General features: G+C 39.8%; 2 protein-coding genes across 4 annotated transcripts; one reads left to right on the top strand and one right to left on the bottom strand.

Annotated features, from left to right (window-relative positions):
• The first annotated feature begins 16,927 nt into the window (after positions 1-16,927).
• POU1F1 (POU class 1 homeobox 1) lies at positions 16,928-43,851 on the top strand. 3 transcript variants are annotated; one of them, XM_017830715.1, is made up of 8 exons: positions 17,190-17,387; positions 18,585-18,789; positions 34,203-34,268; positions 35,144-35,257; positions 36,262-36,507; positions 38,185-38,349; positions 39,733-39,793; positions 41,871-43,851. In XM_017830715.1, exons 2-8 carry the CDS (start codon positions 18,657-18,659, stop codon positions 42,082-42,084), a joined length of 999 nt encoding a protein of 332 aa, XP_017686204.1. In that variant the 5' UTR covers positions 17,190-17,387; positions 18,585-18,656; the 3' UTR covers positions 42,085-43,851. The 3 variants fall into 3 exon arrangements, with proteins under 3 accessions (XP_017686205.1, XP_017686204.1, XP_017686202.1); XM_017830716.1 differs by lacking the exons at positions 17,190-17,387; positions 18,585-18,789 and adding an exon at positions 16,928-16,994; XM_017830713.1 differs by lacking the exons at positions 17,190-17,387; positions 18,585-18,789 and adding an exon at positions 31,219-31,360.
• Positions 43,852-46,202: 2,351 nt separating this feature from the next.
• On the bottom strand, positions 46,203-57,061 carry CHMP2B (charged multivesicular body protein 2B). The gene is made up of 6 exons (XM_017830808.1): positions 56,910-57,061; positions 53,738-53,829; positions 50,733-50,927; positions 48,797-48,899; positions 47,674-47,780; positions 46,203-47,533 (listed from the first exon to the last, which is right to left on the bottom strand). Exons 1-6 carry the CDS (start codon positions 56,941-56,943, stop codon positions 47,420-47,422), a joined length of 645 nt encoding a protein of 214 aa, XP_017686297.1. The 5' UTR covers positions 56,944-57,061; the 3' UTR covers positions 46,203-47,419.
• Positions 57,062-71,855: the final 14,794 nt, after the last annotated feature.

Here is a 71,855-nt window from a genome sequence, read left to right as displayed (position 1 = left end):
TAGTTTCTTTCTCCATTGTTTGAATCTCTTCCTCTCATCCCAGCCACCTCCAACACTTGCTTATGAGCATATTTCCCATGGAGGCAGAAGAGAAATGTTTTAACTCTACAGACAGTAGAAGCCTATGCAGCAGTAAAAGGCATGGGAGCATGGCATGTATCACAAACCTATGTGTGAGTAAAAGGCTCAGCAACATTTCTTAGGAGTCTAAAAAGTCCTTAGTTATAGCACACAGCAGCCTTCCAAGCTGCACAACATAACTATTTTCCTCCTTATCAGTCTTCCCCTCCCTCATCCCAGCACACGATATGTTGTATTTGACACTCAGGAGGGAGAAGATAGTTAGCAAAATCTCATGTTTTTTCTGTTTAGAGTATTTATATCTTGAGCAAAATTCTTTGGAACATTCTTATTAAAAGAGAATATTATTTAAGTGCAGAGAAGCCTGCGACATATCCAATTTAGTGTCTTAGAATGTATGTTTTAAAGCCTCTGTGTAGTAAAAAAAAAAAAGAAACTGAGAAGTTGACAGAGCTGTTATAGCCTATAGTACAAATCAGTAAGAATAATTCTTAACACACATGTATGTGAGAACAATATTTAGATGTCATTCAGTCTACTTAGGATGTTTGCCATGGTATTTGAAGCAAAAAAAATGCCTAGCCAAACAATTAAATAGTAGTTTCATAATCTGTGTATAAAGAGCCCACCATTAATATCAGATTGGACTGATACAGGAATCCTGATGCAAGAGAACCCAAAACATTTAAGAATCTAAGGGTGTAACACTAGGGAACATGTTCTCACTCAGAAGACTTTGCAGTAAATAAGGCAAGGGAAGAAATACGAGAAGACCAAAATTTTCGGTGTGTTTTGTGCACAACTAATTTGTAACCTGTTCACTGCCAGGAGGGGAGACCTTGTGGAAAACCAGGACGTAGGTGTTTAATGGAAGGTGATCCAGTAATACCCAGAGTTCAGCTTGCATGGTGTTTTCTTGTATTCTAGCGCTGAACGACCTGTGTGTCTGACTTTGTGACCAAACCAAACTGTTATTGTGATTGTGCTGGGGTGTTTTTTCTCCCCCCCAATGGAAGCGGAGTGCTCTGGGAAGCACAAACTGCCTATTTTGCCTAAGGATAAACAGAATAAGGGTCTTGACCAGTCATGCAACTATCGGTGGTGCAGCTGAGCAGGTAACTGTGTAAGGCCTAGATCCTTCTGCTCGTTGGTCCTTTCCTCTGCCATCACCTCTAACAGAGCTAAATCACATGCCAAGGAGCCCAGAGCAGCCTGGCAGGGCAGCACTTCAGCTTTTCCACTTGTTCATGCTCGAGTAATGTCACTCTTTGAAATCTTTCTCTGCTAAAATGTTTGAGTTGACATTAAAAATTAGTTGTTTCAGACTGATCCTGATTTGGTGGATCTTATTTCACTGATGAAATCACTTAAGATATTGACTAAATATTAGTATACCACTTACAATTGTGTTTCAGTGCTGATGGTGGAAGCATATTTCAGCAGTGGGGTAATACTGAAATTGTTAATTGATATTTGCATACAATGAACTCACCGGCAGTAGTGCACTAAAGAAGAATATTTGTTAGAGAAAGTGAAAAAAATTGGATGCCTGCAGAACAACTAATTGAGCAGAAACTGTTGTTAGCAAGACCAAGAGTGTCTTTTTCAAGAATTAGAGTTGTCCTGGAAACAGGTGGACGTTTTGGTTTTGTTTTCAGTCGCTTGAATTGTGTCTTCAGTGATGTGTATCTCATGTGAAATTCAGAGTTCCAAGGTTACTGTGCAGGGCTTTACACAGTATTACAATATAAACTTTCAGCATGACACTGCCTTTTATTCTTGAGAATACCCGGGCTTAGAAAATACTATCAATCTGAGAAAATTCTTTGCAATGGTGCCTGTTTCAACTACTGCCTATATAGTGAGAGGAATACAATGCATGTGAATTATTTATTGCTAGAATCTGAGTTGATTTGCAATCATTTCAGAATTCAAGGCAGACAGGTAGTTGGCAGGGATTTTTTTGTTCCCTTTTTTTTTCCCCTAGTCTGAATACACAAATATGTTTGTAGCTTGTATGGTTGAATTTGAGCCAAAAAAAAAAAAAAAAGGATATAGCCTGTACAAGTGCCAATCCTGAGTTTTTTAATCAGTTATGTAATAATTAATTTTCACTGTTGGTGGTTTGCAGCACAAATAGCAGTAATTAAATCAAAATAGTAATGACAGAATACTGTACAATTTATCAAGGGAATCAAATGTAAGCTTTATTTTTTTCTCTTGTGTGATAGGGGGTTGAAATCTTTGCAGAAGCATACATTTGGAAAGTTTTACATTTCCCTAGTAAATGAACAGAGGTAAACCAAGAAATATTCTAAGAAATTGCCTGCATTCTTTTGATAGTGTGCTGCTGTTTTGGGCATTCTATAATTTTGTAGATCAAAGTACATTAAGAGAAGAGCGAGATTTTTCTGACAATTCCGAGCAGAAATTCTGTAAGAAGTTTGACTTCTCATGCTATGAAATGATCCACGCCAATCAACTATTAATTAAATACATATTTTTATACAGAATCTGAACCTACATTCCAGGAGGGACAGTTTGGCTTTAAAAAAATAATCTGCTTAATGTTAGATGGATAGATCTGATCTATTCTCCTATGATGTGTGGGAAACGTAGTATGGGGGACATGGAGTTCCATATGGTCCATAGAATCACATCATTCAGGCAAACTTCCTCTCCCAATGGGATAAAATTCTGACTTCTTGTGCTACCCTAAAAAAATTTAAAAATCCAATAAAAATACATTTCCAGTGTTCATCTGGGTTTCCCACAGAATGGATAAGTAATGGTACATAGTTCTACACCAGTAGCAAGTGATTCTGTGGCATTCTGTGTTGTGTTATATTTACTGCTCAGAAGTAAAAGAAAATTGTCACATTTCAAAATCAGTGTGTTTCTAGTAACGATTTCAGGAAATATGGGAAGAATATCCACTTAGGAGATATGCATTACCCGTCATTTAAATACCCAGCAGAGTATGGATTAACTGGCTAATAATTGCTAGGAATTTGGGTAGTTTAAAACAGTGTTTTAATACCTTGTGGAGGAATATATTAGCATCTTCCTTTAGGATTACATCTGATATTCCCACCTTGATTTAGCTTAATAATGAACAGCTGAATGCAATTGCACCAGGAAAGCAGGGCGGGAAGCAATAACGTGGATGACCTTGCAAATGTAATGAACAGAATGGTTATGAGGTTGATCCCTGCCTGCTGCTGCTGTTATTTACAGGAATGTCCAGAAGAGGCAGAAGCTGTTATTTGTGCCTTATTTTACAGAGCATTTTATAGACCTACAGTCTAGGTATGCAGTTAAGGAAAGTGTTAGCAGACATGAAAACAACGTGTTTGGTTTGTTATTTCTCTAAACCCACTACTGTCTAAGTATAAATGATTTTGAAGCCTTCAGTCAACTTCAATTCTCATTTCCATGACAAAAGCTCATTTAGTTTAAGCCATCCTCTCTACAGAAATAACCTGCTTATTCAAGGGCAAGGTTATTTTACCAGTCAAATAGGAATCTGTAGATGTCTTCCCATTCTGGCCTTGGCCGTGACACCTGACACTTACTTGGTGAAATATCAGTGAGCTAATGAATGTTACGATCTGCTTCCCACAGCTAGAAATTTTTACTCTCTCAGTTTCTGACAGTCTCCATTTTGTCTACAGAGTTGGGAGATGTCCTAAGGACCATGGAAAGGGTTGAGACAATGATATCAATGCTACTTGACCTATCAACCTTTTTTTGCATCTGCTTGTCCGGTCAGGAATTTTAAAAATAGCACTTTCTAGTTGAGTCTGCTGTTACCAGTATAACCACAATGGCAGTGGTTAGTAACTGGTTGTCCTATGAGCTCTGATATATAAAGGCCACAACATTTCTGTCCCATCACTGTTGCAGCTTCTTAGTCACAAACAGCTCTCAAGTGAAATGTTTTGTCCAGCCTCATAGAAAATGTCTTGATATGGGTTAAGGAGAACGTGTGCTGCCATTTCAAGGTAGGTAACAAACCTGCTTCAGTGCAGGTGCTGAGACCAAGTCAAGGGAGGTAAAGGAAAAGTTTCTGCTTTGTCATGCTTCCATCCTGTGTGTTTATCACTTACACAAGTGCCATGCTATGAACAGAAGACAGCCACAGCTTATCCAGACACAAAGAGCTCATTGGAGACGGAAAACCATCGTGTGTTTGGCTGCTAGTGTAGGAGATGTCTACGAAAAGTAATAACCACAATGTGGACAAAGTTCTTTCTGTCCAAGCACACGAATATTGACAGCCTGGGAAGTAGGTATCACTCGTCATACATTGGTTAATGCAATCACTTCACTATGTTTGCTGCAGTTCGCATTCCAGGTTTCAGCAGGGCGTGATGGTCCTTTTTTGACGTGTTATCTGTTGCATAAAAATGAGAAGCAGAGGCTTTGACAAGTACATTTGCAAAAGAGAGGATACACATTTTTTGGGGTCTAGAAAAGAAAGTGGTTAGATATACCTCGATTGAAGCAGTTGAAATTTGAGGCTTATTCAACTCCTACTTTTTTTCCCCCTTTTGCATAGCATGGAGATGACTTGACTATTTGAAAGGTAGTACTCTTCAGTACAAAAGGATAAGTACTCTTTGACAAAGCCTGTAGTAATTTTGTGCTGTTCAGTGCTACAGCAAAAACAGATGTGATTTTGGTGTGGGTGTTGTGTTTGGGTTTGTGGTGTTGCTTTTTTTTTTTTATGGGAACACCTACATAGTTTTTCTTGCTGGCAGCAAGGTGCCATCACAAGACAATATGCATCAACAATATAGGGACTTCTCCTTACTGCATGGATATACAGTTTTTTGTCATTGCTCATACTGTTTATGCTTGGAATTGGGTTCTTTATGTATGTACAGGGAAACAAATAACTGGAGCAATAGGAATTAGAGGCCAGAAGGCACCTTTGGGGTGAAACCATTGTCTGAAAAAAACTTTGACAAATAAGTCTCTTGAAAAGCTGACTAACAATGAGGAAATAGAAAACAACCAAGCATCCTGCAAAGATATGTGACGTTTCTAGTAAAGAGCTCCTCTTCATAGGCTAGACAACTTGATTTGTTGTACTTAATGTACTTTTGAATTCTGTATTACTTCATGGTTCAGTATAGTTGACTTCAACACAAAGTCCAGTGTTGTTATAAAGTACAAGTAGAAGAATATTCTGTTATATTTTTTTGTTAGGGATTTTGAGCTACTGGTACTTTTGGGGGTGGAAATACTAATGGTTGAATTCTGATCCACTAGAGACAAGGAGCCTGTACTTGTATACCAAAGACCATGTCTAACAGTGAGTACTTGTCCTCTTGAGTGGCAGGCACAGGGAAACATAGTTTTCATCTTCAGAAATTGCACCTGTACTACTGCTGCTCAACCACGGACAGTTCTAGGAAAAAAAAAGGTGATCCAAATTCAAAGCTGTCTTTACCACAAGCCAAAATTTTAAAGGCAAAATACTACACATAAGTAATTCCTATTTATTCACCTGGAACACCCAGCAATGTGATGAGAATGACTTTACCAGACAATTAAATGAAAATCCAGTCCTTCAAACTGCCTCCACCACTCTCCATCATGCCAACATGACCAAAATGGTGTAGATCATAGAACCACAGAAAGGCTTGGGTTAGAAGGGATGTTAAAGATCACCTGATTTTAACCCCACTGCTGTGGGCAAAGACACCTTTCATTAGACCAGATCACTCAGAGCCCCATCCAGCCTGGCTTTGATGTGTGCTCTCTTCCTGAAATGTTAATTTAAAATAGCTAAAGAACCATCCTGGTCTGCTGGACTCATCCCTCTGATGGGAAGCCCTGGGATGACCTCCTGTTTCCCTCGCAGCTGGGGGAGGGGGGGTAAGGACAGAGAGCCCAGGGTAAGGGGCTGCTCTGTCTAAATGGGATTTAGCAACCTGTGGGCCAGAATCCCTCAAAGGTAGGGGATGAGGCTCATCTGCTCATCAAGAGAACAGTGGGAGACTAAGTCTTGCCTTATTCCTCTTAGAGAATGAAAAAGTGTGTTTTTGAAGTCTGTAGTTCCAAGACTCCAAAATGGAGAGGATAATTTTAGTTTTTTTGGTTTTTTTTTTATGACATCCCACACAGAAGACAACTGCAGGCAGATACCTATCACTGGAGCTGGTCATAATTTCAGTTCCTGGCTTTAAATCAGGATTCATTCCAAGGCTGTTTAGTATATTTTTCTTTATTTAAAGAGAATGACGTTATTTTGAAGGCTTATTTTCTGGCATCAACTGTTACAAACTTCTCTACAGGTTTATCTCTGTTTATAGAGAATTTCCTCTTAGGGCATGACCTGGCAAAAGAAGGCAAGTAATGTAGTGTTAAACAAACTTAGCAGTCAGCATACTCAGGGCTTGGCAAGCATGATCAATATTGCAGTGTCTTTTATCTTGATATATTAATTTTTAATAAGATAAAGTCAAACAACAGAACAACAACCTCTTAAAAATATTTTTTTTAAATTTTTTTTAAATTGATGAATTTTGGAAAATAAAGAAAATAATATAAGTGGTCAATGAAGGGGGAAAAAAAAAGAAAAAAACTAGAAAAATTATTCACCTAACATTTTCTATGCAACTTCCCTGATATGAATATATATATTTTAACGAGTTCCATTCAAAACGAAATCATTAGATTATTGAAGTTGAATATTTAGGAAATGGAAGTTGCATATCAGAGAAGGTAGTAAATCTGTTTATTGCTTTGCTTTCTCCATTGCTTCCCAGGTCCTGAGGTACAGGAAAGAGCATTTCTTCTGCAGAAAACAGAAAATGTGGGCAAATTTGTAGACCTGTATGCTTGTAGAATGGGAAATTTGCTCTCCTGAAGTTAACAGCTCCCTTGAAAGGAGCTTAAGAGCGAGTGAAGCACTAGAACAGTGCTTTCATGAAAATAATGAACAAAGAAGTTAAAGTAAATAATATGAAAGAAACGCTGATTCTCTGAGCACAAGGAGATGGATTTTTCAGAGACAGGCTGCTGTGTCACAAAGTCAGCTGCTTTGCCGTGGAGGAAGATTGCAAGGAAACATTTCTGTTGAATTCCAGTGGTGTGAAAGTGCAGCAGGTCTGCAGCACAACGCTGAGCGTGGGTTGTATTCATCTCGTCCACGTGCTGCCTTCTCACTGTGGTGATGAGCAGAGGTCTGGGGGAGGAGAACGGCAGCTGAGCCCTGGAGATGCACTTTGAAGGCCTCTTCTTACAGGGGACCTGCTGCTGACCACGTAGCTTCCTCTTCTCCATTCAGACCTGGAGGATTTGCAGCATTTCAAAGTCTGGCCTTGTGCTGTTCTCTGGTGAAAACACCTCTTCCACGGGCACAGTGTTTTTCAGAACTGCCATTTCAAATCTTTCTGCTGTTTTTGAATCTATAACCTGAATTTTGTGTCTTGTATGATCTAACTACGTAGTTCAGGTTGTAGCTTGACCTTAATTTTCAGTATTCTCTCTTCTGCTGCTTTGTAAGTAACAGAAAAGAGAGATTTTGGTGTCTGGAGTGTAAAGAACAGATGCTCCTGTTGACTTGTGTTTTGAGTTTTGTGTGTTGAGGGAGGAGGGGTACTTGAACATTTTCCTAAAAAATAATTTCAGTTTTCCCTGTTCCTGCACACTTCAGTAGCACTGAGGGGTCCCACCCATGAGTTACCTCAGGTGTTTTTCCCTGTGTTTGCCATACATTTTTTGCTTATTAGCAGTAATTAAATATAAATTATGAAAATAAGATAGGAATAGGTAAATGTCCTATCAGAAATCAATGAAGAAATTAAACTTTTATTCTTTCATGAAAATTGATATTTTGTTTTCCAATGGCTTTTCATCCAGGGAATTTTAGAGCTTGTCAAACATATACAACTCTTTTCAGAGATGGAACAACTGAAAGTCAGACACACAGCTAAAATCCCAGCCACAGAGTACAACAAAAGTCCTAAAAACCAGTGGTCCCTAATTTAGGTGCCCCCCACCCCACTAAAGGCAGTGAGTGGTGCTTTGGAACCTGAAACCTTTAGAGGAGTTTGGTTTTTCCCTTGGACATGCTACTTCCATATTCTGGGAGAATATCTGACTGTATTTGGGATGGTCTGCAAATTTGCCTTCTCTTCTCCATCTCTGCTGAGACTATTGGTGAGAATGCCAGCATTAATTGGGATGGAGTTTGGTTTGTGATCTGGATACCTGCCTGTCAGGAAATTAGTTGGAACAACTTGGTCTTCTAGGGGTTGAGCTGAGGGAGAAAAACAATCTGTCTGTCTCAGTCATATTTTTTGCTTTGTACAAGAAAGGATTTTCCAAAGTCCAGATTCTGAATTCATCGAGAACAACAATTATGGGTTTCAATGGCAATTTTTCAGGAGCAAAGGCCACGTTTCTACATATCACATACAGGGAAATGTGATTTCAGGGTAACACAAAATTTAGGAGAAGAAGAACTCTAGAACTTCTAGAATGTTTCCTTTACTGTTTTCCTGGAGAGAAGGCAGTTTTTCAGAGACTTGGTAGACCTGAAGTCCAAGAGTCTACAAGACATCCTTTAAGGCACTGTCTTGTACCTGATGCTTGGATTTGTGGTTGGGTTTTTTTAATCTACTGAATAGCTTACATTCTGGAAAACAACCGTGCAGCTTTTCCAAAATGTTTGCTTTTAAATAAGAAAACATTAAGCAGAACTTGGAATATTCTCTTGTCTTTATTTGTTTCTGGTTTTGCTTTATTCTTTCCTTCTGTCTATGAGGATGTGTATTTGGAGCAGGGGCTAATTTAGCAGGCATTTCACAGATCACCTTCTGTTGTTTTATGAGCCACCAGCAGTTCATGAACTACAGACTGAAAAACAATTTAGTGTGTTGGGCTGGAGCCCTCTTCCCGTTTAATCATGCAGAGCAGTAGGATAAAATTTTGGCCTGATGTTCAAAACTGGAGAGAAATAGAGGGAGAGATTTGACTGATCATTTCTCCCAGTGTGCCACGAGTCCTGTTTTCTTGGCTAGTGGGTAATAGCCAGCTTATTCCCTATACAACTAGAGGATTTGCTGCATAGGCTGAGGTGCATGGTGGAAGGTACACACACATTTCTGTATGTCCTTGTGGCCACTTCCCTATGTTTTATGCAGCTTTTGATCCATAAGTAGTGAGCATTGTTTTATAATTAATTCCTGATTCACATTTGTCGAAGAGTATTTATTTTCCAATTCTCTTTCTTTAAAGCATTCTAGATACTGGTGCAGCTCTCTGGAATGTTAATTATTTTCTTCGTGAGCTTGTTATTCTGTTAAATCACTAAGATTCAGAAAACATTCTTAGGGTTTGAGATACTCTGCCATTGCTACTACAATGTGCACCTTTATGGTAGTATTTTTTGAACTATAAGCACATCAATGAATTTCCATGAGAGTAATTTCTCTTGAAGGTCTATTTCTGATGCTTAAAAGAGATGATGGTTTCTCACTGTGTAGTTGGGCAGAGATCACAGTGCTAATATGAAAGCAAAAGCAAAACAGGTACCTAAGGGAAAGGATTGGGGAAAATAGCCAAGGTTCAGGAGCTTTCAAGTCTAAGGAAATCCTCAGCAGGGGAAACCTGAGGGATCAGAACCGTGAAAACAGGGACAGATGGTTTTTCTTGTTAAAACTCTCATAAGCTGTGGATCTCCTAGCATCTGATCTCTAGTTATTATTCTCTTCTGTGCCCAGCAGAGTGCAATGCTTTCCTGCTCCATAACTGGGAATCAACATGCATCTTAGATGGAGTAGCCCCCCAGCAGAAAAAAAACCTGACTGGAATTCCTTGAAACAAACCCAGCCTTTTCAGCTTTAAAATCATAAAGATAGCCACCTGGATGAATAGCCAAGGAACAGAAGCTTAGAAAGAAGTCTCAGAAAGCATAAGATTTCACCAAAATGTACATTCGGATTAGTAAAATAAAGCTGCAAAACGAGCATATTTGGTGTTAGACAGTGGGCAATCAAGGGAGGAAAAAAAAAATACTACCACTGCAAGGAAAGCTTCACACATGAGCCAGTGATCCGTGGGAAGGCAGGCTTAAATTGTCTTGCACAAGAAACGACTTTGGGTTTTTTGGAGAGTCTGTGGCTGTTCAGTACCATTGGAACAGGACTTCTTACTTTATTCAGCTTGTATTTGAAAAAACACAAGGGTGCCTGATGGATGAGGTGCAGGCTCAGGTCAGGCTCTGCCCCCACATATTTACTCCATAACACTGTGCTGGGGCTACTGCAGTGGAGCTCCTTCCCTAGGACACCCTGTGTAGGGGTGCAGTGTGTTGTAGGAGTGAAAGGAGGACACAGAACAGGTCCTTGCTCAGGCCCAAGCAGGGAGTTTTAAGCAGTCACTGTGTCATTCAGGGTAACCTGTGCCTCAAGGGGTCTCAGTTAAAAGAAACGTTTGGGGTTATATATTTTCTAAACTGCTTCCAGGCAGCACTCAGTGTTAGGAGAAAGGACTTTGAGAAGTACAGGTGACAAAATCTGAGTGGCTATCACACCTTAACTTATATTTTCGAAGTTTTCTTTTTGGGGGAGGAGAAAATTAAGAGTGTCAGAGAACTCCAACCGGAGGAAGACAACTACCACTGTAGGTTTCATAGTTTGATGGCACGCCCTTAAAACGACTCTTGTTCTTCCCAAATGATCAGCCACTTTCCTCGTTTGATATGAAACATCTTTTTTTTTTTTTTTTTTTTTTTTTTTTTTTTTTTTTTTTTGACAGTGTATTTCTATACGTAACAGCGAGGATTTCGACTTCTGGGCTCCAGGAGTAAAATCAAGCAGTAAAATTGCTGCTCACTGCTTTGAAACAGTGTTTTGTGTATTCTATTCTGTCAGATCTCTGCTCAAATACTCTGTCATTAGCACCCACTTCTCGGCTACAGACGACACAGAGGAGTACCAAGACCTGCTAAACAGATCTATTAACAATTTAACCGGGTAAACAACCATGTGTGTGGTGGCAGCCCCCGCTCAAAGGTCTGTGAGATCAGAGGATGGTTTGGAACTGATGTGAAAGTGTGCTGGTTCCTTCAAAGAGAGGTCAGAATGGAAGTTCTTGTGCTTTTCTCCTCAAATGAGCACACACTAATCTTTGTTCCCTTTCAGTGCAGGATATAGCGTCCCCTCTTCAGCCATCATTAAGTTTTATTCAGCATTTAAAGTTCTTTTTCTGTTTGTCTGCAGAACAATCAATCAGTGCTTGTTTATGTTTGTAACAGCCCTCCTACTGCTTTTAGAAAGTGAAGAACTGTACACCAGGCAGAATACCACTCTCTCCTTTCCCTTGACTCTTCAGTATGGGAAGTCTTTTGAATGGTTCACTGACACTTCCATGATTTGGCTAGTTCAAAAGTGTTTGATTCTTTAAGCACCCTCTTCAAAAAAATGAGTATTCATATGCTAGCACATGAAATGACTGTGTGTAGAAACCTGCTGGGGAGCCAGAACCTTATCTGCCAACTGGTGTTTGGAAAGTCTTGGTGGTTATGGCTAAAAGTCTTGCTAAAAATTCTCTAAGAGAAAAGCTAAAGAATACACAACTCTGTACAGAAATGTCCTTCATTGCTCTCACCCCGTACATTTCTAGGCAGAAAATGTGGAAGAAACTACCGTGTAGTAGCTTCCACTCACTAAATGAACCTTTTGCTAGAGCTATTAAAATTTTGGATAAGTTAGCTGTGCTGAGGATGGACTTAGAGACACTCACCTCTTTGGAGGAAGACATAACCCACATGCACTAACTGTTCTTGGGACTTCTGTCATGAGGTGATGATCCTAGCACTATGGACAAAATTTGCAGTAACAATAATTGTGAATGTCCCTGACTGCATTGGAGGTGGGACTGACTTGGACCAAGGGTTTCCAGAGCATGTAGGTCATCTTTAAATGATGTTTCTAAGTGCTTCTGTGATTAGAAAAAACACTGTATTGAAACCTGGATGGACAAAGAGTTGTAACTGTGGTGTGGTTGAGATGGGTTAAACTGTTCCCACAGGTTTATCAGCTTATGCTCCATGAGACAGAAAGGAATGTACTAAGCTAAACATCATGAACGGAGAAACTTTTCCTCAGTGAGCAATATACTCATCTAAGAGCAATTATGATTTAGTTCTGCAAGACACCAAACAAATAAAGCTTTGAGACCACTGATGATGTTTAAGACTTCGGAGTGTTGAACCCTTTGTATTCAGAACATGGTCTAAGGCTTAGAGTTTAGCCCATGAGAGAATTAAGTTTGTCCTGTTGTTCTTTCAACACTTTTATCAAAGGATTAAATGAAATACTTAGAGGCTAATTCTCTCAGCTTTACTGAGGTAGTCAGCTTAATTTATTGTTCTTGGCTTATACAGATAGTAGTTCTCACCAACTAACTTATTCTCTCCACAGGTGGTGAGATAATTAAACAGGATATTTTATTGGAACGAAAGCATGAATTTTTTTGTGTTTGCCAGGAATCATTCATATTTTAAATCAGTGTATGAGAGCAGTAAAAGTATTGGGCAGGGGGGAAGGGTGATGGAAATGGCTTAAGAGTGTTGGAGAAAAGTTTTATTCCTTGGAGCATCTGACCTCTGCACATGGACTGTCCTAATTCTTCTCCTGTCTATCACACTGAAGTCTGTATGTTGGTTCCCTTGGCACCTCACCCTTGTTTTCCCTTGGCTGAGATTATGAGAGATAAAATACGATTTTTATATATATAGGTGTATTGTGAAGTTATAAGATATCCAAGTTCCAAATGGGACTGGGTATCAGGGTCTCTTTCGGCTGGATAAGGGAAATATAAAAGTTCTTAAAAATTAAAATCTTTCAGGGCCATGTGGAAGTTTTGTACACAGGGGTTTCTTCTCTCTCTTTGGGCTAAGAACAAAGGAAGATCCATCATTTTTGACAGGGGACGCCTTGGAATCACAATGCAACCGGAAGGAAGGGAAAACCCCTTTTTCAGAGGAAAGAAACCTTTTTAGGCAAAAATGAATACATTAAACTTATCTGAAAAGGGTGGGATTTTGTGAAACTGTGAAATGTATGGAATTTAAATCCAAAGGGTCTTTCTCCCTGGAAAACTCAGTGTGAGATGAGACCCAGCATGCTGAATAAATCCTTTCTTTTGTTTCATGAGTTTTTGCCATCTTTCAAAATTCAAATGAGAGATATTTCTCACAAGATGGTGCTTCCACTGCACAGATAAAATCACACTGTGTTACGAGTTCCCCTGCAAAAGCTGCAGTGTTGAATGATTGTTTGCACACACAGTAACCATGAGGGAATTGGGTAAAGAAAGAATCAGTGCCTATTGAGATATGCACCGTGCACATCAATAAATAAACTCTTAATGCATTATGAAGATTTCATGGAAAAGCTCTCAAGACAAGTCAGGTCATCTGGAGAAAGGAGAGAAATCTCCATCTGCAAGATGTGCCTCTTATGAAATTACAGAAAACAGGTGTGTTGTATCCTGAGACATTTGCCCAACATCACACTGGTATACCTTGAGTAGCTTCCTGAAACACCGTGTTCATGTCCCAAAAAATAATGCAAGGTTCACGCTCTCTTGTTTTAAAAATACAGATGGTGCTTTCATGTGCCTCTCTTTCCAACAACCGACCTCTGAAAACCTTATCTGAAGACATTTGTTTTTCAGGGGAGATGGAGAAACGTTTTACAGGCACGTGACCAGGTTGCTTTTGAACAGATGATGTTAATTGTGCAGAGAAGTGTTAATGGCTCTTCAGAGCTCCCGAGGAGGGAACAGTTTTCACTGAGAAAATGTGTACATAGACCTATTATGTCTGACCCTGTTGTCCTGCATCTGTTTTATGGTCAATGGAGAGAAATGGGCACTTTCCGTTCCAATTCATCTCATTTGGGGGGGGGGGAAGTAGTCTAAAGAGGATCAGATAATTGGGCCCTGAAGTACTTATTTCTCGCTATTGATTATGAAGAGAGTCTGAGGTGACAGGCTCAGCTACTGGCACCTTCACTGCGGGATTCCTAAAGTTAAGTGAGATAAATAGGCTTTGGAAACAAATGGAAAATGAATCTCACTTTAACCACCAACATTCCCTCCCCCCTGCCCTGTTCTTGACTCTAATTTTAAGAACTGAGGTGCTTTATATACTTTCCTCCACCCTGAGGTATCCACCCAACACTACACAGAAGATTAAAACCAAGCAAGCTCTGGTAGCAGAGTCTTTCTACTGACTCCTCTGCTCCTCTGCTTTTTAATCTTTCTTACAGTCTGGTAATTTCTTGTATTGTAGGGCCTGAGGTGGCTTTTTTGTGGTTGTTGTTGTTGTTGGAAGGTTTATTTGTTTGAACAAATCAATTATTTTAAGTCCTGGAAAAAAACCTAAGAATTAAATGGATTTGAAGGTGATAACGTTGCCTTTGTGGTCAGTGGTCATTAGCATAACCTTCACCTGTCATAGAATCATAAAATGGCCTTAATGATTATCTAGTTACATCCCCCTGCCATGGGCAGGGACACCTTCCACTAGACCAGGTTGCTCAGAGCCCCACCCTGCCAACACCTGAAAATCTGTCGAACACACTTTTTTGGATGTGTTAAGAAAGACAATCTGACTGCATTATAAGTTTGAGGCCTTATTCTTCATCCTTGTCATCCCCGGATAAATGGCAGAAAAAATTATCCAATGTTTACATTAACATATTTTTATCACACTTAGCACATTGATTTCTAAGGTACAGAAGAGAAGGCACACAGGGATATACTTTTTATACTGCTACACACATTTTTTAAGTTTACACACTTCTTTCAAACCTTTTAATAACACACTACTATTGTTAAATATATACCGGTACATATTCTATAAGTGGTGTTAGACTAAAAACAGTGTTCTCTATCTTATTTTTATCTTTAAGTGCAGGTACCCAAAACAGGTATTCCTCCCCAGGAATTAACAGCTTTTTTTCTCTCCTTCCCAGGCTGAGAATTCACTAAAGGTCTTTTAGTGAATTCCTGCGTTATCCCAGAGGCCTCTGGCTGAGCCGCTGTTTCAGGGCCTCTACCTGGAACACCTGTTTGGTTCCCTACACCACCCAAACTGGCCTTGAACACTCCCAAGAATGGGAGCATCCACAGGTTGTCTGGGCAACCTGTGCCAGTTCCTCACCACCCTCACTCTGTCCTGAAGGCTGGGGGCCAGGAAGCATCAAACAGCCTTGGGAACAGCTGAACCGGCGTGTGCTGAGGTTCAGATCCGTGTTTGACATCCGAGACCGCGAGCCCTGAACGAACCTGCCGCAGCTCCGCGGGCTGTCAGGTCTGACGGGCTGAGCTCTCACCTCACCTTCCCCCCCGCCGAGCTCCCAGCTCAGCTGCCTGGGTGTTTTCAGTCAAACCGCGAATGATGTGCGCCACCGAGACAGAACTTCTGATGTGCAAACAGATGTGCGCACACACGAAATGCCAGCGCAGCCTCCTCTTCCTGCTGAGAAACCGGGACGGTGCTTGGCCGGCTGTTGGGGGCTGCTCCCTGCTGGCAAGAACACGGCATAACTTGCTTTTCCGCCTTCCTGGGAGCAGACCGAAGCGCAAATGAGCTGCAAAACTACATGGGCATTTCTTCTGACTAATTAATTAATTTATTTTTAATTTATTTCTTTAAAATTTATTTATTTATAATTTATTTTTAATTTATGTAGTCGTTATTTTTCTCGAATATAATTTGCGTGGGTTTGCTGCTAGTTTGTTTTTTTGTTTTTTGCAGATTAAGCAAATTGCCAAATATTTGAAAGCAACGTGCAAATTATATAAAATGCCAAGGCTCAGTTCTCGTTTACTGTGGGTTTTTTAACAACTTTAACGATTTTTTTTTCAAAGGGACCTAAAAGACCTGAATTCAGCTATCCCGTTAAAGCCCCAGACTTCCAAATTGCCTATAGCAGCTTTGGAGAGCTCACCCTGACATGCCTTTCAAAAGCTGCTCAGGATGAAAAGAGCACTATTTGGTGCCCAGAGCTGAAGTCAGCATGCAAAGAAATGGTACAATACACAGCCTTTATTTTGTCCAAAGAAGATGCCTGTCCTGTTTATTTTTCAGTTTTCAATGTATCATTCTCCAGAGAGTGACTAAGATGACAGGAAGAGGGAGGTGCTCTGGATTTCCTCCTGGAATTAAGTGTGACCACTTAACAGCCCGTGTTGTTCCTGCCTCGAATTCAAACACGCAAATTTTGTTGCAAAGTGTCATATTAATATTGTAGCCACTGTCTCTGCTCCATCGACTGACTCCCTTTGCCTTCACAGCCTCTGTTATCTTGAAGATCTTATGCACTACGAGGCATTAGCATCTTGGATCTCTGCTGTTCAAGTTCAGAGGTGCACAGCAAACATGACAGAGGGTGAGGAGGTGCTCTTGGAAGGTGTAAGGTGTGGTGTGTGCTACAGCTCCGTGCTGGCTGCCGTGAGTTGACACAGACCTGCTGGTTGAAGCAGGTCAGTTTTGAGAAACACGGCACCTGAGAGTCCCAGGGAGGTGTTGCTGGACTTTGGTAGCCCTTTGGTAGCCTCCAGTGAAGGGGATGTGCACCAGAGAGGGGGCCTCAAGCATCACACTGCTATGTAAATGCTCACTTGTAACTCCTGGCTTAGTGTTGCCGGCCTAATCTCATTGTCTTCTGAATAACATGTACTTCTGCACAGTACAATAATTACCAGCTATCTCCTGGCAATTACTAATTGAAAATCCTGTGGAGTGTGTGCCATTCACCGCTCCAGCAGCGATTTGATGACTTGGGAAGCAGGAGCTGGGTATGGGTGAGGTCTGAGACATCCTGTGGCAACCTCGAGGAAGGGGAGACATCTCGAACGCCTCGAGTGAGGACCTGCAGGTCAGATGCTTGAAGGGGACCTGCTGTAGCAGGGTGGTTTTACTGCAGGTCACAAAGTCTGTGCTCTCTGGTCCTGCTCCATGCCATTGCACACGCCTCTCGTTTGCCCCTGACAGGCACAAAATTAATTTTCAACTGGATCTGTGCATAGGGGTTCAAGGGCCAGTCCCTCCTGCAAGGAGACCTACTTTCCATCCTTTCTACATGGGGACAGGGAGCACACAGGGTTCCCTCTGCCTCTTTTTTGGGTTTTGGTGGGGTTTTTTTGTTTAGTTTTGTTTTGGTTTTGTTTGGTTTGTTGTTTTTTTTTTTCCTTTTCCCTCCAGTTCATGAAAGGATTTTCTACTTCTCTACCCACTTTCCCTGTTGAGGTGTCTGGGCGCTGGAGGTGGGGCAGGTGATTCCTTGGCTTTCAGCTTTGTTTCTTTCAAGGCATTAAAACAGATGTCTATTCCCTTCCCTGACAAAAAATATGTTGAGTTATAGCTCAGGCTGCCTGTTATTAAGGCTGCCCTGCCTTAATTGTGCTTTGATATCTATAGCTGTCAGGCTTTGAGCACTCAGGATGATATTATTTCAAATATTGATCCAGATTTAATTTGCATCAGTGGAAGAGGAGTAAAAAAACTTGCATGACAGTGAAGTACAAATGGATATTTATAATCTGAACCAGTTATCATATTACCCTAACGTGCACTGACTGGTATCAGGGTATGTTTTTCCTGTTCTGTGCTTAATGACCATAATGTGTCAAGGGATTTTTATTTTATAACTCCCACTATGCCTTTTTTGCTAATACTTTTGTTTCTTCAGCTTTACTCTGAACTGTTAATATTCAGGAACACTATGAAATTATTAGTTCAGAGTGTCCTTTTATGGAAATAAAAACTATCTTAATTTTGAAAGGGGCTGTAGAGCTGCTGAACAGCTTCTGTATTTCAGCTCTATGTGTAACATAAGCACGCAGTCAGCTGTCTCTCTGTCCGAAGCAGAGTTGTAAGGTATGTGTATGCATTTGTATAGAAACAAATACATGTTGCAGACTTTTGCCATTTTTGCCCACGGATTTCCTATGTTTACAACACGATTCTTGATCACAGAAAAATTCTGATCTTGCAGAAGTTACCTTCTGAGAGTTGGCAGTGAGAGCAAAGCATGCTGCCAAAACTACTATTAGATTAGTAGCCTTATTTTTAATTCGGAATTCCATGTAAGAACATGGAAACTCTTTCTGGATTATTTATGTGCTTAAATCCAAACACACTAAAATGGTGTCTTGTCTTCCCCTTCCATGACAAATGATTTTGAGTCAGCATATAACTCCTTTTTAATATCATTGTAGTATCTTTGACTACAAAGGTGATTTTTGAAACAAATATGACCCAATGTGGTAATTTACTGTTTTGTATTATTCTTAACCATTGAGCAAAGAGTGAAAATTAAACAAGCAATCTTTACCTAAGAATGATTATTTAAAGCTAAGCTATTAATAAAATCCTCTGACAGGTGGAGGCACTTAGTAATATCAATTAGTTCTCTCTTGAGATATGAAGTATTCATTTTATAAATTTATTTATTCTCTATATAAAGTTTGTTGCCCCTTGGAAAATGGCTTGCTATTGGGAATACATCACGCTATTCATTTGGAAGAATATTCCTTAGATGACATGGACATGCTTTCCGCAGCTTGAGGGAAAAAAGAACAAGTGGCTATGTTTTCCAAACATGAAGATGAGTCTGAATGTTGGATTAAGAAAAAGATTAAGAGATGGCTTTGTGGAAATCTTCTGCTCAGGTACCGTGTTTGCCGTGTGGAGATGAGGGGTTATCATAGGCATTGCTAGCAACATATGGGTTTTTTTCTATAATACCATATTTCTTAGTTATCTTTCTCTGTTCTAAAGCTTTTGTGAACTCAAAGGTGATTTGTTTCAGGCTTATAGAGAAGAGTCACTGAGAGTAGAGGCAGAATTCTGTTGTAAGGACTTAATTTATCATTCGGATTGCTTGGCTGATGATCTGTTTGAAAACCTTACAGCGAAATAAATAACAATAGCTGTGAATCACATCAGCATGGGAATGTTAAAAAAATCAAATATGGGGGTTTTTTTTCTTTTTTTTTTTCCCCCAGGCATTTTAAAAAGTCGTCATGTTCTCTGTGGGCTGGAATAGAGATGAGTGATATGATTTCATGTTCCTTTTGCTCTGTATTGGGGTGGAGGGTGCAAAGAGGGAGACGGACATGAGCAGTCAGGTAGTTCACCAGGTATTTTGAACTGCTCCAACAAGGCTGAAATTCAAAAGCTGGTGTCTACTTGGATCTAAGGAAGCCTCTGTCCTGTGGGAAAAGTAGACATGTAGTCAATCTGAGGCAATCCGAAGGAAAGCTCTGGAAAAAATCAACTTATGGTTTATAAAACTGCTGTCAAATATAAGTAATTGCAGCATGGTGGTATTACTATGATCTGCTTCCAGTAAATGCTAACTGGCAGAGAAAATGGTGGTGCTTTTCTCCGTTATTGCACTTTTGTGACAGGGGTTGTGCTGGGTTTTTTGTTATTTTCTTATTTTCCTTGAGGAAACAGTAATACATCACCCAAATTAACTGCTAATCAAGTATAAAAAGAGTAGACTGCACCTAATCTCTGAAAAAAAGTTTGCTAATGCTGGCTTTCCTTCAGATAGGACAACTCTTTTTTTTTTATAAACTGTATGTTTTTGCTCAACTTGTAATTTTTAGTTTTACTGGACAAGAAGAAAAAGGTGGTACCCTCCAATGCAAGTGAACTTGCACCACGAGTCAACTGAGTAGTTGCAGGGAGCTTGGAAAAAGGAAGTTCTAAATCGGGGTGGGGCGGGGGGGGGGAAACATGGCCTGAAAACAAGTGGAAACAACAAAGAGAAGTAATAAGGTAGCAGAAAAAGGAAAAAATTCTGTCTTTTGATGAGCAAAGGACGCAGGGAAGATGCACTCACCTGGATTACATTTTGCAGGGTGACATGTTTCATACAGATGCTTGGCTTAGAGGTTTTTATTGTGGCTTATGATGAATCATATTATAGAAAAGTTAGTAAAAGTGGCCTTTTTCTTTTCCTTTTTTTTAATTTTTATTTTTTTATTTGTTATTTGCTATATTCCGTGACTGTAAATATATTTCATAGTGTGGTGGTGGGGATATGACACAATTATCAGACCTTGAGGCTGTACCATTCAAAGGTGCTGTGCTTGCTTTCCCTTTGCTTCTGAAAATACTCATTTGTACTGATCTGAAGGAGAGAGGAAGAATGGGGAGGGGAATTCTCTTAGTGCTCTTCCCAGGTTGTGTTATGTGGATAAGGATACTCCTTTTACTCCTGTGTCTGCACAGCCTTTGTCCAGGTAGCACGATTAGGAAAGGTTAGGATTTCCTTGTGTGTAACCCTTTTGGAGCGTGTAGTCTGCACAGAATCCTCTGTATTACTGCCTTGTAATTCAGCATCACACATGGATAATTATTATTTTTGTAAAAGAAGCCTGAGAGTTTGACAGTGACTTATAAAGAAAGTTACTCTTGTTAAGTCTTAAGTTCCTGCAACAGCTGGCTTATGTCTTCTTTGCAATAACTTCCTTATTTCCCCTCATCCACTGCAGGATTGTGGTAAATGCCATAAAAGCTGTGGAGAACGATTTTCAGTTACTTCCCTTCTCCATCCTTGCTATCCAGGGGAAACTGCAATGGCAAATGATGGAATTTCACTGTGGCAAACTCCTTCCCCTTACAGGAAGGAGGGCACAGAGAAAAATCATGTTTAAAGCCCCCAGGTTTTGTGTGTTGTGCTCAGTACTATGAGAATCCCCTGACTTAATGCATCTTTTGCGAGAGTGTCCTAATGGAGACCTCCTTAAAATCCCAGCTCTTGAAATGCCATGCAGTCCCAAGGTGGCCAGGCAAAGCGAGGAAAAAAGACATTACCTGGAAGGATCTTTTAGGTTCCTTGCATGGGGGGAAAGGAGGATTTCGAAGGTCTAAATGCTGCTGAGTTAAACTTAGGATTTCATTAGGATAGAGTGATTCTCTGTAAGGAAGCAGAAGGGCTCCCCCTGTTCTGCTTCCCCTCCCTCTCACGTACACGTTTGAGTTGCTCTTTTTTGTTATAACACCTGGAAAATGGCATGGTGTTTAATTTAAATATTTACTCCTTCAGGCCAGCACGCTTGCTGGTATGGTAAGCAGCCTTTAGCCATATGTTACATGTATATGCTGTCAGACTAAAATGCAATTGCTGTGATTTAAAGGGAAATTTCAAAGCCCTGTTGTGCCTGCCTCTCAATATGGTTTCTGTGTGGTTGGGCACTTTAAAGGGAGTTAGCAGAGCAGTGAGGTTGTGAAAAGGGCTGCAGATGCAGTTCCGAAGAGAAGCATTAAAATATTTGCCCTGGGGAGAAGTGAAAATATCCAAATGTTTTCGAAGAGTAAGTAATTCTCGTAGACTGGTGCAAATTGTTAATGACAATTGCTCCGTCAATATTTTTTGAGTTATGTTTTGTTCTGGAAAGGTTCCCACTTTCTGACTTTTACCTGAGTAATGTTTTGAGGCGGGTGCATACGTGAACGAGATCATTTAAATTCTCACCTTTAAAAAAGTCAGAAAGCCCCGTCTCCCTTCTCACTTATATTTGAAATGAGAAGAATGATCCCTCAGCTGTCAACTTGCATTGAGACTGAACCAGCTCAGATCTTAGACAGTGGCTTCTGAATTTAGGACTGGACAAGTATGGTCCTTTGCCCTCAGATGCACCCTGGAAGGTACAAGTGGAATTTTTGAGTTCTTATGTCAACCTAGTGAGATATTTCAGACTTGTCCCCCATGGCACAGGGGTATATTTAAAAGCTGTATAGTTTTATAAGGGAAGCATTGATCAAAATGTCATTGATAGTTCTGGCTGCTATCCCTACGCTGGCCACTGATTTTGTATTTTTTTGGGCAAGCTACTTAACACACCATTTCCTCACCCATAAAATAGAAGTGATACCTTTGGGGACAACAATGAGGTTTTTAGATGGAAGGAGACATTGAAAGGCAAAGTGGTGCTATACCATGACGATTATTCTTTTCCTGAGAAGGTGCAATTTGTAATTTTAACACCACTTGGTAATGATTAATTGAGTTGTGTGGATTAAATTTTCAGCGAGAGTTATGAGATACTTTCCTGAAGAATAATGCATTTTAAATGTTATGCGAGATTTAAGAATTAAAATTTTATCTTGTATTTCAAAGAATTTTAAATGACCTTCGGACCGAGCCAGTCAGGGGTTTGAATATGTTAATGAAATCACTTTGCTGGCAAGATGTTTTGTTTGGTAATGAAACACAAAACTGCTGACCGTGTTGAGCTGATGATGTTTGTCTGTCTGATACAGTAATATTCATCAATGCACTGTGTGCAGGCAAAGTTCAGGTGTGAATATAGATGACTAGGATTTTCTGGGAGCTCATGTGATAGTGCCTTTTAGGTTTTGATCTTTGTACCCAGTCGATGACCTTTATTTTACACCGATAATGAAAAAAAGCGGCGTTACTTTATCACTCAGATCCATGAATACAAAAATAATTGAGTTCACATCACTAATTGTTTCAGCAAATTAGAAAGTCCCATTTAGTCCACATCTTGTCAGCTGTGCCTGCATTGAGTAGTGTTTTTGAAGTATTCTGAGAATGTTTACTGCTTAAAATGCACTGCTTAGTGAGGATGCCAAAGTCTGACCTTAATGTATTCCAGGTATTTTGGAGCCTGGTTTTGGCTTTGTTTTGTGGGATTCTTTTTTCCTACTTGACTGTTGCTGTCATTTTCATTAGACTGAACCTAGAGGAATACAGGTAAATTGTCAGGTGGAGGTATGAACGTTACAGTTAAGTTGACAAGGAAGAGCAAAATGCACCTGTGTAAATTGTGATCTGAAGTATTAAGGTTGTTTAAAAAGATGAAAATCCAGACCTCAGAAAGATTCAATTACATTTAGAAAAATCCACAGATTTCTTTTTTATCTCGTGCCTTTACTACCGTAAATCTTATTAAGTCATACTGTAATCCTATAAATTAGCACAAATCTGGATTTATTTCAAAAGATTGGGTGTCTAAAGTTGCAGTTTGTCTGGAAAGCTTTCCTCCCACAGCTTATTCTATCTGTACTATCTATCTCATACAGCGTTTGTAATTTGGCACATTGAAAAACTTTGAATATTTTTTTCAAAATAACCTCAGATAGTTTGAAAAATTAATTATTTAATTTATGAAAGCTTGTGAAAGATGCACAGATAATTAAGAGAGAAGCTTAATACAGTTATTGAAATTCTGAATGAGTTTTCTTCAGAGATGAAAATTTCCATTTAAAGACATTAATTTAATTTATTTTATGCCAAAACCTGTTGAAACTGAAGATTTTACTTTCAGTGTTGGAACAATTTTAGAGCTGAAGAGTGTTCCCCAGTTCTGTTGGCCAGATATCCAAATGTAATTTGGAACATATAATCCAGATTCTCTTTCCTGGGACACATACTGAGGGAGGAGTGGGGACAGGAGGCATGGAGCAGAGGAGAGAAGAAGATGAGCACATTGGAGGGTGACTGTTATGCCAGAGGGAGAAGAAAGGAGGGAAAAAAAGATTCCTCATTATTCAGTACATTTCCTGTGAGTTTTACCATACACTTGTCCCAAGTCTGCAATAAAGTTGAGCGATGGGCAAAAGTATTAATCAGTCTCACAGAATTTTACTTTGGTTGTTGTTTGTTATGTGGCTCTCACACTTCTCAGGAGAGGCTTGGGCACGTGAAGCACACATTCACCTCTGTCTGTGAATCTTGGGAAGCTGCTGACAGCTTATAATAAGGGCCTAGCCTTCCAAAATTTCTTTGATATCCCTTCTAACTAAGTTAATTGTAAAGGCTTGGAGACGAGGTCACATACATGATGTGAAGATGCTCATGAGGATTTTCTTACTTATAGCAGAAACTTTGCTGTGACCCACCAAGAGCTGGACCTAAACCGGATCACAAAATCCATTTCCCCAGGAAAATACAGAATGTGTATCTTGTTCAAAGATGGCACAGGCTGTAATGCCAAAGGCATCTTGCTGTGATAAATGTCCATGGAAGAATGTTTTGAGCCTTTAAATGTACTCTGATCCTTTCAGGACTTTTGACCTTTAGAGGGAAATTTCTGAAATCCTTTCAAAAGGTAGTGGGGCTGGTATTCAATGACCTCTGTGGAAATCAAAAAGAAATTTTGATTTTGAAGACCTGTGAAGTGAAAGACACTTTCAAGAAAGGTAATTGCTTGGTTGTGTAAGCCTAGTTTCTAAGACAAAGTTCTGTTCAGTACATTTTTGCACTTTGGATAGGGAAAAATTTGTACTGCTGGTTAGGTTCTGGCTTTTCTGACAGATCTTGTCAACTTTAATAATAAATTGACTAATTCATAGGAGATCTGCAGGGGTAGATGATATTGTCTGTGGCTATGGGTAATGTGGATGAATTTCACTATTAACTTAATAGATATTCAAATGGTGGATCTGGGTGGTGCCAAGACATTTTTTAGGACAACTTTATGATCCCAGTGATCTGAGTTAACAGATCTACCCTGGGAAGCTGTCTCTCTTAGGTCTGATTAATTTGCTGTACTTTTTTGCCCTGGTGTTCTCATACTCATTTTTTAATTCCTTCCATCTTTCCATTGTTTCAAGTTATGTGTAAAGGATCATTTCAGTAGCGTTTCAGACCTGGAGATGGTCAATTCCCTTTATTTTTATTTTTTTATTTATTTACTTAGTTTTTAAATAAACATGACTTTTTTATTAACTGCATTTGGGGGAAAAAACTGTTTTGCTAATGGAAGTATAAACTGAGAAGCAGGGGATGTATATTTTTGTTCCATTTTGGTTAATGTGAAGGGACTTTTAAAGTGCAGGTGAACGTAACTCATTTCTATGCTATAGTAACTTTTAAATGCTAGTTTCTCAAATATTCCATGTTATTATCCAGTAGGCAAAAAACCTCCCAAAATATATAACCATTATTGTTTTGCCTTGCTGAGAGCTTTTCTCTTTATAAGAAAGTGCTATGAAATCAGTGTCTTAGTGGGTGATGCCATTTTCAGTGTTTGATCCTCACAGAACTACTCTGACTTTTTTGTTTGCTTTAGCTAAGTTTTAGCAAACAAATATTATATGATATGGGTGAATAATCTGATGTTATTTTACAGTTGGACTCTCTTTTGAATTTGAAAATGTCAAGAAATATGAATTCTGACTGCAGAAGTTTATTTCATAATTGACAACTCAGTTTAGGTTCAGGCAAATAATGAATTCAAGTACTTTGAAGTTGTCAGGCAATGTTGAATTTGCAAGATTCGCAGTATAATTTACACTGTATTCTGTGTACATGAATATTTACCAAAGCTTTGTGAAAACAATGTTTATCTTGTAACATGAAAGGGAAAACTAGGAAAGAATTAATAGTCTGGCCACTGTAGCAATAGCCCATGTTGGTATGATAAAATCCTCCTGGGGTTACAGAAAGTCTTTCTGAAATGACATAAGAAAAATGGAAAGAAGTCACTTGGCGAGGAATAAAAGCACTCCCTGAAAAGTTAGGCTGTTAAAAATAGCATTGTGTGGATTTGAGTTCATAACCAGCTATATGAAAATCTTTCTTTGTACGGAAAAGTTCTGATTTTCCAGAGTTAAAAATGTGGGGGAAAAGAGACTCTTGCTACTAAAAGTGTGGTTACATGGTCCTGAATTAACTGAAAATGAGGCAAACATAACACATGTGAGTTTTAAACCTGGCCTTTAATGATTGTGAAATAATTATTGGTAGTAATATTTTGTAAATGCTTTAAAGATGTTAAGCGCAACTTGGGGTTTTTTTCAACCTACTTGGCTAAACTCATGCCTGGTATAGCTCCGCTGGCTGGCCTCTGTCATAACTGTTTCCAACCTGATCCTATGCTGCTTTTCATTGGAATTACACTGGAATGAGCTTGGACCACTGCCATGAAATGTAGGGGTCTCTCTCTCTCTATTAATACACTTGCAGTGCGTATTATTTCGAGAAGCACCCATCCGACTGGGAGCATGAAAAGCAAAGCAGCAGAACTTATAGATAAGAAGATCTACAAATTTAAAGAACAAATATATAAGTTTAGACATATTTTATGAGGCGAGGCTCAGGTTGTTCTTTGAGAGCCGTGGGAACACCACCTTTCCCTGCAGATAACAGATCATGTCTGTGCTGGGTGTCCAGGGGGCTCTTTTCCACAGAGATGATCTAACGTTTGGGACAGGTGGTTTGGAGAAACAAGTAATCTTAACGCTCTTTTTGGTCTTTATCGAGTAATCTTACGTTCTTTTTGATCTTTATCAAGTAGTCCCACTTGGTCTAAATCAGGCTTAAAGTCTATTGTTTGCTCTAATGCAATTACACATGTTTTTCACTCAGACTCCAGTGAGCCAGACTTTGGCAGCAAGACCAGATAAGCTTTCTATAGGTTTTTAAAAGCAAATTGCATTTTGCTGGTCCCTGGGAAAGTGTCTTCCTTGGAAATGTTTAATCCACCCTCTTTCCCTGTCAGTTGTGAATGAAACTATCCGTGGCATACACTGACAGTTAGTTAATCAATTTATGTCTTACCTAAGAAAGAAGATTTGTTGTTTTCCTTTGCACAGTGACATGTACTTAGATATGTCATTTTCATTTACAGTGTGGGAAGTAAACCATAAATCTGTGATATCCCTCTGTATTTTAGGTATTTCGATAACATGAGCATTGTCATTTCAGTTAAAGATCTTTCTGGATAGGAGAACCAAAGGGAAGAATTGTGTAAATGTGCAGATCTTGGGAGGAATTGCGAACTACCGAAAATAATGTTGCAAAAATTACAATTATATCTCCAATTATATCACTAGTGCTTATTTCCATCCAGGTCGCTGGTTTTGTGTGATAACACTGGTATGTGTAATACTTGCCCTCTGAGACATACTGAAATCTCTCTCAGACTTGCCTTTTTGTGATGCTCAACACTTCCAACTCCTTTTGATACCACCTATTGCTGGGGCTGCTCACTCTGTGAAGACAAGTCCCTAAAAAATAAAGGGCACTTGTGATACTGAGGAGCAGTCCATACATCTGTATTTAAGGTGCTACCCTGGCCATTCCTGTGGCCTTCCCAGACCAGCTTTCCAAAGCAGTCTTTGTAGCAACAACAAAGTATTTCTGCTTGAGAGCTGAGGCCCGAGTGTGATGGTGGGGAGAGGAGGAACTGTGCACTTGCTGTTCCAATAAGGATCTTTTAGAGTCTCTTTGCAGGTGAAATGGCCCCTAACTGTGTTTTGCAGATGCTCTTTTTGCACAGCCTCGTGCAGGAAGAGCTTGGATGCAGAACTCTTAGGTCAGACTCCTCAGTTTTGTGTGATTGCTGAGCAGTGAAGAGTGTCCCAGCAGCAACATGAGTTAAAAAACACCCTACACAGAAGAAATGATAAAACTGAAAGTCCTGGTAGAGTTGGGACTCTGAGAATCAGGAATGAAGCTAAATCATATGCAACCCATTGTTTTATTGTGTATCTGCAAGACTGCCAGTGGAAAAATAGAAACAAATCTAAATGTAGTTTTCTTTTCTATTTATTTTACAGCTTATACCCAGCACAGTGCAGACTAACCACGAAATTATGGATTTAAAAACTGGGAATTTTGGTATTCTGAATAAAAATGAAACGTGACAGACAAATATTTACATGCAAAAGTGTACGAGGTGACAGGATGGAAATTGCAGTAGTATTGGAAATAGAAAAAGCTGTGCAGTGAAGGCAGAAGTGAAACTCACTTCCAAAGAACCACAAGTTCTCCAAGGTGCATTACTGGAAGAGAGATATATACACAGATGAGTATCTGTGTATATATATGTATACAGATATATATATGTGGGTATATATTACACATGTGTATATATGTATATATACACACACATACTTCCCTATAGCATGTAAAATGTATGTGAGGGATAGTTTCAGTGGGACATATTTCAGCTGTAGGAGTATCATAGTGATTATTCTGGTAGAGACTTCCATCTCTGCAAGGTCTTTATTTAAACAAGCCTTGTAATTTTCAGTTTATCCAGAAAAGAGTTTGAAGACCTGGGAAAAGGAATGAATGAATGAATGAATGATGGTGCCAAGACTTGCATTGTGCCAGATTTTCTTTGCAATTATGTAGTGCTTGGCAAAGGTGAGGTTTGAAATCCATGTTGTTGATCAGCATGGGATCATCTCTTGGGAACAGGGATGCTGTGCTCCCATGGAGCAAAATGATGGTGTTTCCCCTGGCTCTCACAGCCAGTCCTGAGAGCCTACAATGAAATGCTCTTTCTAAGCTGAGAAAACCATGTCAAGGGAACTTTTTACCATGAAAACAGACAGCTTAATGCTGTCTAAACAAAAACTCAAAGGGTTTTTTTAAGGCTTTCTTCGGTATTTCTTCAGGGATTCAATCAGAAGAGATTCAGTGGGAAAAGAATCAGTCTACTAACATGGAATAAAGATTGGAATTAAGGGAAAACATTAATGTAAGCTCAGAGTTCTCCCACAGTGGACTGTAAAAAAAGGGCTCAGTCATTAAAATCTTCATTTTCCCCATTCCTGCTTATGGAGGTAACAGCCACTCAAAAGGCCAGTTTAACTGAGGGTTCAGCAGGAAGCATTGCTGTAACACTTACTGACATCATACCACCATCCAAATGGAGAATGGGGTCTATGTATCAGGGCAGAAAACTCCCACTGAAGCTTTGAGGGCACCTGTAAGTGTAAACAAGGAATGACCTCCTTCAGCCAGCGGCCACAGGTCCGAAATTCCTGCAAGAAGCCTTCACTCAACTGTTCTGCTGTGAGGCAGAGCCTTAAAACTGACCATGAGATTACAGTGTAGGGAGCCATCAGGTCACTCAGGGTAAGGCAATCTGAGGCCCAGCCAAAGAGCTGAGTGTGGCTGGTGTGACAGGGCTTCACCACCAAGGTGCCCTTCTTGGCAGAACAGAGGGTTGTAACAAGGCTTTAAGAGAGGTGCTACTCTTTTTAGAAACAAGCTTTATTTCATACACCACCTGATGCATGTGAAATTTGTCAAATGCCTGGGATTTGTAACAGTCTAGCTATTCAGGATCCTCAAAAATTGTGCCAAACAACTTTATTTTAAACTGGACACGACTAAAGAAACTTGGTCATAGTCAAAATGAAAAATAGTGAAGTTTTTACCTTAATGAGAAGAAGGTGGTACAGCACAAACACACACAAAAAAAATAGAAATCCAAGTCATTCAGCACTATAAAACATAACAGTAAATACAGCCATGGCATGAAAAACTCATTTGAGGTGGTGGCTAGCATGGTGTCACCTCAGGAGGAAATGAAAAATGGAAGTGAGCTCCATCCTGTACTTGGGGACAGGCTACAACTAGTTTGCATCTAGACGTGAGTTTGCAGTGATATATTTACTACCTGTTGGGATGTGGGAAAAAAGAATTGTCAAGGACAGGGCTGTAAAGTTATTCTTAGTGTTTCTTTTTCTCCCATAGCTTCAAAACCCCAGTAGGGGTGTGGGCTGAAGTCCCTGGTAGATGTATCGTGCTCCTTACTGAGGGAGAAAAGGACCTCAGAAGTGAAAATTATTAAAATAAATTTTTAATATGAATCCACAGACATTAATATTACATTGGGCCAAGCCCAAAGTAACGCAGATGGCAGTTCATTTGATGACAGTATCTTCCATAACATTGCAATAATTATTTTGAAGTTTTTTTATATTTTGCTATACGAAAGAGCATGTATAGATAGTGGTTATGAATGTAGAGCCTCACCACTGTTAAAGCTCATGTGCAATTTGCATTATGCAGTAATTCTTATGAAATTTCTCAACAATCTCAGACACAACCTTCCCCAAAACAAATGTACATATAATAACTGGGCTTCTACAGAATGGTTCAATGCAACAGCTCTTTTCTGCAATAATACATGAAAAATGGTGCAATGACATGTATGATTGCTCCCACCTAATGTATCTGAAGTTTGTGTTGTCAGAATTCTAGTTCAGACATTTGAACCAGTTAGGAATACCAAACATATAAAAAGTATCATCATCTTTACATAAAATAAGATCAACCACCTTTGGTCACAAAACCCAAAACAAACCAAAACAAGCTAAACCAAAAAAACCCCCAAACAATGAACACCCCACTTTTATTGCATATACACAAAATATGTGACTACGGTGTCCTCCAGAAATTTTCATCATTTTTAGGTTAACCCAAAGTAATCCCAATCTTCTGCCAAAAAAAAAATCACTCAACTTCTTTGAGAAAAGATCCTGGTTTTACTTAGGATCTTCTGGAGAAGATTGTAGGTGCTGTGGTAGTATAAATTAGTGAGAGGAAATATAAATGAATTTTTTGTGATGCTGTGGGCTCTTTCAAGAGTTCATCTTAGACAAACATTTAGCACATCATGCTGTTGTAAAGCTATCTGTTCAAAAATACCCTCCTGGATACAGCTGCTCCATTTTACACATCTCTGATGTGTACTATTGTAGCTTAAGACAAACAATCACTGTGCAACTGCCCTGGGAATTAGGTTAATTCAGATTATTTTGCTATAGGTTCTTGACTATTGTAGACTTCTGATTGAGCTCTCAGACAGGTTGCCTTCCAGACAATTGCCTGGATGGGATTTTGGGGGCAGGTGTTAACTGTGGAAACTTATTTAGCATTAAGCTTCTCTGTTGCTACCGACTTTTACGATACTTTTATATATGTATTTTTTTTTTTCCTGGTCATTGTCCTTTACAAAAGACCTAATTGAAAATATCTGTCAAATCGTGTCTCTGGTTTCCCTCTTCTTCCCCCATCACCCCCCTCTCCCTGGGCCCCCCCATTAATTGGAGGCGTATTGTGTTTGTGTGGGAAGGAAGGAGGCTCTGTGGCAGCATGGCAATATTGCTGGGAAAAAAAGAACATTAAAATGGATAAAGGGATTTCCTAGTGGTATAAATACCTGCACACGACCTCCCCTGTGCTCTGGAGCCCTCCTGTATATGCATATGTGGGTAAAAAGCTGGGAATAGGGTCTGACCTGCCGTGGATTGCGCAGGATCTGTCCTGTCAGGAAACAGGGGACGAGCGGCTCTCCTGCCTGTTGGAGGGTATGAGTTGCCAAGCATTCACTTCATCTGACACCTTTGTACCCCTGAATTCTGACTCTTCTCCCTCCCTGCCTCTGATAATGCACCACAGCGCCGCAGAGTGCCTGCATGTCTCTAACCACGCCACCAATGTTGTATCTACAGGTACTTTTTCAAAATAATCTTGCTCTCAGTAACTCTCGGGGGTTTTTTGTGATGCTTTCTGGATGATCTGTGTTCATCAAGTTCTGCAGTATTTGAAGTGCTCGGTTGTCAATGTTACGTGCGATTGGGATTATGTTAAAGCAGAAGCAATTTCACAAAACTCTGCATACGAGTGAACGAGGAAAATCACAAATGTTTGTGTTTTAGCTAAATGAGCAGCTTTCCCTAAATTTGTTACGAGATTAGGCTCAAATACGCTGCCAATGCACTGATTTAAAACAGCTTCAAACATTGTCACTGTTGCTACGACTATATAGTCTTCAATGAGAAGTGTCATGTAAATTAATTGAAAGCTTATTCTATAACCACAATTTAAAATAACATAAATTACTTTAAATAGGAAATATATTTAAAACAGCTCAGGTCTAAATATCACTTGGGGAAGCTTTAAAGAAAGAAAAACCTTGCTTTTCAAGGCATACTGCATACTGAATGAAGACTAAGATTTAAGTGGGATGTTCAAAATTGGCAGTAGAAGCCTTGACAATATTTTTTAATTTGGTATGTTTGTGTATATAACTCAATTATATGCACTGAAATACTCGGCCTGTGCAATCACTGAACTATCTGAGAGAGAGACAAGGAGAAAGAGAGTTTTGTCATATCCTTAATAGTGCAGAAGTGGGATTCTGGAATGCAGGAATTGTTGATGGAAAGGTTTCAAGAACAGAAGAAGACATAGTTTGATTTATTTGAAATGGCATTAAGGTTAGAATTTTATTTGGAGTCTTAACAAGAAACTAGCTTTCTCCTGAAATGCATTGGTAATAAAACATTTTAATGAAAAGCAAAAGCAGGTAAGTAGTGAAAACTGATCACTGGTCATAGATAACAGGATCTTACACATTAAGGAGGAGGCTCAAAATATCCTGTTGGTTAGCAGGAGTGGTAGGGAATAGGAGAATTTAAATTTTGTATGAGGTCAAATTTATGTGTCTGTATCACAGAAGTATTTTCTAGATTCGTCTGGCTTGTAATAAGAGGTACATGATGACAGCCAGCCAAAAGCAAATGCTCACCTGCTTCAGGTTTAAGTTTTGATATTTTGTAATTGCCTCCCAAGGACAAAATGACCCTGCAGTCCTGGGAAATTTTGATTGCAGGATCACATCTAGCAGATGACCTTGTAAAAACCTCGTGAAAAAATGACCCTGTGAAAGCAGTAACAGTTATAATGACTAAAGGTTTACAGATTTCATACATAGATTCAGATATTGTAATAAACAATGCTATTCTTGTGACAGCATATAGGGAGAATTTGTGCTCAATAAAACAGTGAAGGAATTTTGAATAACAACTTATTTTAAATGTCAATTTTTTGAAAAATGAATGTAGCAATTCTGCATCACAAAAAGGTGAATATATTTCTTTTCAAATACTATGCCATGTAATTCAGCTGATGTTCTGCATTATCCTCAACATTTTAATTGTTATTATTTAATCTGAATGGGATCATCCTCACCATTTAATTTTAAGTCTTTATTAGCAAGTTGAAAATTATATTTTCATGCATAAAAATAATAGTCAGTGGATTATGTAATAATAGGAAAAAATCCAATAAACACTTAGATCTTACCTCAACAGAATAGTTGTGCCATTCTACATGCATTAGAATTATTAACACAGTCTTTATTTTCAGTGCATTTATATTAGTATAAGCGTGTTTGTCTTAGTAGATTTTATATCTGTATAAGTGTATCTAAACAGGACATTGTACTGTTATGATTAATGTTGTAAAAAAGAGGGATTCTAATCCCTAATTAATTATACTGTTTTGAACAACTGGAGTATGTTCTCTAAAATGTGGTTTTACATATCTGAATGTTCGTGAACGTTAATTTTTAATAATATATTTTGTAGCAGTTGTTAGAGGGGACAGTATGTGCATTTTTATTCCTACTTATACATGAGAAAGAGCCATAGCTCTTATTTCACATTCAGCAAAAAAAATAGTCTCATTCTTCAGACCCTGGCTATTGCTGAGCACAGACCTGAAATAGCCCTGTGAAAACGCAAGAGGCAAATTAATTGTGTGTTTGCTGCTGATAGAAAGTGTTTATTTAGGCCTAACTTTTTACAGGAGCCCAGAATCTACCGTCCCGTTTCTCTACCTCCTTGACAAAGCACTCTGAAACGTTTTTTTTTTTGTGGATTGGCACTTAAAAAATTCTGACTTCTGGATGCCTCAAAGCAAACATCCCAAACTACTGCCTTTGGAAACTCAGGTCTTAGGCATGCATAAAATATTGCCTTCCTTGCTGCCTTCATTCACGGTGGGGTTTGCATGACAGTGAAGGCAAGTGATTTTCTGAGAACACAGAACTGGTTTTTATGTAAGACTGAATGAGACAGTGTGTGAGAGGTGTGTGAGGAGAAGAAGTGGTCTCCTCCAAAGAGTTCAGTGCTGCCCTCGCTAAGCAGTGTATGCAAAGTGAGTTATAACCATACAATATGTTAAAAGCAATGCAACAAGACCACAGCATGGCAATTTCTGGTCTTGGCTCGGAGGGTGTCTCACTATTTTTACTGGCAGTTTACCTGCTGTGACCTGGCAAACTGCCTGGACTTCCAGAAGTGTTACCTGATGGTTATGGCCCAGAGCTAAATGCTTACTGATTGCACACCAAAACTGCACAAGGGCACTCTCTGCCTCTGAACTTAAAGGCTCTGTCTTGAATCCTCACATTTTCTTATCAGTCCCATCTGTTTTGTCTTTGGTCCAAACTCGGATTGTTCCTGTGTGTTCCCTTTGCCACGACAACGCCGGGACGCGCCTTGGCAGGACTTCATTACTCTGTGCCCTCCTGTCATTATGGAAACCAACCATCCACCTACGGGGTGATGGCAGGTAAGAGAGCAACCCTCAGCTGGGTGAGCTATTTGCATGTTGATTTTATGCAGTTTTCCTTTAGAGGGACCAATCCAAGACGATTGTTTAAAGGAGATGGGATTTGGATTAAGGCGCTAGAAAAAGGGTTAGGAAATCAGGGTCAGTGCCCAGAGTTTCCCCAAAACCTCTGCATCTGTCATGAAATCACTCCGTGTCTTATTTCTCTCTACATAACTGGGAGAGTGCTGCTCTTTTTGCTAACCTATGTCCATTTTCCCTGGTGATAATCACTTTTTGAGGGACCGGGAGTGACATATCCAATATACCTGTGTATTACCAGTGCCTGGGCTGACAAAGCCCTGACCAAAGATTTAAAATAAAATGGGGCATAAGGCAAAGATATCTGAATTCTGCAGGCAGATCAGACAGATGGTCATGGATTTTTACGCTCATGAATGTATGCTAGCATCCTGCTCATTTTTGCGTGTGCCAGGCTCAGTAAGAGAAAGTCAATGAGATAATGACATGAACCAAATTAACACAACTCCCAGGAGATAATTGTGATTTGGAAATAAACCAAAATCAAACTCAGAATTTTATTTCGCTTAAAAACTAAGGAAATATTCAAGTTAGTTAGTTTAGATGAATATATCTGCATAGGGACAGAGCGTAGATTTCCTTCATGGTGTTCAAATGTCCAAATGCTGCTACTGCATTGTGCTTTTATGTGCCTGTTGCAAACATTCCTTGCGTTGTTCAGATCCCTGGGCAAAGTTAATAGACATGTAACAAAATATACTGCTCACAAGTTCATTTTCTTTCATTCCAAAATAAACACATCTTTATTCTTTCTCCTTTCTTCTTTTTACCCTTACTTTTTTCGGTTTTTTTAGGCATCAAACCTTCAACTCCAGAGATGCTGTCGGCAAGTCTCTCCCAGACTCGCATCTTACAGACGTGCAGCATGCCCCATCCCAACGTGGTAAACAGTGTCAGCACCTTGCAAAGCAAGTCCTCCTCTTTTTAGTTGTTTGTTTGTTTGTTTGAGAAAATATTTTCCTTTTTTTTTTTTTTGTGGTTATCCTGTGTGAAGTGTATAAAGTAATTCCTATGGGGTTAGAACCTCCAACACTGGTGAGAGCATTCAGGGGGGTGAAGACAACCCTAACCCCAATAAATGGAGGAAGCAGTGGAGGTTAATGAAGTTCTGAGTTCTTCTAAAAAGTTTTGTGTAATTTAGAAAGTTGGGAAGGGTGTCCTGAGAACCTGGAATTTACTGGCTGCTCCAGATACACCGAGGAGTGTTAATATTTCCCCAGTGATTCCCCCCACCCCTCTTTAGCTCTATGTACAATACCTAGAGAAAAACCAGCCTTCACTCTTAACTGAATCTCCTTGTTAAGTCTGATATTTGTGAACAAAAGGTAATGTAAGATAGTTCTGGCTTGTCCTTGAGTAATTTCTTTTTAAGCCAGAAGGATCATTTTTAATGTGTTCTGGGTTTTGGTTTTTAGGGGTTTTTTGCTTTTAAGTCTTTACCTTTGTACTTTCCCCTAAGAAATTTTATGCTGAAGCCAAGCCAAGGTAGTACCCCCTCCGAGTATCCCATATCCTAGATGGGATACATCACATGGCATTGACACGGAAATATTTTTTGTACCAGAAAGTAGAGACTGGCAAATTTTGGGTGACTCAAAATGACGTAGATCTGTCAATCTAGATGTGCCCCTTAATTCCAGTTTAGACCTTGGATTTTATTTGTTTAGGTTTAGACTATCTGCCATCTTATTTAAGTGCTTCTGTTTACTCAGTAATAGGATGGTTGTGGCTGTTGGTTGGTTTTCATGAGTTTGGACAAAAAGACACGGCACTTCCTAAGAGATCCTCACTCTTAGATACTTTCATATGTTATGTAATGAATATTACAGGATTATGAGGTGGTGAAGGGAGGTTTTTTACTGTGTAGTGGTAGAGAATAACTGTACTGTGTTTTCTCTTTGGTGCTGCTCAGGTAGTCTGACCCCTTGCCTTTATAAATTCCCGGAGCACGCCCTGAGTGCCAGCTCCTGTGCCCTGGGCCACGGCTTCACTCCCATGCACCAGTCCCTCCTCACAGATGATCCCACTGGCACGGACTTCAAGCAGGAGTTCCGCAGGAAAAGCAAGTCCGTGGAAGACCCCGTCGACATGGACTCCCCTGAGATCAGGGAGCTGGAGAAATTTGCCAACGAATTTAAGCTGCGGAGAATTAAGCTGGGTATGTGCTTTTTTTGTCCACGAACAAAAGGCTGAAAAATTCCAGTGAAAGCCTGATTATTTCTGAGTGTTTTATAGTCTGGCCTCTTCAGTTGCCTGATCATAACATTAATCTCGCCTTGTACTGCCAAACTTTCTCCATTCCTAGAAGACTTGATTGGAATTAATGAACTTCAGCTTTTTGCAGCTTAGTATGCAGGAAGGGACTTCAAACTTGCCTGCCCTTAAATTACTTGTCTTAAGCGCAGAGAAAATTATTGCTGTTCAATAAATTACATTCAGTAGCAGATGAAATATTCTGCACGGCTCCAAATTATCTGCAACTTAGGGCAGCACATGCTCTAACCTCTTATACCCATCCTCTTCCCCACAAAGAGTTTCATCTGAGGTTGTAGTGTCATTCCAGTGACAGCCATGGGAAATCTTCCACACAAGTAGGAAGCTTCTCTTCCTGATTTACTTTCTTGTGCCAAGACACAGGTACAGGAGCAACTGATGTATTTGTTGCTGTCTGATTCATGCAAGATGGATCACATTTGAGAGTCTCCAGTGAGCTGCTTGTCTTTCACTGGCCAATCTTAGCTCAGGACAAAGGCAGACTGAGCCTTGTCTTTCTCACCTGTAGGAAATAGGGGTACATTGCAATGTAAAAGCCTCACCCTTGCTTGAATTGTACTGAAAGAAAAAAAATAACACCCAGCAGTGCAGATGCAGCCCATTAGGAATACTGAGTACTCTGAAGAGTTGTGATTTTGTCATTATCACTTATTACATTAGAATCATAGGAAATCCTTCTAGTTTCATAAATCTAAAAAAAATTAGAAGGTGTTTAGTGGTATCTGTGCACTATCTCAACAGCTAGAAAGCAGGCATGTTTCCTTTTCAGTCTAAACTGAAATAAAAGAAATGAGGGTTTAAAAATATTTGGAACCTGTTTGATTTTCCTGTATGTCATGTATTCGTTGTCAGGCACGGCAATGGAAAGTGCTTGCTAGGCCCCACATTGTTAGTCACTGCATCTTCATCCTGAATTTTTGAAGGAACAAAACTTCCTTTGCTGGAAGCAAATGACATGGAACCTGGGCTTAGTGCTCTGATGGGAGAAATGCAATGTGCACAGGAAAACTAATCTGAGGTTGAGCTTTACGAGGGAAGACAAAGTTAATATGGGTTGTGTGCCTGAGACTGAGAGAGTTGGAGTAAGTGCAACCAAAATAGAGGTAAAAAGTTGCCTCATGAGACATTCAGTGTCTAAAGAGATCCTTCCTGTTCTGGTGCAGAGGTAGAAAAGGAGGATAATGATCCAGCCTCCTGAACATGGCAGATATATGCTCAGAGCACTGAACAGGTTTGCTGCTGAGACAAAGTCTCTGACCACTTCGACTTAGTTGAACAACAGGAGAGCCACTAGGGATTAGTTTGTTACCATTGCATCATCTGTAGAAAAAATGGATGTCAGGATCCTTCTCAAATCCCTAATCTTGAAGTGTAAAGCTCCACTGAAACCAACAGGAGACTGAACACATTTCTGAGGAGAGCTCAGTCAGCCACAGAGACCTCTGCAGAGAGCCCATCCTGAAGGCACTGCAGGCACACACTGTCCACAGGAGTCAGAAGTGAAGGTCTAAGCACTCAAGAAAGCTTCAAAGTTACTTTTTTTTCTCTTTGTTTTTGGCAGGTTACACACAAACCAACGTTGGAGAAGCACTGGCTGCTGTGCACGGCTCTGAATTCAGCCAAACAACCATTTGCCGGTTTGAAAACTTGCAGCTGAGTTTCAAGAACGCCTGCAAACTGAAATCCATACTGTCCAAGTGGCTGGAGGAAGCAGAACAAGTAGGAGGTAGAGAACTGAAATCATCTAAATATTGATCAGCATTTGAACCAGAATGCCATATATATGCCCAAGAACTACTATGTGTAGCCCATAGATTAAAGCTGTTTTTTTTTTTTTACCAGATTTAGATGCTAAGGTGTGCTTGTCTTAAATTTTAGTTATCTTTTTTTGGGTGAGCAAGAAGGGGCAAACTGAAATGTGTGGAGGGTACAGAATAGCAGAAACATCACTTGCACTGCTGGGAGAAACTTCTTTCAATCCCATCCCAGCAAGCTAGCTCCAGTCCTGTAGCATATTATTAGGACCTGCAGGACACCCCCTTTAGCAGCAGGGATTTTTCACTAGCAAAGGAGTCTTCCTTCCAACCTCTGGCATGTGAGATATGGCCATGGGGAAAAGGATTTGAGTTCAGCTGTGGCAGTGAGCTTTAAACCCTGAAGATGAATAACATGGTATAGAGTTTTTTGTTGTAAATTAAAATGCTCTTCCTTTTTCCCAGTTAATTTGCAGTTGCAGGAAGAGCCATAGGGCTCGCTGGCCAAAGAGTACTTTAGGACAGGCTGGCTGACTTAAAGGAAGTGGTTGCCTTTGGGAACAGCCTTTTGAGCTGGATGAATTGCAATGCTGGGAAGCCGCAAGCCTGGAGGTGGCAGTGAAAGCACAACCACCAGGAAGCACTCGCTGGGCATGGGAACAAAGGGAAGATGATCTTAATGCTGCTTTTTTGGATTTGGCATCGTATTCAACAGTAGGAAATGTTGGTATTCTGCCACACACTTCAGTTTCCTTCGAACCAAGTGTAGAAAGCTTCCTTCCCCTGTAATTGTGCTGGAAACCAGGGGCTGTGCTGTTGTGGTCGCCACATGGCAAGAATTGCTTGTGAGGGGCTGTGGTGGGTGGCAGATCATGTTTGCAGACGGTGGCAGATCATGTTTGCACACAGTGGCCTCTGAGAAGAGAGGAGAGACTTGTCCATCAGAAGGTGAGGTGGACAAGGCAGATGAATAAATGGGGTTGGGGGCCAAAGCTGTGTTTCTGAAAAGGAGGATGAGACAGTAGGGAAATGGACTTCATCTCCCCAGCCTGTACCCCGAAGGGCAGGAGGAGCAAGGTATGTCAGAGGAAGGGACAGAAGCACAGCTCCTCTGCATCTTTACTGCTGCCACACCACTTTTGCTTACAACCATTTATAGCTGGAGGTAAAAGAATGACCAACCATCCTACACAACGAAAAGATCCTATGTGTGATGCTCCTCTCTGTTATGCTTTCTTCTCTCTTCAAAGACTGACTATTTTTCCGGAGATGATTCTGCTTATTTTCCATTCCCTGTAGAATGGAAAAACTACCAGATTTTGTTTTCTTTTTTCTTTTTTTTTTTTTTAATACAGCTTTATATAATGAAAAAGTTGGAGTGAATGAGCGGAAGAGGAAGCGCAGAACCACCATAAGGTAATAAATATTTAGGGCTTTACAGGTTAGAAACCACTTTGGCTAAGATGCTTTTTCTTCTGTTCAAAATTGAAGTGCTGTTTTCCATTCATGAATATCCGCATCTAGTGCTTCTAAAAGTTTCAGTATTTGGAAACACGCCCGTGGAAAATAACAGCATAACCCATCAGACCCCAAGTTATTCCAAAGATATTATTTTTCCCAATCAAAGGCTTTTTTTTCAACAACACGCTTAAGTAGGAAGAGCTATTTTATTCCAGTTCTGTCAAAATTTCATTATATCTATAATTGCATTATTAAATAACTATAAATTAAATATTTATAAATAATTATAAATTATATTTATTATCATTATATATATCTTATATGTTATATGATATATTATATAATACATAATAACATATAATATGTAATATTATATAATTATATAATTGTAGATATAATATATTATATGTATCATATTATATATATTATATTTATTATAATTATAAATTATAATTAAATAATTATAAATAATTTAAAATAAATTTAAAATTAAATTATTTTGGTTTAAATAAACATATTAATTTTGAAACAATAAAAAAACTACATATGAATTTGCCAGAAACTTGAGGTCTGGTGTTTTTTAAAAGCTATTGATAAAATCAGTCCTCATATTAAGCATTTTAAAAATTATTTAAAAATTATTAAATTGTTAATTTTTAAATTATTTTTAAATTATTCCTGCTTTTACATGTAAGCTTGCTGCAGTGGGAGTATCAAATATGGCAGGTTGCCAAGGACACAGATAATTGAGAAGTTCAGGACCGAATCCCATACAGTAAGAAAATATTAATTACTCCTTTAAAGGCATATAGGACCTCAATTTAAAGACATGAAACTAATCAGGGAGATGGGCTTTATACGAATTCTTAGTGGATGTTTGAAGGCTAACTAATGCTAAAACAAAAGCCTCAATAACTAAATTAGAATAGTCATACACAGAGCAAAAACTACTTAATTTGAATTTGTGGAAATTATTTTATTATATACTTTACCCAAAGCTTTAGAAGGTGTTAGTAAAAAATAATGATGTTTCTATAATTCTGTGTGTGCAGAAGACCATGCTATGAATTAGGTAGTTTTTGTAACACTAGTAAATATTGCAAAATTGACCTGTAAATGAGAGACCAACAGCATAACATAGATGAAGCAATGAAATAAGTTAGAACTCCAGCAGACACCGCGTGTATTTCTGTGGCAGAATTACCTTCACCTCACTTTCAGAACAATGCATGAAGTGCCCTCTTGTGTCCAAAGAAATTACAGCTACTGCTGAAGCTGTTCTGGGTGCGTTCCGGTGGCACAAAGGCATGTCACAGATGCTCCGTGTTTTCTGAGACTATGTAACAAAAATTGGAAGCAAATGCTATCTGAAAATAAGAAAAAATAATAGTATTAAATTATTTTGTCTAGCGAACCACTCAACTTTCGTGGCTGCTAATTCTGAGGAATAGGTTAAGGCAGAGTTTTGCAAAGTGTGGTGATTGCTAAAACACCTTGCTTGAACCTCTGCGATTTCTAGAAACACTCTAGTGCTCTCTCTATAACACGATGAGATGCAGAATTTGATACAGCACACACCTTTTCTCAAATCTTCCCATTTATAAATCCAAATGATTTGATACAACCAGGTAATGCCACTGAAGAGCATTTGCTGAACCCCTACGGCCCTGCTGTGACTGGAGCAGACTGTTCCGATTCCTGTGCCTCCATTTATGTCTAGTTAATAGTTGTATCTCCTAAACAGCATCAAGAAGCACAAATAATTCATAGTTAACACTGAAATTGCACTGAACTTCATGGTAGTTTCGCCTTTTAATTACTATGTGCTGAAATTCTGCATCATGTCACGCTGTTCAAGTCAGCAAAGAACTACAGTGTATTTTAAGTGCTGCGGGTTTCCTTTATGTAAAAAAGAGGAAACAAACCAAGTCACTGCCTTCAGTGCTGTCCCTTGACCCTTCCCCTGAACCAGCAGTGAAAGCCTGAACGCACAGAAAAGTTTCTAAAGGCGAAATTTTATCCCTTTCTCCAGCATCGCTGCCAAAGAAGCCCTAGAGAGGCACTTTGGAGAACAAAGCAAACCTTCTTCTCAAGAAATTATGAGGATGGCCGAGGGGCTCAACCTGGAGAAAGAAGTAGTAAGAGTTTGGTTTTGCAACAGGAGACAAAGGGAAAAAAGAGTGAAGACAAGTTTACACCAGAACACCTTCAGTTCTATTATCAAGGAGCACCATGAATGCCGGTAAAGCTTTTCCATGTACAGATGTGGATTTCTGTTTTGCTTTTTGTAAATATTGTAAATGCTATGTTGTTAAAAAAAAAAAAAAAGGAAAGAAAAAAAGAGAAAAATCAGTAAACTACTTGTTTCTCTCACAAGCTAGGCAGCTTCAGGTGTAGTGTGCTGTGGAGGGCCTAATTTTAAATCCTACAATGTATATTTAAAGCCATAATTGCTGTCATTACTTATGGTAGGGCAAGTTTAGTAGTACAGAGGTGTCAACTCTGTTCCTACTGTGTGCTCTGTCTCAGCATAACATTTGACTGCCTTAAAAGGGCAGCAAGCAGAAGTGTCTTTTTTAATATTTGTTATTGAAGATAATTCTTGCTAATTTGTTATGTGCCTTGAAGTTTGGTTTGGATAGGCTTAGCTATAAAAATGGGAATACAATTTACCTTTTACCTTAAGACCTTGTGACCTGAGGGGGGGAAAATAATTATCAAGGGACTTATTACATTGGGCTTTCTCTGCATTGTACTTTTTTTCTGATTAAAACCATGTGGGGACATACTTACACCAGAGGTAGTGTTTTAAGCTAAAAAGAACACTGAAATAAGTATCCAAACAAAGCATTTATTGCACTGCCCATTCCCGCACTCTTAAAGCCCACTAATTGAAAATAATCCCATATTTGTCATCCTCCAGCCTAGAGAGATAATCTAGGGAAAGAAATACCAGTGCCAGAGCTCCACCTATCAGACAGGCACAGAAAAAACTCAATTAATGACTCTAGTACTCACCAGGGATAGATTATCCAGCCATCTCATCAGCCCTGCTCATTGTTATTGGAATTAGCCCGTTACCATATATGTACTTTCGACTGTTTTCCCAGGACTGAAATTAAGTGAGTGCATGCGAGTAATACTGGCCACATACATTTTATTTTTCCATAAAACAGACCTGATGATTTAGAAAATGTCTAGATAATAGGCCCACAGAAAGCAAAAGGAGTTTAATGTTCGAGACCTCTTAGAAGCAGCATGTACAAGTTAAGTGCTCCCTCTCTAGTGTACATTAAATTACCTCTGATACTTATTACTGTGACCACAGGCATATTCAGCTATGGAAATCAGGCTCCTGGATTTTTTTAAAAAAATATCTTTTTATGGATGAATGCACCACTTAATTTAGAAGAGAATTTCAATTTAATAATTCAGAGGGGAGAAATTGCACTGTGTGCTGTCTTCAGGCTGTTCTCATCACTGGCATAACTCACCCCCTACAGCAGAGAAAGGCCAAGGAGACTTGATCCACCACGTGGATCAACAGAACATGGACTTCCCAAGAGGCTGAAGGATAAATACAGTTGAGAAGATTAGCCCTCAGCAGAGGTGGTGGCATGTATTTGTGTACTTTTTGTGTTATGTGATCTAATGTTATATATGTTGAAAACACTACCTGATGTATCTAAACTTTATTTATGTTCTAAATTATTTTCTTAACTACACAAGGCTTCTTAGAAATGCTATAAGCCTGTATTTCCCAAGCTCCCCCATCCAATAAAATATTCTTATACAGTTGGCACTCTAGGTAATGGTTTGTAGTTCTGTTTTGGTGACACTTTACCCTTTTTAGCTGTATATCGTGCTGAGGTGCTTATGCATTTTAGCCTGCTGTAACAGTCCAAAAGCAGCCTTACCACAACACAGTGGTCTCTTGTCCTACTAAAAGTCTCACAAGTGAAGGCTGACTGCAGAAACAGAGGAAAAGAAAATGAAAGGTGACACATAAGGCCATTTTCTCGCAAAAGAATGACAAAAGGCCAAGTGGGGGAAGCAGCCACCAGTTAAACACATCTAGCTGTTGCCAGGGAAATACAAAGAAGTTAGAGTAGAATTGTTTAAAGAAGAAAGGTTGGATGAAATAAATTTCAAGGGCTGCAGCTGCAGCCATTACTTACAGAAAGTGGCAATGAATTATTTTTTTTAAATGTAGGAACAACTTAATTGCCATCAATCACTCTTGATTGGGTGAAAAAACCCACCCTAGATGAGATTCCCGAGAGGTATCTTTACAAACCTGCAGAGTTTAGCTGGCCACTCAATAAGATGGGCTGTACTATTTTTCTTTGAGATATTTGTGTGTGGTTGTTTGTTTTTTGGGTTATTTTTTGCTCTTCCCATGGCAACTTCAGGCAGGGTGTGAAAACCACAACAGAGGGCAGGAAAAGGTGTTATCACACATATAAATCTGTGTTCACTTGTTTCCATGTCCCCTCATTGGAAGGACACAACAGACATAGCAAAGGTCCCCCTATACAGGCCAAGATGCTGATCAAAGGTAAGATGAGTTGAAGCTGCTGACTCTCTGCTAGATTTAATGTGTGCACTGGATGTTACAGATGTCTCCTGACTTATGAGCAGTACTGAAAGGCTGGATGGAGGCAGGCTGTTCACCACCTTGCCTAATGTCAGGACTAGGAGTAAACACGTGAAGCTGGAAAAAAAGCCTAAGAAAAGAAAAAAAGTGGTGGTTCTTAACATGGTTAGGGGAAAAAAAACCACTGTGGAACTTCTCTACTAAAACATGTGGGTGCCAGAAGTTTACTGACACGGACAAGTCCTCAGGTGGAAAGACACTCAAAGCTGTTGTGTGTAGAACTTTTGTAAGGCTCTGGAAGTGCTCTATGTTGAAAATAGTTGGGAGACTGGAAGAGTATTTGGGGAGAAAGTGTCATTTACGCTCATCATGTTCTTGCTGTTTTCCTGGGCATGGCTCCTGGGCACTTGTGGAGTGGGATTCCAGGTGAGATGGACCTTGGTCTGCCCCCATGGAGCCGTTCTTAGGTGTGTGTGCACAACTGCGTTGCCATTCTTGGATGGAGGACTTTCAGTTCCTATTGAGGTGTTAGCAAGGATAAAGGAGTTTAAGGATTGAGTGGTGGGTTGGGTTTTTTTGTCTGCTAAGAGTGATTCCAACAGAACTTGTTTCTAAGGAGGGGATGCAATTTTGTTAGAGCAGATACAGCATACTAACTACACCTGAATAAAAACCAAGCAAGCCTGCAAACCTACCACACTTCTCAGTCTGTTACCGAAAGATTTTTACAGAGATTAAAGCTGAAGGATTTCAAATGTAACTTTTAACAAAACACCAGATTGATATTGATAGTAGCCCTAGATCAGCAGCCCTATTCACTCAAAACAGCAATGCCTTTATTCATCATCAAAGACCTGTAAAGAAAGAACTCATAATAGAATTATGCCCAATTTTGACAGTTATTAAAAGGATAAAGTGCACACCTCATTCAGAAAGGACATAAGCCTTGGTGTTCAACTTAACTACAATCAGTCAGTAACATTTTATACTATGTTCACATTATGATTTCTCCTCCTGTGCTGAAGAGCAGCACTTGGGCACCCAGTTACAGACAAGGCAATGCAAACTTGAAAAAGTCTTTACTTAATGTTGAGTTTAAGACAAAGGTCCAAAAGGAACTATTATAAATTTTGTGGTGCTTTATGGCTCAAGTCAAAGGATTATTTATCAGAGCTCACAGGAGTACACAGAAAGCCTGCTAAGGGACAGATGTGTAAGACTAACCCTACAGAGGACAAAGTCATTGTGGAATAAAAAGCCTTTTATTAGATTTTTACAAAATAACTTGTAAAAAAAATTCACCTTGTATTGGATATATGAAATATATTAACTTACACATTCCTACCCACTACCTGACAAATTCATAGTTTGTCCATTATTTCCTTGAAAGAGAAAGAACACCTGCATTTTCCACGCCCAAAACCCGAGGAAGGCTCTCCTATGAATTTTCTATCTCTGCTGACTTCAACCCTAAACAGCAGATGGTGTGACAACAGTAGGTTCATTGAGGTTTCCTGCTACAGTTTCTCTAGCAGCAAAGTCTCTATATGAAGTTTGTCCCCCACACAATTATCCTGGTTTTGCTATTAGGAGGTATTTTGCTTTTCTCTTTTTATAGCCAAGATGATTGTTGTTCCTGTTCAACGAACAGCCCCTCTAAATCAGCACAGCTGAGGGGTAAATAATCTCCAGCACAGTCAGGGCTGAGGAATATCTGGGAAGTCATAACTGGGAACTGCATTTTCAGGCTTTGTCATCTGTTTCAAGTATCAACAGTTCTTATTTCATTAGCCCAGTGCATATTCCACTTAAAGCTAGAATCATGTTGATGCAGTTCAGAGACCATAGAAAAACCTTCACAGAACCAGAACACTTTTATTATAGTGTTTTAGACAAGTAATTATCATTTATGATCCAAAAGTGTTCTCAAAACTAAAATTTAATTTAGCTTATCAATGTGATCAATTGCTTCTTAGCAAACAATACAGTTATGCACAGTTATCTTCCATTAAGAAATACTGTAAAATATATACAAATGTTGCTTCAGGCAAATGTCCTTTTTGCAAGTGCACAAGTTGCATTTTTGAACAAGTGCATTTCTCAGCTTCAGCACTGAGTCCCATCAGGTGCACAGAGAGGTCTCACCATAGTATTTTGTGAAACCATCTTAATTACAAGTTTACTCACCTCTCAAAAACTCATTCTGAAAGAAAATCACAAAGGTACAAGATTTATATACATAAAGGCACAGCAATTCCGTTGAAAGCAGCTATGTTACAGTACAATGGAGTTCAATCAGTGCCTTTCATGCAACAAAGTTCACTAACAAATGTAAATCCTCTTCCAGAAAAATTAACTGCACGAGGAGTGTATCCTTCCCTTCCAGTAAGAAGAATAACCAGCTATTATTTAATCAACTCAAAAGTTGCTACAGGAATTTGAAAGCATTATATAAAATGCCTTTTCCTTCTGCTTAAATTTGCTAGACTTTCAAGGCTATTTCTTAAGGAAAAAACAGTTTCCAACGAAGGGCAAAGGTGAAGTGTTAAAATGACAGACTAAGAATGTTTCTATAGTGATAGTTTTATAAAAATGATAAATCTTACATAGGTTCTGTCCTAGGAGGTGGCACCACCAGCCACAGAACAGCCAGTTCTAGAGAGATATCAGGAGCTGAGATAGAAGAAAACTTTGAATTCAGAGGACAGATTTGGATCAGGTATAAATGAATTTATCATTAGAACTACACCCCTGGTTGGTCCAGAGTCAAAGAGGGTCCATGCAATGAACATACCAAATGTACTTCTCTCTGTAAATTGATTTAATACATTCTCCCCTTCTCCTTCCTCCAGTACCAACTTCGAGTTGTCATTTCTGAAGCTTCAGAGTTTTCCTAGAAATCAGTTGCACTGAGAGAGTATTTGCACTTTGTACATCTGTCTACAGCTGAATAATTAGAAGGCAGACTCTAAACTGCCACCAAGCTAATCCACTCCCAGAGCTTTGAGCTGTCGTTCAATCTCTTCATCTGATATGGTGGCAGCTTTTGATGTTGATGCAGATGGCAAACCTCTGGCAGCTGAGGGAGCTTTGGCCATCTAGAAGAAGACAGAAGTTTTCTTTAGCCAGAAGAATAACACATGTTATGACAAGCTGACTTTTAGAATAAAACTGTAAAATAAAGGCAGCTAGGATAAACTATTTAAAACCCACATGAACTGAGTAAAAATAGCCATACCTTGCCAGAGATTTCAATTCCAATCTCATCAAGCACTTGATTAACAATATCTTGGCTTTCTTCCTCTTCATCAGAAGCATCAAAAATATCATCCAGAGTATCATTAACTTAGGAGAAAGAAAAAAAAATGTCCACATTAAGCAAGAACATAACTAATATAACCTAGCACTATCTTTCTACCCTCCCAGAACACAGTGCTACCACTGCAGAGTAGTAATACCACTGGTAGTACCATTCCCAGTAGTAATAGCACTGTGTAAGGTACCAACAGGAAGCACCTGGACATTGGAGAGGTTCTCTTAACCTCTGCCTTGCAAAGCCTGTGAGCACAGCCAGGTAAACAACAGGTAAGGCATTTATAAAAACACTTGGTTTCACCAAAATAGTGTGGCACCTGTATATCCCCCCCAAACACACACTGGATTTTAACATTTCTGAAAAACATCTTCTATAGTTTCAAAAAAATCCTTTTCCTCTTCTTCCTCCAAATTGCAAAGTTTTTGTACTGGTTTGAGCCCACACCATTTATTATGACCAACACAGTGGCAGGGATTAGGACAGGGAGGAGACTGTGCCAGCAGCACCAGGAAGTTGGGCATTATTTGGTTGACAGTGGACACATGCACTCAGGAACAAGAAACTTGATGCCTCCCCAAGAAGTTGTCTTGTGGCTTAAAATAAAAAAAAAGGGAGACAAAACCAAACCATACCACCATGTAGGTGAGGTTGATATTATCAATAATATCTAAATGAAGTGTCCAGTCACAGAAGAAAAAGCACGTGCATTTACAGAAAAGACAGTTTTACAAGTCCCCCCCACACCAGTTATTCAAACAATGTTTTGACTTGGTTTCAAACCCTCTTCCCTTCCAGTATATTCTTTCTAAAAGTATGATGAATGTTTTGCAGGAAGATGGGAAGGAATGGATCCTAGATTTAATACCTAGAGGTTTTAAAAACCCTAAGGCTCAGTCTCACTGCTCAGAAATCCATTATTTTGTTTGCTCTTCACTTTTGCTGTCAGTCTCATTAACTGTAGAAATAAAACTTCAAGTATCAATATTTCCAGACTGGCTATACCCTTCCAAGAGCAGCTACCTGTTCCCCACAGTGCAGAACTTACTCATTTCTTCAGTCATTTCCATCTTCATGTTCTCCTTCTGGAAATTCTGCATAGTTTGTAGTGTCTTCTGTGGATCCATTTTCTTATTAACTGCTTGCATTGTCTATTAATATGGAAAAAACTCTTAATCACACAATGAGACATTATAAAATACCAATATATTCATTTAGAAGGAATAAGAGTTTTCCGATAAAAACACTTTAGTCCAGATTTCTCTTTCATTGTCTCTTCACATCCCATGAGAACTGTAGATAAATGACAGATCAATAGTACAGTGTGCACCTAGTAAGAAATATTGCCATCTACTACCCTAATAGATATAATTTTAAATGTCTGCATCTTTCTTGCACCATGACCCTCTCCTGGCCTTATATTAGGAAAAATCAGCTGGTCTGAATGAAAAGAATGAATATTTACTAACCTGAAGGCTACACACTTTAAAGAAGTAAATGGCTGCAGGTTCTAATTCAGAAAGGAACATTTCTTTGACCCACCACTAGAGGACATCAAAAATATCTGCACTGATACAGAGTTTATATATCTTCAGAAAATAAGGGTCAGATGCATGATTAAAAGAAACAGGTAACTTAAATGAACTTAGTACTATGTCCAAAGTTAGTGCCATCCATGCTAGAAGGTATAGTGAGAATACTTTGAAATCTTTGCATTCATATATTTGCCTTGCTTGTTGAGACAATTGATCTCATTTTTTTTCACTGATGGTTTTATGAGATAAACAATTCTTTAAGCTTCCCAGTTGATAAGGCAAAATATTGACTTTAAAAGTGACCTTAAAACTTAAGGCCTTCCTCTCCAATACTGTTACACAAACTAGTCTGTATAAGTACCTGCTGTGTTTCAAAAAACATAATTTTTCTGGATGATGGGTAATTTATTTAATATTTTTGTGGGGTTTTGTTTGTTTTTTTTTCTCTACTGACTTAATCTTGATAACTAATCTAGCAACACTTTGGTTTGGAGAAACTTAATTCAAGATATATCATAGATAAAAAACAAGCCAACCATGTAATAATTAAAAAGCAAGACCAACTTGTTCACATGAACACTGTTGCAGGAATACTGTGTCAGCTGTTGAACCTGATCAGTCAGACAAGTGCCCTGTGTAAGTTTTTGCTACAGAGCCACGACTTTGTACCACTGAAGGGCTGGGATTGGCATTGCTGTGTTTAACTGGCACCTCACTGGATTTAGCTTGGACTGGGATAAAAGCACAACTTGGTTCTACGGTGCTGTGTGCTAATTCTGTTTCCCACACCTCAGGCTGAACAATCCTCCTTGCCAAAAGCAAAATCCCTCTTGATCAATTCAGGGAAATAGGGAAAAGTTCAAAACTAACTCAGATAACTGAGATTTTTCACGCTCTTTTATGAGATGAGATTTGTGAGAAAACTTAATGCAATACTGTTCCCTTAGAGAGCACAGAGAGAATAACAGAACTCCAGATTAGATTTCTTTAGGAACTTAAGATTCAAAGCAATAACCTACTTCTTGCCCAAGCCATAAAGCTATTGTGACACACTGCCTTGATTTCTAGATGAAGCATGCCCTACTTTTTCCTCAATAAAAACTGCTAGTGACAATATATACAGGCAAGACTCTGGAGCAGCATGGTTTGGGGTTTTTTTTACGTACTAAAAGAGTTCTTTCACTGGCATTAGTTTATTTTTACCATGTAAACATTTGACAGACATCTAACCTAAGAAAATATGCTTAGATAGGTGGTAAGTGGCTGGACTGACTAAACAGAAATTCAATACTATAAATAAAATTACCTTTCTCTCCTGTATCCTCAAGACCATTTGGGGCAGCAGGCAGTAACTTCCACCCTTTCGACTGTCTTATACAAAGCCACACAACTTAATTTTTGCAACCTGTGCTGCATTTTAATGTGAAAGAATGTCCTGCAATGCCTTACTTTGGCTGTGGTTGACATAGCTCCTGCCATCTTCATCTGAGAGTTCATGACCTTCGTTTGGGTCGACATAGAAGTGACTTTAGAGCTGACAGCATATGTCCGATTTTTCTGCTTCCTCAGCTGCACCAGCTGTTTTGCCAGCACTTTACAGGCTTCTTTGTTACCAGTCTTAGCCATTTTCTTTATTTCCAGTTCCTGCCCAAAAAAGGGGTAAGATTACTTCCACAGAATTTTCATTAGAAGACTATAATAAGCCTTAACGCTGACAATGAAATTCCGAAAGTGAGCTATCTCTTACATTTTTTTTTATGACATTTAAAGTTATACAAATAGTTCCTTGCTTTTCTATCAAGGCTGTTTATCAGAATGAATGTAATGCTGGTATGATGTGACCACAAGAAAAGAAAACACAACAGAACTGAATTATAGTGTGGCAGCCCACAGTTCCCCCAAAGACCTCCACATCTGCATGATGTCATATCCACTTATATGTGCACATCCAATTCCATATCTGGATAGAGAGCAACGCTTCAAAAAAAGACCCAAAAAGTGAAGAAATTCTTATGGCCAGTCAACTACTAGTGCCAGGACTCTAATCATCTTTGATTTCTTGCATTTACAGGCAATCTAACCACATTGCTCATGTAAGAAACACTTTTTCAGCCTTGGGATAACCACAAAACCTTTTTGGGGAAGACGTAGATAAAGTTGGATGAACAATAATTATAGGCTGTTTACCCTCATCATTTAGATGGACTTAAATGAAAACATAATAAAAGTGGTATAATTTGTATACAACAACATGTGCTTATGCCATAAGAAAGACACTTCTGGCTTACAAGAAAAAAAAACAAAACAAACCCCAATATGTCAGTTCAAAGAGAAATAATAAGCTATTTAGCCCAGAGGTACCAGGAAAAACTCTGGCACAAAATGTCAGCTGGGATTCTTCAAAGTATGCCTTCTGATTTGTGACTTGATAATGTAAACTTTGCAACCACTTTTTCCTTTACAGCCTTTTTAAGGAGGTCTTGCCATATTAGCTCAGTTTTTTGTATACAGCCATTCAAGCATTTTGATTTTTACCATTAAGTACAAGCAGCCTTTAAAAGACCAGCTTTCTCTTGTGATCCTTCAGGAGAATATGGCCACTACTGGAATGAAGTTGCTTCACTTTATGTGTACTGGTAATCCAGAAAAGTGCACTTATAAAAAGATATGGAAATAAAAAGATAAGTACTAGTCACCAGGACATGCAAAACATTTAAAGGTGAGTGTAAACTGAGCCACTGCATCACCTTGACTACTAGGAAAGATCATTGTTAGTCTACTACAGAGATGGCAATGGCACAGAATCTTCTCTGTAAATTCCTAATTTCTAAAGGGTGTGTCAAACACAGTATTTTTAATCCCAGAAGGTAAAGACTGGCAAGTAAGAGGCATGAGATTGCTCAAACATTAGAGGCCTGTAACAGAAGTAAAGCTCACTAGCAAACACTGGTTTGTACCCCCTAATTTTAACAGCAAAGATTTGAAAACAGGGGTTTTCTCACTAAATTGAAGAGCTACATAGCATCTATAACTTGCTTTATCGAGGTGAAATACAAACCTACACCAACCATTGCTAAGTCACTGCAGATAATTCAGCTGCAGAAATCATACATGGATGATTTTTATTCTTAATTAAAAAGTATTTGGGTAAATTTTGGGTCCATTATTTGGTTTTGAGAGGTTTGGGGCAAGCTTATTGAAGTCAGTTATGTTCTTGTGGAATAAAACAATAATCAAAATTCATACAGTCGTATCAGGTCACTGAACTGAAACAGAACTGTCTGCATACTTTGAGGTATTTTTATACTTAGAATTAATATAATTGGGCTTTCTCAGAGTAGTACCTCAAAGATAAGGGAAAAAAAGTCTTTGTGAAGGAAGTACAAAATGAAATGTCCTAAGACTGACTGTCAAGCCCTTGGTCCTTCACCTGATCTGACACTGAAAATTAATATTTATTGTACATTGATCCTCTCATTCTAACAGCAAATTTTAAACTTTTTCAAAGACGTATTTTACTGCTCCTTTCTTCTTCTCCTCCTCAGAAATCCAACACTTCTGAAACAATTTACTGCACTAACCAAAACTTCATCCTGAGTATTCACGAACATTTAGGCGATTTCCAGAGTCGGAATATTTCACGTTGAAAAATGCCTTATCAATGAGCAACCTGTTATATCTTACATGGTCAAGGCTTCCAGAAACAATTTCTCTTCTCTCTCTTAGTTTCTTATTCCCAGCTCTTGGTATTCACATGACCTGCTGTCACGAAACATCACCTCAATAGCTCCTGAAACCGGCTGGATTTGCGCAGCTTTTCCCACACTCTGAGCGTGTCTTCATGCATCAAACCCCACCATCTGTCACATCCATTTATCCAATTATACTGCCACACAGGTGCAGCATTCATTCACTTGGTACTTGAAAGCTCACACACAGTCAGTTTTAAATAGATCTTAATTTAGGCAAATAGTCTTACCGTCATTAGCTAATTTTAGGGAAGTTCTTCGTGAATGAAAATAACCACCCTATGGGGTATTCACAATATCCTGTGGGTTTTCAAGTGCTCTCTCCCACTGGTAAGTCATGGGAACATGTGATAGCACTGACACTTTCCACCACAAGACCACCAGTTTACAAGCCTTTCAGAAAAAGCCTTCTGAAGGATAGAAGATGTCAAGAATTGCAGGAAAAAACGATGTGGTTATTTTATCTAAACACGTTGTTTCAGGATTTTCCTGTGTCAAGGACTGAGAATCACTTTTAAATATTAAAATTACGTTGGAAAAAAAATTACTAACTGAAAAGTGAAAAGGGGAAGACAAGTTTTTTTAGTATTCCAGTATTGTAAAGATACACTGAGTTGTATCTTTAACACTTTGCAAGTTTTCCATTACATCTTGTGTGTGTGTGCTTGTTTTAAAGAGCAAAATGAAGTTCCCTGCTCTACTTACCAGTTGTTTTTCCTGCTTTTCCAGTGCTGCTCTGTCTCTGGTTATAGCCCTCTGTGTACCTCTTAACTCTCGATTTTGCTCCTTTATTATATCTGGAAAGAAAATATTTATAGGGAAAAGTTTTCAATGCCACATAAACATCTGCTAAGCACCCTGCAGGCATGCAGTGTGTTTGACAGCCTCTCTTTGTTCAGAGTGAACTGTCAGCACTTCAGATACATGAAATATTGCCACAGTACAATTTTATGGATACCACCATTGGGTTTCAGCAGCACAGGCCATATCCTGTAAGATAAATAAATAAATAAATAAAGCTACTTTACTTGGGATGTTTCTTTGCACCATAACCATAACAAGAATCTTTACCCCATAGGAAGAGTTCAGTACAGACCTTTTTTTGGGAGTTCAACACCAACTCAGCCATAGCACATTCAGTGTCATCCCACTGCTTTTCAACCAGTCAGGCCTAACTGCAACAGGTAGAACAGCTGAAGAAATCTGATGTATGAGATCCCTGAGCAGCTGAGGAATTCCCAGGTCCACTAAAAAAGTGAAGATACTCCAAGATGCAAGTCCTGGATCCTGCTCTTCTCTATCCTTATTCTGATCTGACAGAGCTTACTCTCCTCCACAAATGTACCACACTGCACAGCACAACTTCAAGTCAGACTACAAAGCCACAGTGTTTGAGCCTTTTCAATTAAAAGATGCTAAAGAATATCAAGATAGGAAAGTGGAGGCCTTTATAACACATTTAAGTCTCCTGACAACTGATGCAGCCAGCAGAAGCTTGAACACTGTCTGTCAGGTGAAACCATCATCCTTCATAGGGGTTTTGTCCACTGTACTATTAAAAAAATTATTAGTGATAATAACTTATTAAAGCAAGTATTTTTGACAATCAAGGTATCAATCATGCTAGTTGCAATTAACTTCTGTTAGAATTTACAATGTCTGCTTAGGTGTGATTCACCTGGGCAAAGGCAGAGAGGTAGATCTGCATCTGACTCAGCATCCTCTGACCTTTATAGAGGAAAGAAGTTAGTGGATTTAAGAGAGATTCCTCTCCTCTTAATGTATGTGTCTACACAACACTAGATAACTTTGGGTGAGAGTTTGAAAGGAGCAGACTTCACATAAACTTTGTTTAGAGCTCTTTCTTCTAATCCACAGAAGTAACATCAGGGCAAAGTTTGAAGCACATGAAAAGCAAATACGTACAGGCAGAGTTAATAACAGAGATGAAGGCATGAAGGATAAATTCTAGAACCACAGGCCACCCTTTTCATTTCTTAAGGCTTGGGGCATTTTTTCTATGAACAGAAAGAAGTGTTCACATTCTTCATCCCCACATTCAGAAATACTGTAAAACATCCATTACTGAAATTAATTCAACAGTAATAGGTTTGAATAAAAAAAAAAACAACCCAAACCTTCAGTAGCATTTTAAAGACAGAATACACACTACCTCCTTCAACCAATATAAATACCTATTCCAAACAAATGCCCTGAAAAAGACACCTATTTTTACAGTGCTACTGCTGCTCTGATAACTACACAAAAAGCATCTTTAGGAGATGCAGACTTTTCAATAGACAATAACGAAGAACTGAAAGAGGACATGGAATATAACACTGTTCTTCACACTGACAAAGCAGCAGTGGAAATCATTCTGAGAACAATGCTAGAGGCAAGTAATTTTGAAGGTAGATAAATGTATATTGCTAGCATAGCTGCACTTGCAAAAATTAAAGAAAAACCTTAATAGCTACATACCAGACTGGCTTTTCTAACTATGCTAACTATTTAAAAAAAAAATCCCTTAGTGAAGAAAGCTTGAGAGGTAGGAACTTCACAATGGTAAGAAACAAGAGCTGTACTTAAGTCAGGACACAATGAGGGCGAGCATGATGCTTATGTCCATGGTTTCTGGTCTCACAGAATGGCTCAAACCATGGATAGCAATAAACTGAAAGCAACCACTGTCTGCAGCTACAGGACCTTTCATTTGCTTATAGAGGTGAAGGCCAAGATGGGAACTTGGCTGTTGTTTCTCTCTGACAACTGAAGCAAATTCCCAGCTTTGCTTGAGCAGACAGAAGATGATGGGGTGTTCCCAAGACAGTCTTCTGCCAACAGCCATTCCCGTGTGTCACGCCGCCGTCTCGCACACCAGGGCAAGGAGGAAGCACCGCCATTCCTTAAAACAGGTTGGACAAGAGACATCCAGGAAGGGCTTGACCTGGATCCTACAACTGGCCTTGGTCACAGCAGCTTAGTGCTGTCTCACTCTCCTACGATCTGCCTTGGTCATGGAAGCTCAGAGCCAACACCCCCTTCCCTCCCTCCTCAGGTGTTGCACCAAAGATGGGAAGAGACAAGTGGGAACCCTACGTGTTCTCCCCTGGTGACGCACAATTGGTGGATGCGCAGCGTCATTTTTGCCGAGCCCTTTTCAAACGCCGACCCACCAGACTCGACACGGGGCACCCAACAAGCCAGAACAGCCGGACCTGGGGCTCCCCAACCCACGCCACACCTGGGGCACAGCGGCCTGGGGCGCTGAGGGGTCGCCAGCAGGACTTGCTGGCAGGTGAGTGACCTTTTCTGGCGTTACATTGGGAGATCGTCATTTCTGCTCAAGTTTTAGCGTTCCGATGACAGCCTGGCTACAAAGACACCAACGCCAACTTGGTTCCAGCCCCCAAGGGCCGAGCGGTGGCGGCTCCCGGCGCCTGAGCCTGGATCTCACGCCCGCTCCCTCCCGGGCCCCGGCAACTCCCGGCGGGCCTGCTCTGTTCCCTCGCTCCTCCTCCCTCACCCACAGCCCGGGATCGCCGGGGCCCCGCTCCCACCCCTCCCGATGCTTCAGGAACTCCCCTCCCCGCCGTGCCAGGGCCGGCCCGGCCCGGGGACTCTCCCCGAGCGCCGCCGGTGAGTCACGGCGGGCGGGCCGTGGCCTCCTGCTCCTGCTCCTCCTCGCCTTCCTCTTCCTCCTCCTCTCCCTGCGACTTTCTCGGGACGCGGGGCCCGAAGCCGCGACCCCCGCGGGGCTCCCGCTGCCCCCCGAGCGCCGGCCGGGACCAGCCCCGCGCCCGGGGCCGTGCGAGGGACGGGGACGGGGACAGGGCTGGGGGGCGGCCGCGGGGCCTCCCCCGGGGCACCCACTCACCGTCCACGGTCTTCTTCTTGAAGAGCGAGGCCATGGCGGCAGCCGGACCCCCACAGCCGCCTCCGCCGGCTCCTGCTGCTGCCTCCTCCTCCTCCTCCTGCGGTGACCAGGAAGCGGCCGGGCCACGAACGCCCGCCCGGCTCCGCCTCCGCGGCGCCGAGGGGCGGGACGGGGCCGGGCCGGGGCTCGGCGTTGCCTCCGCCTCCCCTGGAGCTGTGCGGGGATGGGGACGCGCTCCGAGCCGGCGATGCTCCGGCGCCTTCGCTTCTCCGCCCGGCGGAGTCCTTGGCAGGGATGGGGCAGCGGTTTCTCTTCCTCCCCGCCACCCCCGAGCCGCGGGAGAGGAACCACCAGCCCCCCATCCCACCCCAGCCCGGGGGTGGCGGTGTCCCGGCATCCCCGCTCCCTGCACCGCTAAAATGTTTTTTGGGTTTTGTTTTTGTTTTTGTTTTGTTGTTGTTGTTTGTTTGTTTGTTTTGGGGGGGTTATTCGCGTGTAATTATTTAAAAAAATAAATAAATAAAAATTTAATTCAGTTCAGCGGTGTGGCGCCCTTCCGAGTTCGCCGCCTGGTTTTTCTGAAAGCGCCGGTTTCGTTGCGAGTAACAAGTTTTCGCTGTTTTTTTTTTTTCCTGCGTCCCTTTAGTTCCTTTTCACGGCTTGTTCAAGGCTGGAATCCAGCTCGTGTGATGGCAGGGATCCTATGGAAATGCAGCGATGCAGCTGTAGGGATTTGGGCGCTGGTCGCAGTCGACACGCGCAGGATCGGTGCCTGACTGTGACACGCACCGTGGGGCTCAGGATTTTTTTGTTAAGGACCATCCCAGCCTTGAGCCCTCACCCCGAGCTGTTGCCGCGGCTTGGGAACTGATTACGCATTAGTTTTCTAAGATAAGCCTTTTTCCTGAGGGTCACCGCCACCGTGCTTCACAAGATGTAAGAGTATGGAAGAAAGATTAATAATTTTCTTGGGTTTCAATGTCTAATTACAATTAATTTTTAATAAGGTAGTTTATAAGATAGCTGAGGTTTCATCATGGGCAACTGCCTCCGTACACATCATGGCCTTAGAAAGTAATTTTTAAAAAGGAGCTACAGTAGAAAATACAGAGCTGTTGGTTTGAATACTGGCTAGATATACCTTTGATTACTTTAAAATGTTGGAGGGGGGGGTATGTAAATTTGCAAGAAATAAAAGAAGTGACTGGAACATAGTAATGCATTTTGATAGCTAGATATAAATTCAACCCAAGGAAGAATTGTAAGTTTATTGTAGCAATAGCCTAATAAACCACACTTTTATAACCTTGCATGGAAAACCAATCTATTAGAATATTATAATAGCAGTGGAAAGATGTATGTGGACATAGGAAGGTGCAGATTTTGTATTTGGTGTCAGTACTCCTTGATTTCCTGAAAATACTGATTTTGTTGTAAATAGCAAGTTTTCATTATTTTTCACATGTCCCTTTAGTTATTTCTCAGTGATTGTTCCAGACTGAAATCCAGATCACGTGTGATGACACAGACACCACAGAAGTTCAGTGATTCACTGTGAGGCAAGCTAAGCAAAATACACTTTACAAGTTTACTCCTGTATGCCTGTACTCTTTGTTAGGTCAGATCAGTCAGACGTGGGTTGGTAAGCAAAACTGAAATCCTGGTTTTGAAAATGCACAGATGAAGGGGAGGAGAGCACTCGTAATTTAGATTCAGTTCCCCACTTTCCTTGAGAGAGTGGTTGGGCAGCTTAACTATGGGGTACTCTTAAATTGTGCTAATTAGCTATGAGACCAGAAATGCATTTTTCCACAATATTTCCTCATGAATGTTTAATTGTGATGAGGTAAACAAAGATGTCTGTAATAAGCTTCATGGTTGCAATAAATAAAGTATGTCTGAGCTATTGCTTGCCAAGACTTTTTTTGTGCTCCAAGCCTCAATGCTGCGATGTTATTATATACTTGATTTGTATCTTTTTGGTAGTAGTGATAAGAAAAGCCCTTGAATTCATCTTTTGAATGAGTAATGTTTAAAGGTCAGTGTTTGTTTCTGTCCTGTTTCAGGATCTATTCACAAATCAAAACGTAAAAAGAATATCTTAGTACAAACTTTAAAAATCAATCAGACAGAAAAAAAATAACCTTTCTTAGTGACTATATGCAGATATAGTCATACAAGCAGGGACTGTGTGTTTTCTGTTTGTTGGATATGGAGAAAAAGGGGGACACAAAAACTAGTTCAGAAGGATGATACAATATCCTGTTCAATTTGAAACTGAGCATCTTTAAAAAAAAAAAGTATGAAAAATGAATGATAACAAAAGCAGGTTAACAGCAGCAAAGCTGATGTTCAGTGTTCCAGAGTTGTACTTAGAAAAAAGGAAGGAGGAAGGGAGGGAGTGTTTGTTTTTAAAGATGTAGATAAGGAGCTCTAGCATTGCTTCACTGGAGTATTTGAGCCTGTAGTTAGTTTAAACCAGTCGAGTAGGTTTGGTCTGCTTAAATCTAAACATGTTGGGGTGTTCAGATGAAATGGCTGCTATGAAGAGACCCTTACAAACTGGCAGACTGTCTTGGGATGCTTTGTGGATAATGACCCAAATTCAGTACTGTTTGATCTACTCTGGGCCTGTCTAATTTCTCCTCTGCAGATATAAGGAAATCAAATGAGGCCACGTGCAGTAAAGAATGAAGCTGTTAAGCTGAAAATTACAGAGGCCTGAGAAAGACAAATGATCAAAGACTGTATAAACGCATTGCTACATGAAATGCACAGCACTTTACATGTAAAATAAGGTGATGAGAAGTGTCTTTGGGGCCTCAGCAACTGGCCACCTTCCAAGTTCTGCAAAGCTTTGCTTTATCCTGGAGGAGCTTTACCAAAATCAAACCTCTTGCTCACATAAGAGTTTGTGAGATTGTGCTCCAAAGACTGCAGGACTTTGTACCTTGTCATACAAAGAGAGGCCAAGCTAGGAGGGGGACAGAAAGGAAAAAGCAGGGAGAAAACAGCAGACCCTAGAGGAGCTCAGGCTGCAGTTCAGCTCAACACCTGAATCAGCAGTGGCACGGGCTGAGTGTTGTGGCTGTGTTTAAATGTATGGCTCTGCTGAAGTCTGCCTGTGTGTCATCATGTTATCTCTAATTGCATTCATTAGTTATGGCACTTGGAAACTGGAGTGCACTCTCTAGGGTGGGGATGGGATGGCAACGTGTGCCAGAGGCACCAAATAAGAGATGCTGGGAGGAAGGTGAAGCAGAAAGGGGCAGGGGAGGGTCAGTGACCGTCAAAACAAGCACAAGAGTAAATTTGTGAAGAAGAATAAGGAGTTAGAAATGATAGGAATAAATGAAGATGGCCCTAGAGAAGAGAATAAAGAAGAGGAAGAAGAGCAGTGGAAGTGCTGTGGCTGTAAGATGCTGGAGGTTCCCTCCAGTACTGTGATCCTGAAATTCATTTTCATGTTTTGTTTAAAATGAAATCAGTTATTTATGTGTACAAGTGTAAGAATCTGTTTCATACAGCATATCTCGTATTAACCTTGCAGATTAGACAACTTTCCAGCAACATCTGTAAAGCTCACGAGCAGTAAAAAATACCACATTTGTAGGAGGAAAGGGGAAGTGATGTCTTACAAATACACTGGTATGAAATAACCTTTATAAACACTGGAAGTAAAATTAATGAAATAGATTTCAGAAGAGAAAACTAACTGCCTACAAATGATGGCAGTAGTGAATTGCTTGTCAAGTAAGAATAATGCCACAATAAATGAGGTGGCAAAGGGAATCAAGTCAGTAAGCTGAAGAACAATCATTGGATTATCCATCTGAAAATAGTTTATAATTATAAAGATGTTAATTTAGAAAAAGTGTATTTTTATTAATTTAGAAAAATACTGAAGAATATGGTGAATCTGAAATATGAGGGAATGTCTTGCTTCCCATCTGTTCACAATTTAAGTTGGACTGGGTATGTATGTGAAGCAGGGAGTGTATTGTTGGTCTTATGAATAAATAGTTTTTTGCTTTCTCTGTCTAAAAAGGATCAATTGTCAATAGACCACTAACCATCTATGCCTTACAGCACACAAGGGGCACAGAGTAGAGGGAAAGACATATTTAGGTGTGTAGGCATGGTTTGATTAAATTTGTTTTTGTGAGTACTTGGTGGTATCTATGAGGATTGATATTGTCTTTTTATGTGAAAGGATATTTGTGATGTGCATGCTTTACTTGATAATCTACTGAATTCACTTATACTTATGAATAAATAAAAACCAGCAAGAATGGGTTAAAGGAAAACTGTAGTGTCTTAAATTTCACATTTCTCAAATGTGAAATGTTACTGCAGTTTGCTGAAGAGATTTTAGTGAACTGGAACCTTGAACATATAAAGGATGTTGCCTTCATCTCAAATTTTTGCTCCTAAATGAACATTTGTGAACAACTCTGCATGGGAAAAAAATAAAAACAAATAAACAAACACATTCCCCCCTCCTTAGTATATATGAGACTAGAAAAGTAAGTTTTTTCTGTTGCATGGAAACAGCATAACAAAGTAAGATCCTTGTATATACAAGATTACACCTTAGTTTCATCACTTTCAGCATCTTCTTAATAAAGTAGAAGTATTTTGCACTGTTTATTATGTGCATGAAGTTCAGCACTTTGTGAAGCCCTCTAAATGCATACCCTCTTCTTACAGGAATCTGGTTTTAATTATTACCTTGATTGGTGATAATAAGACACCTTTGAGTTGCAGACTGCATCTTTTATAACCTTCACATCTGATTACAAGGTTTTTCCTTGGTGAAAGAGCAAACACTTCAATATAAAATAGTGCCACTCGTTTATACGAGCAGATTTAGTTTTGCTTCAGTGATCAAGTACAGTAGGACACCACATATCCGTGAGGCATTCATGAAATCAAGGGTTATACTTTTAAGAGCTTTTGCTTGCAAATATCATATCTTTAAATGACTTTGCCCAGGGAGAAAAGGAAATTCAGGCTGGTGACAAAATAGGTAAATGCTGATAGCATTTTATCACAAGCTCCGAGACCTCCTCAAGGCATCAAGTTTAGAAAAAAATAGAGCAAGATATTATGGGGAGGATATTTATTATTACAAACCACAAAGTCAACAGGGACTGCTAAATGTTCTTACAGTCATAATAGCCTATCTCATGTTAATTCTAGCCCAAAGCTCTGTGACTCTTTATGTGCAGAGATAATGGGGGGTAAAACTGTATTTTTAGTTTAGCAGCAGATTCCTCCCAACCATGGAAAATAAATTAGAGAGCTTTACAAACTAAAAATGATTTGGGCTTTGAAGGAATTCCCAGCAATAATATACAAGACTTATTACCCTGGGTAGTTAGAGGGTCCCATATGTTTATGGCTGATAGTAGTCATTTTGATTGAATATTGCCTCAGCAACTTGTTTTCAAATAATTTGCCTTTAACCCAAATCTGTTGATCCTAAAGAGGAGACCTTTTTTTGTAATGTTATTCTTGTCTGTACTCCCTATGTGTCTCTTGGATAAAATATAGTGTAGGTTGCCCAGAAAAAATGCTACATTACTGGTAAAGTTGCTATATTTGATGTAGCTGGAGTTCACTGAACATCAAGATTTAACACATCAAGACCTGTGTTAGGTTCATATTTAAGAATGTGTGTGCATTTTTTTTTTCCAGCTAAAAGACCCTACAATTAGTTGTTCTAAAATAATGCATTGCAAACCTAGGAAGATCAGTTTAAGGTTGTTGCTCTTCATTATTTTCTTTACATTGTTATCTAGGAACATGATTGCTTTGACTTAGAAATGCTGTAAATGTGGGGGACAAAAATAGCAGTCCACCCCTCAAAGAATATATTGTCCCAATATAGTAAGAAATAGTTCGTGGATGTCAAGAAACAAGTGCAAAGAAACCAGAAGTTTCCTTATGTAGCCTCACATACTGTCTGCACTTAAGTGTCAAGGTAAAAAGATGCTAAGGATTTGAAAAAAAAAAGCAGTAAGTAAGCAAGGAGACAAAAGCTGCTTGTCAGAAGCAAAATTAATAACAGTTTGGGGAAATCCAGAGTTAACAAGAAGTGAAAGAAGGAGTCAGTGTGATCCATGGAGACTGGGATAGGCCAAGGAAAGCCTTGAATACACTGGCACTGTTTGTGGTGAATAACCAGAGGAGACAACGAAAATGGCAATGTGTTCAAACAAATGATCTAAAAAGATGGTCTCTTGGAGTTGAATTCATCAGGGGCACGAAAAAAGGTGTTGAACTCATCTTGCACCACCGTAGAGAGTAACTGGGCTAAAGCTTCAGCTTTGTGCTTCGTTAGGAAAGGCTGGTCTAGCAAAGCTACTCTGCAGGAGGGAGTGGTCAGGCTTTTACAGTGGTAAGGTTTTTATGCAGCTAAAAATGATGTGGCTCTGGAGCTGACACTCAGCTGACCACCCTCAGTAAAGGAGGTGAAGGTGGTGGTGATTGTATTGATTAGGGAAGTGAGAAGGCTGGAAGCAAGTGAAAAACTCGAAACACTGCCCTGTGAAGTGTATTATTATGTACAAGCTGATGGTAGACAAAGAGCCTGACATTTTAATTAAGATTCTTGGAAAAAGAAGTCTGGAGCAGGGAAGCAGAGCTGCAAGTTATTCTAGTATGTGGGATAGTGAAAGTTTTGCGCTAGTGATTGAGACTCCTTAGAAACAAAATAGAGAAAAAGAAAACCAGGGACAGGGCCTTATGAAGATGGGAAGGTGTATGCAACTATTTTTTTTAGAATTTTTGTGATTACTTTGTGGGGGGAGGGTGGGAACATTTTAAAAAAGTTTGCTAAAGTGGAATTGCTTACTTTAATATTTCCTTTTTTCTTAATAAAATGTATTTTATTCTTCATCCCTTAAGTAGGTAAGATTTTTTTTTTTTTAGCTATAATGATTCTGCAATACTTTAAAAACATTTAATATCCAGTCTTTTGATAGCTGTGAGGAGAAGCAAACATTTATTGAGTGGAGTTGTGAAGACAAAGTAATTTTAATAGTGTTTAGGAAAGTTAATGTTTCTTTTAAGCATGAAGGGAATAGAAAACTACCTCTTAATACTGGAAATGTCAGATGAAGGATCTTTTATCTTGGTCTTTTTGTTAATGATTTATGTTTTCACTGGGGTTCAGAATGCTTGTCATTTACACTGTCCTTTGAGAGTAGCTATAGCTACCTATGGTCCAATCCAGCAGAAAATATGTTCAGTTCCTCTGTCACAAAAGTGCATGTAAAACTCAAAGTCACTAGAACCTGCTCCCAAGGCATACACTGCCAGAAAGTCAGATATATTTTATATTGCATTGGACCCTAAAGTGTTATAAAAAATGGAATATTCTTTTTTTTTTCTTTTTTTTTGTGTGTGTAGCTTTATGACCAGCAAGGCAGCATCAAGCAGTTTATTGCAGAGCTGGTTTATGCCTTGCAAGAGAGCAGTGTAGTAGACCCTTGTGCATGCTTTGTTTTCAGCACCAGCACTGGAAGCAATTTTGAATCTCATTTGATTTTAGTTGAATCTATGTTCTCTTTGTTGTCTGTGTGTGTATCAGTATTGGAAAAAAAATTACCCTGATGGTTTTTTTCACTGTTAAAAAAGGCATTTAATTTGTTTTAGATTAGTTCAAACTCTGGTTTTTTTACATCATGCTTAACAGTTCCTTTCTTAACTCTTTAATGCCCTTGTCACTTTATCCAGCAGGGATAAAACATGCCATTTCCATGGGGGATGGGAAAAGGCACTCAGCCACATGTAAATGAGGATTCAATTCTACAAAGCCAGGAAAGACATTTGGGCACATTAATTTCTGTAAGAATTTGTATGGATAATCCCCATATAAGTTAATTGGGATGTTTCCTTGGTAAATGAGGTAGCCAGGATCCACATGGAGGTGCCTGTAGCCTTCTGGGAGATTCAGCTGTCACTGATGGGAGTGATGTGAGCAGCCTCTGCTTTGCTCATACAACATCGAGTGTCCTGAGCTGAGCCTTTGGATCTAATTAGATCCTGACTCAGGGGACTTGTCTGGATTAACCTTTAAATTGTATCTGAAAATGCATCTCTCTATGGTGGCTCTTTTTTTCCTAACTTATATCAAGTTTTTGAAGTGAGCAATGTAGCAACTGCTTCCCTGTAAAATAGTATCCCTAAATTCACTTCCTCCGTGATTCTCATATGTCTACAACTGCCAAAAAAGTGTGTGTGACAGTCGTGAACCTTGGCCCTACCCTGATGCCCAAGTTCCCCAAAGTTGTTCTGAACCTGTAGGCAAGGGCTTGATCCTTCTTTCAGCAGCAAAGTCATTTTATCAGAACTTGCTCCAGTTTGGGAGTCAGAGATAGAGCTGTTCTCCTGAGAAGGAAGTCTTGGTGACTGCCTCTGTCTTCTCTGGTTTGTATGTCATGCAGCAAACTGTAATTTGCTGAAATCTTGCTCCGTGGAGCAGAGAGGAAAGAAACTCAACCGTAATTTTCTCTCTGCTGCCAAGAGAGCTGAGTCCCTCCAAGCAGGAGGGGATCCTGTGGCTGGGGGAAATGCAGCTGGTTGGGAAGTCAGGGAAGAGCAATCTGTGTGATGTGCCTTTTTTTTGCAGTAGTGGTTTCCAGTTGTAATTGCTCCTGGGAATTACAGATATTTTGGTTTTAGAAACAGTCCCTGTATAACAAATATCTTACAGGATGGTGACAGAATTCTGACTTGGGCTGTTTTGTTCAGAGTTCTGATGACTGCATCACTCAATAAATGAGGCATTTTGTTACTAAGTGCTTGACCAGAACTAAGAAAATTTGTAGTGTCATTCAAATCCACCGACTTGCAGTTTAGCTGTCATTGCAATATCAGTTACAGATTGTTCTTGTGTTTGTTGTTGCCATTCACGTTCATGGAAAGCCTTAATAGAGGGAATAGAAAGAGGATTATCATGCACTTTCCTCTTGTACAGAAATAGATGATACAAGCACACCAATTTTGTCTCACTTATAAATAGCTCCCGGAAATAGTGGTCTATGAGGGAATAGGGCTGATTGACTCACTCATTGTGAATAATTTAGCCTGAAGAATTAGCATTTTTGTACATGTATTATCCATGGAGAGCAGAATTCGTCTATTTGTTATTCGTAATCTTCCATTTAATAGTTTATGAATTGCTGTCTGGCTTTCTTTGAGATGGGCTTAACACATTACTTTGTTACATGTGATGTGTGATGGACCTCTGAGCCATCTTGATAATTTGTGAGTCCTCGCTGGAGGACTGAGACATTAGGCTAGAGAACAACTACAGCAGTCCCTGGTTCTCTGTGGTCCCAGGAGGAGATGGCTCTCCTCTGTGATGAGAACTCACGTGCCAGCATTTTTTGGGAAGTGGACATCACCAAGGCAGGCATCATTCACACTCGCAGTGGTCGTGAAATCTGTTTCACTGCGATTTTTTAATTCAAGTTTGAGCAAGACCTCATAATCCGGCTTCCTTTCCAGAGAAAATTCCCCTTTCTTTTGTGAGAATGCAGGGTTAGTGCAGAGTCAGTGTGGGACTGGGAAATGTGAAGTCCATCATTACAGCCCCCAAGCATGACTCAGTGCATATAGAGACAACAGAGAGCTGCTGAGTAAAGTAGTACCAGTGCCAGAAACAGGCTGTGTACATTAGCATGGTATACTACCTATTAAAAAAAAACAATCAAGATTCTAGTTCAAGAATTTCTTGGATATCTCTCCTGAGTTGTATTCTATGGGTGCACATTGTAGATACACACACATGATGTATGCACGTCTCAGTTTCCCTCTTACTCATTTCTGCTCTGTGTGAGAGTGGCTTTGCACAGCTCTGTTTCTCAGCAGCAAATAGGAAATAGCAATCATTTGCCACTCCCTTCTCAGTATTTTATCAGTCCATGTTTTTCAGGTGCTGTGAGCATACTGACCGTTTGCCTGGAAAACCCACCAGTGCTGGATTGCCAAGGTGCATTAATAAGTACCAGGAGAAATCCATGTTATAATCACACAAGCAAACATACAAAGGCACTGAATGTTAGTTTTATGCATGGTTACAACCGATGTCAAAATTATAGGATGTTGTATAATCAAATAATTTATTGGACACAGCTGGTTAACTGCTTACAGCAAAACAACCTGTAGCTTAATTGCTCCTTCTACTACACCGGTTTTATGCATTGTCCTTCTGGCCCCAATACCCAAAGTAGAAAAACCCTGCCTTAGGCTTCTTGAGGGTTGTGCAAGAAACAGTGGGTCATAACTCATCCATGTCAAATTAATGTTGTTGTCATGGGACATCAATGGCATAATGAAGGGAGAATAAGGGCATTAAGGAGAGTTAGTCCTTCAATAGGACTTCCCTTCTAATTTCATTGATATGCTAAATGGAATTGTATCTTTTTTTTTTTACCTAAGAAATTATGATAATGTTACATAAACACTTCGAGGAAGAAATATGAACCTAGTTGTTTTAAAGTATTAATAATTTGTTTGTTCCCATTCAAAGTGGAATAGTTTTATACATCTAGAATTACTTCAAGGAAAGCTGCTATGTGCTGTCAGTTCTAAAATTTCTTCTCCTCTAAGTAGTTTTTGACAAGTTCAAGTATTTTACTTTCTAGAGTACAAAGTTTAATGCCCTGCCACATGTTCTAAAATGGCAGTTGACTATTTTAATTTTCTTTTCAGAGTTTATATCCAGGTAGGTGAAGGACACTGATTCTTGGATACTTGCACGCTTGGGGATCACTTTGAACAGAACTGAGAATGTTTCTTTGAGTCCCTGATTGTAAATAAGAGAATTTGAGAAACAGTGCTTCATTTAGTCATGGGAGCTCTTTACATGGAGTGTTGGATTCTGAAAATAATTACCTTGATTTAGGTGCATGAGTCTATTGAAGGGACAGGTGATGTTCAGTCAAAACAAGACTTGTGTCTTCAAGTTGCTAATTAACTGTATCAGCACAAATAGCTGTTCAGCCCTATGATGTAATAGTAAATAGTTGCTTATTCCTGTTTTGAAGAGAAAACAGGCACTTTTCCCTGCTTTATTTATATCCATGTTTGAAGATTATATCACCTAACTTTAGACTTCACTGTTAAATACTCTAGATTTTGTGAATAGCTCTGGTGCTAGATACTGTTGAAAATGTATTCATAGGTCTTCACACTTTCTGTCTTCATCCTTAGAAGCAGTGATTTATTAAACTAGTCAATACATAGTGTGTCAGGTAAAACTCTCTGCTTTTCACTGCTGTTTTTCTTTTTATTTATGCAATGCTCAGTTCAATTAATCTGTACTTATTCAATGGGATTGTGAGTTTCTACCGCTTTACAAATAAAGAAATGCACAAATTGACATGAGAACTTTCTCTGCTACTGCACATTGGGATTTGTCTACACTGTATTTCCTACCCTTCCTTGTGAGTCTTTTGTCGGCATCCTCACTATACGGCAGTTCACTCCCTGTGCAGACCATTTAGCACCTTCTTCTCGTGTTTTGTTCAGCTCCAATGTGTGTCATGGCAGGTGTTCCAGCGTCATTTTTAAGTCACATGGCTTATCACTGCCTCCTGTTTCTGAAGAACCAGAAGTGAGAAACTGTGAACTCCATCTCAGCGCTTGTGCAAAAAAAACCCCGAAATTTGTTCTCATACTTCCTGCTCTCACAGACATGTCTGCCTTGACAGAACAGGGCTGTGTCCTTGAACATTTGGTGAGTTCCTAGTTTTCAAATATGCCTTTGAGGGGAAGGAAAAATAAGTTGAAAATTCGGTTTTCTGTTTGTGTTTTTGGCCGTCACTTGCTTAAACTGTTGAATGTGGCCAATGTACTTTGTTATATATTTCTTTCTGCTAATTTCTTCCAAGTTAAGTAATGAGATTACCTTCTTTGATTCCTGACATGTTTGTTTGTTCGTTCGTTTGTTTGTTTGTTTTAATCAAGGACAACGGGAAACAGGAAAAAATTTTCTATTCACTTGCATGGTGAGCTGTCACTGGAATGATTTTTGTCAGGAAAATGTGACTCCTTCCATTTTCTTCTACAGATCCCTCAACAAACTCGAGGCCCGTTTCTAGCAGAACCATGAAAAGTCAGTCAGAAAAACATGCTCTGGAATGTGCTTAAATACTTAAATATACACTTTTGCAGGTATTCAGCACTTCCATGGTAAAATTCTTATGGCATCTTAAAAAAAAATAATTATGAGCCAGTGCTAATAATTTAGTGATGCACACGAGAGGCTCTGTGTGTATTATTTATCTGTATATTTTGTGCTGAATGGCAACATCAAACATTTTCCTTTGTGCCATCCTTCTTATCCTTCTTGAACCTTGAACCTTTCTCAGTTGGAGACTCAGTTTCCCAGGTTTTCTAGGTACTTTACCCAGTGTACAGACTTCAAGGAAATAGAACCATAAATTTCTCCCAACACTTGGCTCTTGCTCCTGTTCCCAATTTCTAAAGAGGAGCATTGTTTATACAGTTTGACTCGGAATGCCATGAACACAGCTCAACAAAACTGCATTAAAAAAATCACATGAAAGGGGGGAAACTGGGTTAACAAAGACTATAACCAGTCCCGAAAAACAATCGCTGTGCTTAATGACATTTACAACTAGATTAGAGAAAACACGGGGAAGTAAACAAGAGCTAAAGGGAGAAAGCTGCCGCAGAGGGAAGATGGGGCCACATGATTCTTCCCCTCCCTGGTATCGACGGGTGTAGGAACAGTGTGATATATTCAGCGTGCTAACATTTGCATTACAAATGCTTGTGCTGGGTTTAGAAAAGACCTAACAGATTGTCATTGCCCAGAGCACTGGCATTACAGTGATTGCTCCAATATAACACGGCTGTTAAACCTCTTCTTAACCCTTGTGCTCCCTTCATCCAGCTTGAAGTAGAGTTATTTGCCTAGAGTGAGCTTTCCGAGACAAATGCCCGTTTTAATGCCCACAGAGATCTGGACAAAACAGTCATCTCTTTTAATCACGAGCATCTGAGATACTGCATGTTTTAAGTGCATGGATTTTCTAAAGTGCTGGAGTAATAGATGATGCACAGCTCGTTCCTCAGAGCACTGCCGAGATTGCACCCTTAGCTGGTGGGAAGATGAAGTATTAATGCAAGGCTTTTCACACATTCTGTTTCTCTTGTAATCTCTCCAGTTTTCTGAAAGCTGTAGGCAATAAAATTAACACCCTTTTGTTGTTTATACCATTGTTACAATGCCGTCATTCAGTTTAATTGCAGTTGTTCTAATTTAGATTGGTGGAAGTTGGAATCTTGTCCTCTGGTTACTCAGTGAATACTCTATAAATGAACACATCTGGAAAATTGTGAGGGTTTGTTTTGTGAATATTTCATTTTTAAAAATTCTTCCGTAAATGAAAGGAAAACACCCTAAATTTAAGTTTTACAGGTAATTTGAAACAAGTAAATCCCGCAAATTTTTGAACTTGGTTTTTGGATTTAGAATCACAGAATGGTTTGTGCTTGAAGGGATCTTAAAGATCCTCTGGTTCCAATCCCCCTTTCATGGACAGGAACATCTTCCACTACAACAGATTACTCAAAGCTCCATCAAACCTGGCCTTGAACAGTTCCAGGCATGAAGCATCCACAGCTTCTCTGGGCAACCTGTTCTGGTGTCTCACCACTCTCACAGTAAAGGATTCCTTCTCAATATCTGATCTAAACCTGCCCTGTTTCAGCTTAAAGCCACTCCTCCTTGTCCTATAACTACATGCCCTTGGGAAAAGTCCCTCTCCAGCTCTCTTGCAGGCACTGTTTAGGTACTGGAAGGCTGCCAGTTGGTTTCCCTGGAGCCTTCTCTTCTCCAGGCAGAACAACCCCAACTCTCCCTTGGCCTTTCCTAATAGGAGAGATACTTTAGCCCTCCAATCATCTTCTTGGCCCTCCTCTGGGCTCAGTCCAGCAGGTCCACATCCCCCTCACGTTGAGGGCCCAGAGCTGGATGCAGCACTCCAGGTGGGATCTCACGAGAACAGAGTGGAATGGGAGAATCACCTCTCTCTTGATGCAGCCCTGGGCCCTTCTCTTGATGCAGCCCAGGATGCTCTTGGCTCTCTGGGCTGAAAGCCCATGAGCTCAGTGCTGGCTCATGCTGAGCTTCTTGTCAACTAGGACTCCCAAACCTTCCTCCTCAGGGCTGCTCCCCACCAAGACTCTGCTGTGCTTGGGATTGCCCCAACCCCAATGCAGGACCAAGTATTTGGCCTTGTTGAACTTCATGGGGTTCCATCAGCCTGTTGGCTGCAACTCTGAGTGCAACCATCCCCCCAGTTCCTCGTCTGTGCAGGAATCCCTCTGTCCAATTCATGTCTCTCCAGTTTACAGGCACAGGTGCCGTGTGGGACAGTGCCAAATGCCAGGTAATTCTTAGTGTTTTCCATCCCACTAAAGAAAAGCAGATCTGTGTAGACAGACATCTATCAGCCCCAAGTGTGCTTATGAAAATTAATAATCACCTCAGCAAAGCACTGACAAATGCTAAAATGCTCCTGTTCATATTAGTACAAAAACCGTGTATCTGAAGCAATACTGTCACTAAAGTAAGATAAACCCAAGCTGTTCTCTACTCTGTGGGAGTATATGAAATGCAACTAAATCAGATTATGAATTGACAAAGAGATTTCTATTTAAATATTAGTGAATCCACTTCTATCACCAATAGTGCAGCAATGGGAAGAGGTAGTGATCTTAGTTCCAGCCTGCAAACCTAGCAGAAGTGTTTGAACTTCATTGCTTAAAAAGAGTTCCTGAGAGTCTCATGCTGAAAGAACCAACCAGGTAGGATTAACACACTTGCATTCAAACTAAATTCCACTGCCTTTTTTGTCTTTTAACAAGATCAGTTCACATCTCTGTCTCAGGGAACATAGT

This window comes from Lepidothrix coronata, unplaced genomic scaffold (genome assembly GCF_001604755.1).
Source record: "Lepidothrix coronata isolate B3197 unplaced genomic scaffold, Lepidothrix_coronata-1.0 Scaffold183, whole genome shotgun sequence".
NCBI classification, from domain to species: Eukaryota; Metazoa; Chordata; class Aves; order Passeriformes; family Pipridae; genus Lepidothrix; species Lepidothrix coronata.
Note: the sequence above shows the minus strand (reverse complement) of the source record. Positions and strands in the feature narration are given on the sequence as shown.

Excerpts from the sequence above, each read along its gene's own strand:
- POU1F1 (XM_017830713.1), top strand. The coding sequence starts at position 31,219 with ATGAGTTGCCAAGCATTCACTTCATCTGACACCTTTGTACCCCTGAAT. Across the intron at positions 34,269-35,143 it reads CACCTACGGGGTGATGGCAG|GCATCAAACCTTCAACTCCA; the intron begins GTAAGAGAGCAA and ends CGGTTTTTTTAG. Across the intron at positions 36,508-38,184 it reads GCTGCGGAGAATTAAGCTGG|GTTACACACAAACCAACGTT; the intron begins GTATGTGCTTTT and ends TGTTTTTGGCAG.
- CHMP2B (XM_017830808.1), bottom strand. The coding sequence starts at position 56,943 with ATGGCCTCGCTCTTCAAGAAGAAGACCGTGGACG. Across the intron at positions 53,830-56,909 it reads CAAGAAGAAGACCGTGGACG|ATATAATAAAGGAGCAAAAT; the intron begins GTGAGTGGGTGC and ends TTTTCTTTCCAG. Across the intron at positions 50,928-53,737 it reads AAAAGCAGGAAAAACAACTG|GAACTGGAAATAAAGAAAAT; the intron begins GTAAGTAGAGCA and ends TTTTTTGGGCAG.